This window comes from Acanthochromis polyacanthus, chromosome 21 (assembly GCF_021347895.1).
Source record: "Acanthochromis polyacanthus isolate Apoly-LR-REF ecotype Palm Island chromosome 21, KAUST_Apoly_ChrSc, whole genome shotgun sequence".
Lineage (NCBI taxonomy): Eukaryota > Metazoa > Chordata > Actinopteri > Pomacentridae > Acanthochromis > Acanthochromis polyacanthus.
Genome location: NC_067133.1, coordinates 18,955,371 through 19,025,070, shown reverse-complemented (window position 1 = coordinate 19,025,070; position 69,700 = coordinate 18,955,371). Strand labels below are relative to the sequence as shown.

Here is a 69,700-nt window from a genome sequence, read left to right as displayed (position 1 = left end):
TAAGGAAAGTCTGTTTGTTGCTTTGAAAAAAAATGTAACCAAGAGCTGGAAATGTTGAATATGTCAGGCTTTTCATGTTTTGTCAAAATATCTAAAAGAAATTTGAAATATGACTGAATATAAGTGTGACACAAGTGTATCTAAAATGAAGTTCTGCACCACTGTAAGAGAAAGCCGACCACTGGAGGAAATGTTTCTTCAATCTGTAAAGCCTCCTAAGGGGCTATTGAGGTTTCAAGTAAATAAATTGTCACACAAAACTTAGGAGTTCACCCCCCATGCTAAGAATTATTTTCCTTTTTTAAAGAAAATTGGCAATTATCTGTGGCTGCCTGTTGCCTCTTTGTTTAATTATTAATATCGGCAGTGAAATCTGTCTGTTCTTGATTAGAATTTATTGGAGCATTTGAACTGACAGCCTTTGACACTGCTATTCCAGGCTCTAACACACAGTGTAAAACAATAACACAGAGTCGTTACACGCTTGGCAAAATGGAAAATGTTATGCTGTAGTCGGATGGTTCAACAATTTGTCCATTTTTTTTGTCTGGCCATGCCTCATTTTATGCTTGTTTGGTGTGTGCCAGTCGCTGTGGGAGCTCCAGGGATGGACAGCGTATAAGGATGAGCCTGCAGCTTGTTATCATTGTTTTGAAAAGTGTCAGACGGCATCCAGCAGCACAGACTCTCCCACTGTACCTGACATCTGGAGGAGAGAGGGACAGACAAACACAGAGAGAGAGAGAGGCTGATGAAAGCCCCATTGTGTGACGTTTATCTGGAAAAATGAGTGGGAAATGTGGAGGCAATAGCTTACCGTAAATGAAGCGCTGGGTTCATTTTCAGTGATGGAATGAAAAAAAGAGTATTTGCTCTCCCTGTGTAATGACTGTGATTGCAGATCCAAATTAATAGTCAGCAGCTCATTCACTACGGTGTTGATTTAGTCCCCTATACATTGCATATGCCTTGTTGCCTTGTTGTGTGAGTCAGTGCCAGACTTGGCACACAGTGATGCCTGTGACCTTCAGCGGATCGGCAACAATGTCTCCTTGTTTTCCCTGCGGTCTGTCCATCAGCGCCTTACACTACACGCCCCCCCCCATCTAGAGCAGGTGTGTGCATTGTAATAGATAACCATGTCCAAGAATTTGGAGTGTGCGTAACAATTTTCACAATTATTGGCCGACTCGAAGTTTTCTTTCAACCCTCTATTTGAAGCTCAGTTTCATAATAGTCCCATCGATTTCAGTGAAGCAAAGGCAGATCATTTACCCGATGTCTGGGCACACTGATGAGTTTTATTTGCATTTCAGGAACTGCATTAATTGAATTAAGTGTAGAGCGTCCAGATTAAATATATTTAAGGTCATATAACATCTTCTGGGTTTTTCTGGTCATACTGGGATATTTTCCACATCTTCCTCTTGCAGTGTCTCTGGCTTGTCCAAATATTTTTAATTCATTCTTTACTTTGATTACATCATCCAGCACAAAGACAGGCAGATTTCTCCTCCCTGACTCCTCGTCAGCATAAACTCAAGGCCTCACTGTACACTACCATTGCAATGATCATCTGTTTGCTTGTTTTCTGTATTCCTCAAGCCGATTATGTAAAATGGAAATAGATACAAAATAGTTTCTACAGGGGGTGGGGCACATATGATTTCTATTTGGTCGAGATGGGAAAAAATGTGTACATGTCTATTAATTCAAATGAGAAAAGCAATCTAATTTTGAAATGTGACCATCCCCCATCCCAAATTAGCCGGATTAAACTGCCTCTAAGGCAAAAGTTTATTCAGCATCTAATATTTTTGAAGGATACATCGCTTCAAAAACTGTTCTAAATTGGTAACTCTGATGCTGAAAAAGCCAGTGGAAGGGTTTACCATATCAGACCGTGAATACTATTCGTAGGCCATGTATTCAAATGCTGTGTTTAACTGCGCAGAATGTTTAGTTGTGAGTTCAAGTTTAGTTCTTGAGGCTTCAGATCATAAATAAGCAATTACCGTATTGCCACTCATTGTCTATGAGAAGAAAAAAAAAAGAAAAACTGGAGGTATGCCTTTTCAATATTGCCAGTTTTGAGTTTCCCCTGGTCTCAATCTGTTATGGAAATGAGGGGATTTAGACACAATAAACTCAAGTGCATCTTGTGGATTTTTCTTGTGGATTTATTTTTTGTTTTGAAACCTTGAGAAATTCTCTGGAACTCTATCCTGTTATGGACCAGATGTTCAGCATGAGGTTTTAGAATAAGACTTCCCTACACTCCAACTACCATAAGGATTGATTTTATGTAGGGCTGCAACGCATCACTTTTTACTTGCAAAATGGGCAAGGTATTACAAACTTGGACAGAAAAAACATTTACTACATCATAATAATATTTTTCTAGATTTTTAAATGAGCCATGGCAGAAATTATATTTGCTTTTGACTGGAAAACCAAAGACAAAGCACTTCAACTGGATGTTAAGGCACTTAGTTTTTAGGAAAAGTTGCTGGGAGATAAAAGATCGTTCTAAATAAGAGGCAATAGTTGTAAGACGATAAAAGTTGATCATTGCACCTGCAGATGGACATGCAGGAATAATGTGCACCCTTCAGTGTCTTGCCCTTTTTCCACAGTCACTGTCTTTTGCACACTGGCTTGCCATTATAGTTCCTTTCCAAACTGACCAGTGTGAAGACCAGTGTTCCTTGCTCAATAGAGCTGAGCCCAGACAGAGCGGAGGGTAGTCTGGCTGTGCGGAGCCTTCTAGCTCCCTTGTAAGCCTTATAAAGGCAGCGTCAGCCCTGTGAAAAACAGGTCAAAAGGGTGGATATTCACTAAACCTTGGGTTTAATACCTCACTCTGTGGGGTGGAGGGCATTGAGACTACATCTAAGTTTACAAACCCTCTCACTGCAGACAGGGAGAAGGAGACCCCACTGCCACAGGTATGGAATCATCCTCTGCTGACCAAGGAGCTGTACATGAGTCCAACACTAACGACCAGAAAGAACATCCCCTCCGGTTACAGTGCATCTATGTGAGCGAACTTCTGAGTCTGAGCATAGAAACTACATCTTCTACCCCTTCTCCCTTTTATACCTCCGCCCCCATCAACCATTTCTCTCCCTGTCTCTCGATCCGTTCCCTCGTTCATCACTGTCTGCTTTGTAATAATATTTCTCTATTCCAAACCTCATTTCCTTCTCGTTGAGATTGATAGCAGCGATGACACCAAACAGTTTATCTCCCCGTTTATCCCTTGTTTTCTCTTAATCGCCCCACCCCACCCCCCCAGTGCCTCTTTGTGTCTCAGGAGGGGAACGGGAGGGGGTGTTAGGGAGGCTGATTGGGTACAGTGCTAATTGCCCAGCTCTCTGGCTGTCCTGTGATGACAGGTCTGACGCTGGGCTGCAGGGAAATATTATTACCGAGAATTACGCAATGATGTGTCAGGTAGATCGTAAACCTCCCACTTCAAGTCTGTCGATGAATCCCTGGTATGTTACTGGTACTATAAAAATAAGTCTGAATACTGAAACTACCACTGTTTTAAAATCCTTCAATCAAATTATAGAGTGATCTGAAACCATACAAATGCTTTTTGAAAATATGTTTTAGAATTAGGGAGCACTGCAATGAACATTTTGAAACAACATCACTTTAACAATGTGTGATTACAGAAACCAAACTATGACTCAACTGAAGTGAAAAGAGATTTTTTTTCTTTAAATAACAGAAAAATTCTCCTTACATGTCGAATCATCAAATGAAAGGAAAGTTTGTAGCTCAGTGTGGCTTCAGGTAAATCCTGGATGCACTGACAGGTCAGGGTTGTCAGACGCTACACTTAATCCGTGCATGTGGCTCTAAAATGTTCAAGCATCCCTCCTCTACCAAAGACTCTTCCATTGCATACACCTGCAGCACAACAGATGATGGTTGGAGATTTGCCACGTGAAAAAAAAAAAGTAGGGATGGGGGACTTTTTGTGTTTTGATTCTGTGCTGCGAAACAACATTCAGATTTGATGGCATAAATGAAAAAACGTCAGGGACGACTCTCAGTGATGGAGAAAAGGTTCAAAATGGGATAAGGAAGGTAAAGATGAGGTGTCTGAGAGTTTTAGGGATGGAGCTGCCTCAGGGAGGGGTAGATTTTTGCCTGGTTATGTGTGTGTATGCGTGTGTGTGTAGGGGGGTGATATTGCCACTGTTTTTGCATAATGTGAGATGAGACCCCATCATCTTTCCTCCCCCACAACAATTTTATAACAGACAGCTAATAAATGTTTCATGGCAGAACAAGCTGCTCGCCTCAGCTTTATTAAATCTGAGATAATAAAAGCAGAGAGGGAGAGGAAAAAAGAGAGTGCGAATAGGGGGTCGCACCAGAGAGGGAGAGATAGGGAGATCGGCGTAGACTTTTCTCAAATCGACCGGCTGTATCTGCTGTTTCTGGGGCAACGGGTCCCGCTGTCCCCCGCCACCCCCTCCCCACTGCTTCCCGCTCCGCCAGAGACAGACAGGAAATGAGAAACGGGCAGACAGGATATTGCGTTCTGGTGGCCTGGGGATTAACTGTTTTATCTAAACTAACACACACCCACTCACTCATGCACACAAACACACATCTATATCCTGACACATAGCATTCATTCTTGCTACCATCAGGTGCAGATCACACACACTCAGAGACACATATCATGCAGACCATGCACATCATGTAGGTTTTTAGTTGCTACTTTTCACAGGTTGGGACTGGAATCTTACAGGCATCAATGCTGCTCTCATGTAGAGCTGGTTATTACCACCAATGTCAACAATTTACAGCGCGAGTCTCGACATGTAACTGTATAACTGTGAGACTGGTTGAGCGTCTCTGCCAAAATGCCACTAAAGACACGCATCGCTGGCCCACATGGCTGTTAGCTTGACACTCTTACATTTTCAAATTTTGGAAAGTGGTCATTGAGCAAGACGACTTTTTATGATGTTACTTTATTGATGCATGAATGGATATGGTCCACAAATGACAGCATCTGTCAGTGTTTTATTGATGTTTGTACTCAGGCACCTTATCTATGTTTACACTAACTGTGCATATTTGTGTTTATGTGTGCATGTGACTGTATATATGTCAGTGTGTGTCCATGCATGACTCCACTATATATATGTGTGTGTGTTTGAATCTACACTATATATATGTATGTATATATATATTTTTTTGTATTTATATTTATATACTTGTGTGTATTTCTGTGAGAGTGTGAGTGAGTGGTGGCAGGGTAGCAAGTATCGTGGGGAATGCTGGGAGATTTTAATAACACAGAAGCAGTGCAGGGAGATTTAATAAAAGGAGATGATGTGATTACTGAACCCTGGCTCTGAGCCATTTTGCTTCACAGAGCAATATCCGCCAAAACTGCACACACACACACACTTCCATACACACACGCACTCTCACACACACACACACACACACACACACACACACACACACACACACACACACACACACACACACACACACACACACACACACACACACACACACACACACACGTTTACACACACATCTAAGAAATGGTTACTAAACAGAATACAACTTAAAAGTAAGATTGATGCATATCATTTGTTCTTTTTGTCACCTGAATCCTTGGATGTACCTTTATTTTCAAGGAACACCTATTTGTGTGCCACACATGACCGTCACATGTTATGTCAGAATCACAAGGTGGTACATCAGCACCTTGGCATATCACACAGTGAGAGGAAGAAATGTGTCTTGAGCTATGGGTCAGGTATCAAAACGGGTGGGTCTTTGATGGGGCAAATGGGGCTCACCTATGTACAGCTGACCTAAACCTAGTACAAAGCGAAGAAGTCTGTAACCCTGAATTAGTATAATCAAACCAGTACCCGTATAAATATTCATCAGACAGGAAAGCAAGCACAACAACTGTAATTGCTCTGAGACACATACATATTTATGGAATGATTGTATTGCGGTCCAGACAATGTCATACTTGTCAGAGCTCACAGGCAAAACAGTGCCATGTGACACAGCTTAGGGAGATGACGGAGATTCTGTTATTCTGTTTGTATGCCTAGGATCTACAATAAAGCAAAAAGGAAAGACCTGATTATACCAATACTTACAATGCAGCACCTTTTGCTGCCTCTCCACATTTGATCTCATAATCAGTGAGCTTGTAATTAGACGTGCCCCCTAACCCCTCTGAAATCCATGGCGCTGAACACAAACTTGCCTGCAGCCAATCATATTGAGGTTTTGTACAACACAAGCTCTCAAGGTTCATCGTTCCCCTCAGCCTTCTGTCAGCTCTTTCATCTGTATTCTATATCATGAATATTATCACTTCATTAAAAGAAAACCCTCCAAATCCAAAGCAAAGTCTTTCTAAAACTATCTTTTCTTGTAGATTTATGCACAGCTGGTCTTTAATATACCTCAGCTGTTTAAATTCTAATTTTAATTCTCTCTCTCTCTTTTTCGCTTCGAAAATTAAAAAGTATGACAAAAAATATTGTCAAAAATACAGACATATGACACACGATAGATATTACAAAACCGCACAGGTGCAAAAAAAATGTAAAAAAAATATAAATTCAAGGAAAGTTACATATGATGCAAGCATGGAAACTGAGTGTGTTTGCAGTGTTTGACTATAATGTGTAAATTTGATTACATATATTTTATTTCAGTTGTACGGCTGCTCTTCTTTGTCCAGGCATGTCCATAGTGATTTTTGGAAGCTGCACCCTGGTTGGGACCATGTGTGAGTGATACTTCTATTAGAGGGATTAGACTGATCTACTTACAGACCCCCCTCTGTGGCAGTTGCCCCAAGTTGCCTTCATTTGCCACGTTGAGTAAATTCCTGCCGTGCTGTGTACACCCCGATTAGGGAGTGTGGGACTTAACCACCAACACCATCAGTCTTATGTCAAGCAACCCTAACGATTCTGTTCTGTTGTATTTTGTTCGCAGTGAAAGGGGGTATTTAAGATGCTGAAGTGACTGTTCAGATAGAAAGTGAGGCTTCACAGAGCAGGGCGACGATTGCTCTTTGTTTTTTGGCATATATGTTAGATACCATATATTATGATCGCGAGTTGCTGCAGATTTTTAGAGTGGAAGCATTCTTCTAAAATGCAATGTAATGCTTCTGTAGAAAGTAGGTTGAGCAACATTTAGTTAAACACGAGGCCCTGTCACAATAGATCTGTGCACGGCTGCTCAGACTTGTGTTTGCTTTATGATGTTAAGTTAGCGACACTGTCATTTGGGGAATTTGGGGAGCGTTTGGCAGATGGATTGAGAAAGATTAGCTGTAGCAGCTGCGTTTGGGACAGAATCACAGATTAGGAGCTCTAATGTGCAGACCTGGCTCCTTCTTTACACTCCAGATTTGGGCAGCAACACCTTCCTATCACTCAGTCAGGGAGCGTCAACACTTCAGCCTTCATCCCTTCCTTCCCCCCGTCCCCTCCCCTCTCATCGTCCCTCCTTTCTTAACCAGGTTTGTGTTTTGTTGTGGTGCTAGTTCTTTATCCTTTTTACACCTATGCATTGCCTATCTGTTAACTCTTCCTTCTGAAGAGATGCACTGAGGATCCAGTGTATCTACGATATTTCCTGATTGCAGGTGTAGTGCATCACCAGCATGGCGATGGGTGATGGTATGGTGAGTTTGGTAACTAGCCCTTATCAGAGTATACTGATACTCCATGGGTAGGCGGGTGCAAATGTCTGTGTGCATGCCTGTGCGTGTGCATGTGTGTGTGAGAGAGAGACTACCTATGTTTGTGTGTGTTTTAGTGTGCATAAGTGAGAGGAGAGAGATTAACCCCATGCTATCCCCAATCCCTGGTTATGAGTTTACAGCGTCTGTCTGGCCATCTCACTGTTTAAACAACAATCTAATTAATCCTGTCTTTATTAGTTTCAGTGAACTGGGGAGGCAGGCTGGGAGGGCGTGAGGGAGAACTGGGAATGCTGGCAGAAAATACTAAGGAGGGAGGGGGAGGAAACCAAGTGCAAGAGCAAGGATTTGAGAGGAATTTAATGGCAGAGACTTAGGCCCTGTGAATGGAAATAGGGATGTGAAGAGATTGCGAGGCAGGAGAGAAATTGAAGGGTTGTAACACTGCACAGGAGGAGAGATAGAGGGACAAAAGGAGGAAAGTGGTCATAGGGAAAAGTAATGGACCTGAGTAAGACCATTTTAAGCTTTATTCATGGAGTTAAATAAGTACTTTAACATTGTGGGTGGTATATGGACAGACCGGAGTTTACCCCATCAAACACATTTCAACATTTAAGGATTTGAAAGAGAAAGACTCTCAACAGACACTTCTCCTATCATAAGCTAACTACTGCCACCTGCTGTCGTAAGGAAAATACAATACTGAAGTGCAGACTACTGTAACTCATCTTAGCAGATGTTCACCTTGTTGCTCTGTGAATTGGGTAATGCTTATACGACCTTTAATTAAGAGACGATGTTTATCTGCGGAATCATTTGAGCTGAGGGCAAATATGTCTGTGCTCCTTGTTTGTGCTTCCATCTTTAATTACCTCACCTCTTACTCTGCACTGTCGTCATGTCATGTTTTATAGTTCAGGAAGGCATCCATAAACATATAAACTCATGTGTGTGTGTGTTTCTGTGTGCCTCCAGGTTGTTTGTAAGGAAGTGCAGTGCCTGCCTGCAGGTCATTGGACGCTCTGAGCTGATAATGCGCGTGCTAGGCCAGGTGTACCACCTGGGCTGCTTCAGCTGCTGTGAGTGCGAACGCCGGCTGCAGAGAGGTGATGAGTTTGTGCTGAAAGAAGGCCAGCTGCTCTGCCGTATGGACTATGAAAAGGAAAGGGAAATGCTTGCTGCTATTAGTCCAACACCCACTGAATCAGGTAAAGTAGCTTTGTTATGAAGGAGATTTGATTGAACCATATATAACTCTATTCACAGTTATTTGGGTTTTCTTTTCCAGTCATTCATTTTCCACACATACCTTTCAGCACAGCCAATCTCAGACACTATCCCCTAATTCTGACCAGAAAGCAGCACTTTAAGTGAAACTGAGGGTTTCAAATTTCTATACGGTGAGCTACATTTTAAGCACTGAGTGAGTTATTGACCACTGGAGTACTGAATGACAAATAGCACGTCTGTTGACACAGTATCATAATAGCAAAAGTCTTGAAACGTATGTAGCTGAAAAAATGTAGCACTAATATTACCTGTTTATAAATTAGATTTGGGTTATCATCCTTTATTTTGAGATGGCGCAGTATCTGTTAATACAGGTGTCTGATCGGTGAGGATAGTCTTTAAAGGTGCTTGCCAGTTTTTACATTGCAATCTTGGAACACTTTACAGTGTGAGGAGTTGATCCTGAACCTCCAGTGAGATGGAGCAATTTGGCACTGAACACCCTAGAAACTGTTTTATTTGTTCAGATGTTCGCTACCTACGAAATTACAGGCAGCTCACAGCCACAGGGGGCTGGTGTCATTATTTTGCCGTCTGCTTACCTTGCTCAGTGAAAAGTGAGGATGAGGATGGCGGAGGCGGCTCCGGCAGTGGGAAAGGTGGTGATGAAGGCAAGGAGCACAAACGTTCAAAGCGACCACGCACCATTCTGACCACACAGCAACGGCGAGCTTTCAAGGCCTCCTTTGAAGTGTCAGCTAAGCCCTGCCGCAAGGTGGGTGGATCGGCTTGTCCTATCAGAGGAAATCCACGCACAAACCCACAAAATATTTCTTACCTTGCCTTCCAGATTTATTGCTCTGGGGTCTGTCTTTTATTCGGTATAGAAATTAATCAACTAGCAATGTTAAATATCTAACACTGTCAAGTTTGTGTTTTGAATGCAATTCAAATCTCTACCATGTAGGTGAGAGAGACACTTGCTGCTGAGACTGGCCTGACAGTGCGTGTTGTGCAGGTGTGGTTTCAAAACCAGAGAGCTAAGGTTAGACTTTTTATATTTCCTCACGACATATTCGGTCTCACACATCAGCACATGAAGTAAAGATAATACAGAGTGTGTCTTTGTTCCTCAGATGAAAAAGATAGCTCGCAGACAACAGCAACAGCAGCAGCAACAGCAGGAACAAGAGCAACTGGGAGGAACCAGGAGAGGACCAAGCAGAGGAGGCCGCCAAAGCAATGATGACAGTGAGGGTAAGTGCCAGTGCAGAAAAAGAAAGAGACATGCAAAGAAAGAAAAGGACAAGGGAAAAAATACTATTAGCTGGCATGGTTAGAGGGACTTTCATTTTCACACAGATGGATCTAGTACCCATGGCATGGATGGAATGCTGGGATATCCGTCTCTGCCACGTCAGCAGCTACTTGCTCTGGACCCCAACATCTACGGTGGAGAGCCCTTTCGACATGGACTCACACCGCCTCAGTTGAACAGCGAGCAGCTCCACTCCTATGGTAAGACACAAGGTCAAAGCTACAAGTTCAAACGACGCCATCTCCCTTTAAAAATAAACACTGTAGTCTTGTTACAGTGGAATACAATCCCACTTCATCTGTCTATTCTCTCATTGTGTTTCACTGCAGACTCAGAGACAGTGTTTCATGACCTGGACAGTGATGGAAGCCTGAGTCACCTTGGCGACTGTCTCTTAGCGACAGGGGAGGGTGGTCTCTTGGCAGGACGAGTGGGAAACCCCATCGACCGTCTCTATTCCATGCAGAACTCCTACTTCACCTCCTGACCCTTATAAACTGTCACCCTTCCCCCTCCTGTTTCACCTTTCACCTCAGAGATGCAGCTAATGGAGTCTGTCCATCAACATGCCTGTGGGACCATTCTCCATGAAACAGCCAAACACACTTCTGAGCTTTTATCACGGGCTAACATCAAAACACGTCAGACATTGTCATAAAAAACACTTTGCAGCAGATTAGCATAATGTTCCCACATGTTTCCTATGTAAGAATCACATGCTGGAAATACAGACACTGTTAATGTCCAAGATAAAGGACCTCAGTTTCTCCTATTGTATTAATTTAATGTTCAGTGACACGTTTCATGGCACTTTCCAACAAAAAAACAACAAAAACAAACAAAAAACAAATGAACACACCTATCATACCTATCAATATGTATATCATGAATTACAGATGATAATTGGTTGTTGCAAGTGAATCCATCAATCAAGCAACATGTATTTAGGAGTCTTGGCAGGTCTTATGTGCAGCTGAGGGTCGAAAAATATTAGTATATTGCAGAACTTTCTTTTGTTAATGCAGGACTAGTGATTCATTATTGTGCGTGACGGACTGCAGCATATACAATACTGTATATGGATTGGAGTACAATTTTGCTCTCAGGTTAGTGTGTGAGGTTTATGTTCATATAACCTGAGCCACACCTCAGGATACTGTGCTGAATAGGATGACAATTTAACATGCCCAGTGACTTTTAAGAGCGCAGATTGAAAAAGAGAAGAATCTCTGTGTAAAATGATAACTTCAAACAATATCCTTAGTTTTTGATAATGCATGAAAGGTATAATATGGACCAAAAAATGTTTTTTTTTAACATTTAGATTAAAGATATCACGACAGGGTCATTTGAGGAGCCTTATGCGGAAACAGGGTTGTAAAAGTGATTACTGCTTTACCTTTCCCATCTCTTTTGTAATGTAGTCATTAAACAGTAAACAACAACCAATAGATCTCTGATGCCCAAAAATTTAGGACACTGGGTACATGATGATGTACTCCAAATGTAAATGTGAGTATGACTGTGTTACAATTAATTGTTGTAGTCACTTTCTGTAATAATTTCCTTCTCAAACATCACATATTAGATGCTGTTAGGTAGACATTTTGTACCCTCTTCTGTGATAATCAGAAAATATTTAAACTATAGCATGATATTTATGTGCCATAAAGTAGGTCGAAAGAAATAGCCTCCAAATCTAAGTTGGATAGCAAGGGTTGCAGAAAGTGTCAGGGTCAGACTTACAATGTGGTGCAGAACAAAATAGGATTAGGGTGATTCTCATTTTAGATGCCAATGATCAGCTGCAACCTGTGACATTATTCCATGACATTATGTTTGACTCTGATAACTGACTCATGGTGTTTTTATAGTGATATTATTGTGCAAGTAACTTATTTGTGTGGTATTAGATGAGTTCCTATCTTCTCTTTTTTTGGTTAAGTGACTGCCAGGTGATGTGCTTTGAATGTAATGTTGCCGTATCTTCAATACAATCTGCGGTTTCATCTTTGAAGTACACTTCCCTTATTTGTCCTAAATACAATAAATGATGATACACTGATCACTTGCTCATCTGGTATGAACCAAACATACACTTGAAATGAAAGGAATCAGCTTCTCCTCATTTACTCCCCACAAAGCTTTAATAATTGAACCAGAAAATGTCGGTTCTGCTTCGTGGTCACAGGGTTCATAACTCAACATCCTCCCTCTGTCTCCCTCAGTAGTCCTGCTGATTAGCGGTGGAAAGCCTCCTCCCTCTCCTTTCTTCCCAGAGTTCCTCCCTTTCTCAGTGACTGAGTAGTCAGGAGAGATTGTGTGGGAGCAATACATTCCAGTTTAATATCTGACTATGACTCAGACCTGGAGAGGGCAAGGGTGGGAGGGACAGAAATAGGTAACAGAAAACAACATGGGATGACTACACCAGACACCAGATGAATAATACAAGCCCACCATCAGTTTTAATGAAATAAAAAAACAGTACAAACCAAGACTTCCTTGCATACAGACAAGCATAAATATGATTTTTACACACTTGGATGAAGAGCAAAACACTGATACAGTAATTAAATATTCGACATAAACCATCTTGCTCACAGTGATGTAGCATCAATGTGCTGTATCTTATTTTTGAAGACAAATAGTCACGTTATTTGACAAAACTGATATTTCAGCAGTCACGGTATATCAAGTATCATGGCTGGGATACATAAGAAACCAGCCCACCTGTGCTGCTGTGAAGACAAGCGTCATCTGGTGATGGAAGACTGCTATGATGGCTGAGGTAAAAGGTTTGCAGCTGGGGAAAAGAAAAGGAATGCATCAGTGTGATGACTGTGAAAGAAATATCTCACAAAGGTGGTGCAGAAATAGATTTGTTTTGCAGACATTGGTCTTTTATAATTGTTTTTTTTTGCACCAGACAGACATTCTCATTACATGCAGCATGCAAGATGGAAAAAAACAGCATGCAAAAACTAGCATGATAAGACAAATTCTCCTTTTTACAGAGAGTAATGAGGAAGCATAATAATCTGCACTCATATCGCTTGTGTTTTATTCAGAATGGTTTATATGTGAGATGTGTATGGACAGTTCCAGCCAGGTCTTACCCACTCCACTGAGGTCCACTGTCTCTGCACAGCCCAGAAAGCGAGCCACATGTGGTGAGCAGGAGGCAGGCTTGTCCTGGTTTTCTCTCAAGCAGCGCTCAAACTCCACAAACTCCTTAGAACAGTCCTGCCTGATCTTCTGGATCACTGGGCTTAACACATTTAAACACAGAAATGCTGTGTAAAGGTGGGTGGAAGAAAGGCAGAATTATATGGGTGGGAAGGAATGAATAAATGCGTTTGCTCACTGTGATGATGTACACTGTGCAACCTTCATCTTCAGTTCATGGCAGTTTTGCTGCCATGTTGAGGGGTTGGAGGCCACACATGACCCATAAGCCTCCATTTCTTTATGACAGTACTTGGACGTGATATCCATAGCAGCCTGCCTGCAAAGTGACAGATTAATCAGTATGTGGGCCAATGGGCCATCGTTCATCAACGTGATGAATTTATTGTAACATGAAAAGCAGTAAACAGAACATGAAATAAGCAGAAAGTAGTTTGGTGAAGATACAGCCTGATTTACAAAGTAGCAATATCCTCATTTAAAGATCGCATCATCTCCGTCTCGACTAGAGAACATTGTAAATGTTTAACTGTTAGTACCCATATTTAAAAATCTTACATTTTCCTCTTTTAAGCTGTTTCAAGCGAAGAAATTGATCAACCAAGGTTACAACACCAGCGATTCTACATGTGGAGCCATGGACATACGGTAACTACACATCTCATACCTTCTGACTGGATGGAAATAGAACATGTGAACCTGTTCTTTGATTGTATTGGTTCAGGTATGTGTCAGTCAAGCATTTTGGCTACGCCCCTATAGTGACGATAATTCATTAAAGGGGCAGCTGCTTGAAAGCATAAATAAAGCATCAAACAAAAGGTTTTCTCAGTAATTTGTCTTACTCGGAGTCTAGTCTATAAGAATCTTAATCTAAGCAACACATTTTAACTGCGCAGAAGACAGTAAATATTGGATCTTTTGGTTCAATCATGCTGTGCGAGCTAGAACATTACGTGTCTTTGCGTGTTTACGTATGCGGAAGCAACGGTTGGAGAACGAGTTTTTCAGTAAACGGGCTCTGAAGGCAAGACCGCTCACTGTTCCCTGTGTTGAATCGTACTTTTACCTGCTACAGCACGACGGGGTGCTGGTGGATGATAGAGGGGGCCAGAGGGGTGAGCAAAGTACAATGAACGACGCCAAGAAAGACGGGAGTATGGCAGCAGACGGAATCCGAGGACCGGGTGAGCTGCAAATGGCCCCCTCTGTGAACCACAACCAGCATGACAACGGCACCGGCGACGAGCTGGTGAGCTCAGTGACGCTGTACAGGCGAAGGCCCCGGCTGCTACACGGCACTGTCCTCCCGTTTCTGGCGGTTTTTTACCCGGGCTGGCTGTACGTGTGGCTAGGAGTGTACGGTGCCTCCGACTATCCAGAGGCAGGCCTCCTGGCGTTAGCCGCTATCGGGATCGCGCACGTCCTCACAGCACTCTCTGGTTATTGGTCCGTGCACGCGCACTGTTGGCTCACTTGTTCCAAGGTAAACATACAATATAAAAATAACAATAGTAATGCAATAGCGTGCTGATATCACTAGAGACCCCACCGTTTCCCCCTTCCTTTAATTAGAGAGGTCAAAGTTCAGATGCAGGGAGGGAGTCGATGTCTTACCTGAAAAAACTATATCAGAGCAGGACCATGTTACCCAAAAATATTTCATTTAATCCGAACAATCATTCCGTAATGTATCATGTAAGTAGCAGAGGGTTTATACTACCAGTTTAAGAAAGAAAATTGTATTTGATTACATGGTAATATAAATGACACCACAGTATCCTGAAAATTTACAGTTGGCCTTTGACTCACAGTTTGTGGGTTTTCTCAAGAAGCAAATGTATAAAAAAATATGTTGCACCTGCAAAATCAGTACATTAGATTTGGATTAGTAATGCAACTGGACACCATTTCTTTCTGTTATATGAAAGAGAAGTATTATTTTTGCCAATGTGCTTGATATTCATATTGATCAAGTGGATGTCTGTGCTGCCATGTCTCATTGGAGAGGGACAAAGTTCAGAGGCACACAGCTGTACCAAAAATAACTGACCTTGCAAAGTGTGTGAACTCGTCACCTGTTTATTTGTGTATGCAGGAACCAGACCCAAACAAGGCTACGCTGGCGAAGATCATACCCACCCCCAACAATGGCTCTGCTGAGCTTGTGGCACTACAGAGGGACCAGGTTTGTTCACATATTTACTCTCAGGACACCCTAAGTTGTCTTCATTGGAAGTCATTTGATCTTACCAGTTGTTTGAAATCCACACCAGCTTCATCAATCCTGTCTATGTACTGGTTCAGGGCAGGGTGTCATTGTTTTCTATTGTTATTTGTGATTGGACTTGTCTAAAGTGGTTACCCTTGTCTGGCATAATCCCAAAACATTTAAACTGTAGCATGATTTTTTTGTGCAATAAAGTTTTGTCTGAAGAAATAGCCTTCAAATTTAAGTTGGACAGCAATGCCGACTCACAATGTGGTGTAGAATATAAGAGGGTTAAGGTACTGCCTGTTTCATTGTGATGCCAGTGATCAGCTGCAGCCTGTGACATTAGTTCTTTCATTATGTGTGAACTCTGAGAACTGACTTATGATATCCTATTACATCCTATTAGCTTAGTGCATTCTCCCCTTATATGTCATGAATGCTGTATGTATTTGCCATCTCTTAAGTGGAAGTGGTTGGGGTAATTCTGGTTTGAGGTTTACCACAATTTGTTTTTAATGTAAGTTGTAATATAGTGATAAGCAACAATCATAAAAATAGTACAGACAAAAACTGCTGTTGTTTTCCTTTCTCGAGTGATATAATTAAAATGTTCTTTCCGTTCTTTTTTCTGACTTTTAGGATGACAACGGAGAGGGGATTCTTTCTTTTGAGTTTCAAAAGATCCGCTACATCTTTGACAACAAAGAGAAGAAGCATTTCCTCCCAATAGCATTTCCAATCAGTAACCCGATGGGCTACTTTCAGTCCTGGCGTGGCTACCAGGAGGAGACTGAGCTCAGAGCTGCAGAAAAGCGGTACGGCACCAATCGCGCTGAGATGGTGGTGCCAGATTTTTTGGAACTCTTCAAAGAGAGGGCCACAGCTCCTTTTTTTGTTTTTCAGGTATATCTTTGTGTGTATGTGCGGTTGAATGTTTCTGATTTGTATTTTTTATGGTCAAAAATTGTAAAATATATTAATTGTGTCTGTATCCATGTGAAGTAATTTACCCTCTGCCATCGATCAGGTGTTCTGTGTGGGTCTGTGGTGTCTGGATGAGTACTGGTACTACAGCGTTTTCACACTGTTCATGCTAGTGGCATTTGAGGCCTCCTTGGTCCAGCAGCAGATGAGGAATATGTCTGAGATCCGCCGTATGGGAAACAAGCCCTACATGATCCAGGTAGGTTTGATAAAATTAAACATTTTGTCTATTATGTTTGAAAGGTTCTAAAGAAACATTTTGTCTTTCATCTCAAATTTCATTATCTACAGTATACATTGATGAGCCAAAACATTATGACCACTTACAAATTACGTGATTTACATAGATTTTCTGAGAGTAGCATGTCAGTGTGTAGGATATATTACATGTTAAGTGACCTGTCGCTTCATTTACTAAGCAAATTTGTTCAGAGCCAAACAGTTATGGGCAGACAGCTGCATCCTAGGCTTGTGTGATACCCTGAACTGGTGACAAGGTGTTGGGACAATGTGCTATAGTGAATATTATATGTGCTGATTTTAAGTCGCATGTCCTCTCAGTAAAGGATCTGCTACCGACATCTTACCACAGGATCCTACAGGGCACCTTCAGAGCTTGTACATTCTTTGCCTCTGAATTTCAGAGCTGTTATGGTGGTACTCAAAGAACCAACAAAATATTTGGCAAGCAGGGTTATGTTTTACTACCTGGGCGGATGTGACTCAGGTGATGGAGTTGATTGTCAGCTAATCGCAATGTTGTCTTTGGGTAAGACACTGAACCCAAAGTTGTTCCAAACCGCAGACAGGCACCTTACATGACAGCTATGCTGCCATAAGTGTGTGTGAAATGGGGAACATTGTAAAGCAGTTTAAGTGTGACTAAGGTAGAAGTGCTCTATATATGTACAGGCTGTTTACCGTTTTGGCTCATGAGTGTATTTTCCTTGCATTTAAAGCATCCCAGATTAATTCCGTATTTTGTGACAGGTGTATCGCAACAGGAAGTGGAGACCTATTTCTAGTGATGAACTTGTCCCTGGGACATAGTCTCAGTAGGTGAGTGTCCTGTCCCTGTTTTCATGATTTCTCAGCACAAACATCAGCTTGACTCTGTTTGGGTGTTCTAAAAATACGTGTTCTTTACTCCATAGGACGTTCACCCCAGGACAACTTGGTACCGTGTGATGTGCTGCTGCTCAGGGGCCGCTGCATTGTGGACGAGGCCATGCTGACTGGAGAGTCTGTGCCACAGATGAAGGTTAGCAACTGACAGAAGAAAGTGTACATATAGAAACACTGTAGTATAAACCTCTTTTTTTTTCTAAAGTGCATTAGCTTAAGTGTTGATAATGTGGGGTGTGTAGGAGCCGGTGGAGGATTTGGACCCAGAGCGAATCCTGGATCTTCAAGCGGACTCTCGCCTCCACGTCATCTCTGGTGGGACAAAAGTGGTTCAGCATAGCCCCCCTTTAAAGGCCAGTGCTGGACTCAAGCGTAAGTGCTAATTCTTCTTTTCATTGATCTGGTAACAAAAAAAATGTACTGGCTGAAAAATCTGTGCGTTTAATAGTGCATCCATCTCCCATTTTTAACAAATAAAGTGCATGCTTAAGCTTTGTTCTTTATGTGCAGCTGTGGACAATGGCTGTGTGGCCTATGTACTGCGAACCGGATTCTATACCTCTCAGGTGAGAAATTTTCTATATTGTTGTCTATATTGCTGTGTTTCTTTTTTTGTTTTTTGCTGCCATGCATTCTAATTTTAAATGAATTGTGATGGGTGTGTTGATGGTGAGCTTAAAGTGTACTGAATATGTGTTGCCTCCAGGGTAAACTGTTACGGACCATTCTCTTTGGTGTGAAGAGAGTGACAGCAAACAACTTGGAGACTTTCATCTTCATCCTCTTCCTCCTTGTGTTTGCTATTGCTGCAGCTGTGTATGTGTGGGTAGAAGGTGAGTTGCACGCAGTCAGCTTATTAAGATAAATTCTTGTTTAACTCTGGCATAACTGGCATAAGATATATCTAAAAAATGGGTTTGTGCTTTTTATTACCCCCTCAGGGACCAAAGATCTCAGCAGGAACCGCTACAAGCTGTTTCTGGAGTGCACACTCATCCTTACCTCAGTGGTTCCTCCAGAACTTCCCATAGAGCTTTCCCTAGCAGTAAACACATCTCTTATTGCCCTGGCCAAACTTTGTAAGTCCATGTGTGTTTCTGTCTTGCTTGTGTGTGGAATATATTTAAGATGGCATGCACAAAGCAGCTTATGATACAAAGCTTGTAATGGCAGTGTTTCATTTTATCTTCTTTTTTTTTTGGCAAAAACTCTTGCTCAGATGTGTTCTGCACAGAGCCCTTCAGGATACCATTTGCAGGGAAAGTGGAAGTTTGCTGTTTTGATAAAACAGGAACACTGACCAGTGACAGTCTGGTGGTCCGGGGAGTAGCAGGCCTCAGGTAAACTCTGCCAACCATAATTAATTCTTTGTTGTACCCAGCATGAATTACGAAGCACAGACACATAACATACTATGCTATGCTTGATGTTAATTATTATTTGAATATATTTGTGTTACGTGGAGCATATCAACTGATGTTTGTGTTTATGACAGAGAGGGAAAGGAAGTGATGCCTGTATCTGAGATCCCAGTTGAGACTCATCGGGTGGTGGCCACCTGTCACTCGCTGGTCACTCTGGATGATGGACAGCTGGTCGGAGATCCACTAGAGAAAGCCATGCTGACTGCTGCTGACTGGACTCTTACTAAAGGTACGGGGAAATGACCTCTACTAAAGGCACAGTGCAGGGCAGTGGCCTGTTTGTGAGAAAACCTGTATATGTTTGTGTTTGTTGTTGTGTTGGGTTAAATATTCATGTTTTACTCTAAAGTTTGCATTTATTTCTGGCTCGCAGTACAATATTTCAGGTTGCACCAAACCTGCTGTGTTAAACTTTGTGCTTTAATTTGGCAAGCACATCTTTGAGGATTGCCGTTCTTCAACTCTGCCGCACTTGAATTCTAAATGTTTGTATTCGGCCACATTTGTTCTTAACAGCGCAGTGCTTAAGAGTGCGTCTCACTGCGTGTTGTCTCTTTGACCAGATGAAAAGGTGTTCCCACGAGGCATCAAAACCCAGGGATTGAAGATCCACCAGCGTTTCCATTTTGCCAGCGCTCTGAAGAGGATGTCAGTCCTGGCCTCCTATGAAAAGCTGGGCTCCACTGAACTCTGCTACATCTCAGCTGTCAAGGGTGCTCCAGAAACACTCAGAGGAATGGTACATGCCGACACAATCCCTAGAATATACTGCTGTTTTTTCTACCTTAATCAAATCCATCCTAACATGGCTGTGATTGTAGTTTGCAGAATATCCATCAAGTTATGACGAAGTCCACAGGGAAATGTCACGGGAAGGGGCTAGAGTCCTGGCCTTGGGCTACAAAGAGATGGGACACCTGAGTCATCAGCAGGTTCCTAATTCATTTTCCACAAAACAGTCGCAGACTGTCTCAATACTCTTGTATGAGAAAAGATGGACTAGAAACTGAACAAAAATTTTTTTGGGTGACATAGGTCCGGGAGATGAGTCGCGATGCTCTGGAGTGTGACTTGCATTTCGCTGGGTTCATGGTTGTGTCTTGTCCCCTCAAGAGTGACAGCAAAGCTGTCATCAGAGAGATCCAAGAAGCGTCTCATCATGTAAATAAGTAAAATTGTACTCATGTGTTTCTACAGCATGGTTTTAGGATAGTTAATATTTCTACCTCTGCTTTCAGGTGGTGATGATCACCGGCGACAACCCTTTAACGGCGTGCCATGTAGCAAGAGAGCTCCACTTCATTCAGAAAGAACACACACTAGTGTTGCAGCAAAGCCCTGACCGGGGTAAAACAAATATCACTTTACAGAATTACATGCCTTACTAAAGTAATGATAGTAGGTGTTTTTAACCAAGAGAATAGAAAAAGCATAATGTTGTGTAACAATGTTATTCTGCTTTTCAGGTGAGTGGCAGTGGGAGTCCATTGATGGCAGTGTGTGTGTACCTCTGCCCCCTCCTTCAGTTTCCTTATTTGTGCGTCAGTTTGACTTGTGTGTAACAGGAGAAGGGCTGGCTAGACTGAGCTGTGACCCCCGGCTGCTCCACACCCTTTTGCCTCATATACGAGTGTTTGCTCGTGTTAGTCCAAAACAGAAGGTAAATCCTAATGCAGCAGCTGTATCTACCTTATAATGTATGTGTTGTATGCTATTTATGGATATACCCACTCAAAAACACTTTTTAAAAAATCAGTTATTATAAGCAGACCTTTACCTTTAGGTCCCATTTAGTGGGCCTTGATTTTTTTCCCCTCACTGCTATGGTGTAACCGGCCAAACAGCTTCATGTTGAATACACAATAAGTTTAGTCATCTCAAATGTGAGATGTGTTTTTGCGAAAGAATCAAAGCTTATAAGTTTACCAATAATACAGCGAACTCAATCACAGGAAAAAGCAGAGCACAGACAGATGGTAGTCTATGATTACAGTGCTTTATAAATGGAGGACACCACTCTTTTTGTTTGACAGGAAATTGGAACAAACTTGGGTAGATTTCTCAGGGAATTGTCTAAATGAAGTTTGGAAATATAGGCAATCAGTGTAATGTGGAATGACCGATGGATATTACTGCATCTAACAATGGTTTATTTGTTTTAGGAGTTTGTGATCACCAGTCTAAAGGGGCTGGGTTATGTAACACTGATGTGCGGTGATGGTACAAATGATGTGGGGGCCCTCAAACACGCCCACATAGGTAAGATTTATCAACCAAGACAGAAAGCATGAGTACAATGTGTGACCTCAACAGTTTGCAGTCATTGTAGTTTTGATTTTCCTCAGGTGTTGCTCTGTTAGCCAACGCCCCTGAGCGCATGCCTGAAAAAAAGAAACGGAACCGAGAAAAGGAGGCAGCCACATCGGAATCCAGACCTTTACCACCAGTCAGTTCAGGAGCCAAACTGAGCTCCAGGGCAGCCAGACAGCGGGTGATGGCCCAGAGAGAGGAGCAGCTTGCGGCACAAAAGGTATGTTTCTTCATGATTTGTGAAGTGCCTTCTTCTTAAAACTCATTTATGTCGTCTGACTGCAGCATGCTGCACTGCCAGCCCATTCTACGCTCTTCTCCAGTTACCAACATTAACAAGTATTTATTTACAGCAAACAAAAATGAAATTATTTTGTCTTTTTTAGAAATGATAATAGTTGTAGTCATAAGAGTTGAATTGCACTGGTCTAAAGTCAGGATTTTACCATGACAGGAAAGGATCAGTCAAGTCTTACGGGAACTTGAGGAGGATCAGGTACAAGTAGTAAAACTGGGTGACGCCTCCATCGCTGCCCCCTTCACCTCAAAACTATCCTCCATACAGTGCAGTAAGTAACATATGTTTCAACTCTTGGCAAAGTTTCAAATGATCCAAACATAAAGCACCTTCCCATGTCTAAAACTCCCTCGTTTTTATTCCCAGTCTGCCATGTAATAAAGCAAGGCCGTTGCACTCTGGTGACAACACTCCAAATGTTCAAGATCCTTGCTCTCAATGCCCTAGTGCTGGCCTACAGTCAGTCTGTACTCTACCTCGAGGGAGTGAAGTTCAGCGATTTCCAGGCGACCCTGCAGGGCCTGCTCTTAGCTGGATGCTTCCTCTTCATTTCTAGATCAAAGGTGAGAATTTATGTGAAGAAATATGGATTTAAAATGTGTCTGCCTCTGATTGCTCACAAACTATAATTGTTACTGAATGTTTTTCTTCCACATAGACACGAGTTTTGTTTCTGATAATAAACAAATTAAGAATCTTTTCTCTCTCATTTATGCAGCCACTGAAAACGTTGTCTCGAGAGCGGCCCTTGCCAAACATCTTCAATCTTTATACGGTGTTGACAGTGCTGCTGCAATTTGCTGTTCACTTCTGCAGTCTGGTGTACCTTTACAAAGAGGCACAAAGCAGAAGTCCGCCCAGGTAAATCAGAGTAGGACAGAAAGAGATAGCATGAAACAAAAAACAGACATTTTATTTTTAAAGTGAAGTCTATACCCTGGTGGTATCATCCATCGATGTTGTGTCCTTTTACTCTTACATGGAAGACAACCAACTGTATATTCTAATGAGGCCCACAGAACCCAGCACATTAGGCTCTTAAATGGACTACCAAGATGATGAACATTTTTTTACTGATAAATTCCGATCAAATTGAATTCTTTCCTATCAGTGAGTTGGAAAACAATGTAAAAAATCGGAGCATAATTTTGACACTAAATCAACCATACTACTCCGACTGCTCCAATTTCATCTATACAATTTTTATTGATTACTCTGGTTGGCCCTGTTGCTAGCCTAAATACGAGCATGCGTTCACTGTCAGGGTGAACAGGCTCTGGTACAACCTGCCTGCAGATCTCAGCATTCCTGAGTGTCTTTCTTCTTTTAAGTGTCTTCTTAAAATCTATTTTTACTGTTCAGATATGTTGGTTTAAGCCAATGTTTCTGTGAATTCTGTGTGACAGTCTTATCTGACCTAATTTATCTTATTCTGTATGTTTTACAATGTTTGAGAGATGTTTTTCTTGTTCCTTCTCTCTTGCAGAGCGGAGCAGTTTGTAGATCTTTATAAAGAGTTTGAACCCAGTCTAATTAACAGCACCGTGTACATAATGTCCATGGCCATGCAGATGGCCACCTTTGCCATTAACTACAAGGTACTTATCCTTAATACTATTAGTAGTCGTCATCTCTGCAGTGTTTGTAGTACGTATAAAAAACCTTCGGATGTATTTTTTTGCGTCTTAGGGTCACCCCTTCATGGAATCTCTTAGCGAGAATCGACCACTACTATGGAGCATCGCTCTGTCAGGTTTAGCGATTGTGGGCCTTCTTACTGGTTCCTCCCCAGAATTCAACGAACAGTTTGCTCTTGTAGATATTCCAACTGAGGTGAGTTGGTGTTATTTTACCATGTACAGTCTTGTTTCAGTAGCCTCATAATAATGATATACCCCATGAGGTAATCTGCTTCCTCTTTGCTTTCTTGCAGTTCAAATGGATCATTTCCCAGGTTCTGGTTGTGGACTTTGTCGCCGCTCTGCTGGTGGATCGTGTCCTGCAGTTTCTGCTGGGCAAAGGAACTCTCAGGCTGCCTTCTTGAACTTAGTGCCAACAGCAACCGCTGCCCTTACCAACCAAACTGTAAAGGGAGAGAAGACTTTGGAATGAGAGGAGAATAGAAGTTTTCGTGACATACACAAGACAGCTGAGACTGTCATGGCGTGCAGTACTGTACACCCGGTGTATCCCTTCCTTCCACTCTGCCCCTCCTTAACCATCTGTGTTTCTGTATTTTCATCAGCTCTGTGTTTTATTTATCCTTCTGTTTTTTCATTACTCTTCTTTTTTTATCTACATTTCTCTCTGTGTCTTTATCTGTCCCTCCCCACTGCTACAAAAGGCCATGAAGACAGCAGTATTGAGTGGAGTGTGAGACTGTGCCAGCCAGAGTGAAACATACAGGCACAACAAGGGGCATTCTCCAAGAGAATTGCAAAAGTGTTTTGGATTTTTTCTTTTTGATTCCCCTTGATTTTGTAAAAAAGTGACAAGCATCTTTAACAGACTTATAAAGACTTAAACATAAAAATATGAAGTCTGCCAAGTGTTTTGTCAAGTATAAGTACTGATGGGCATGATGAGCACATCCAACTGGTTATGAACTGTCCTGTTCCCAGTGATAGGTAAGTAAAAAGTCAGGGTCTGAGAATACAGTGTAACTGTGCAAAGAAATGCATTCATTTAATGAAAGTTTTTTCCTCATTGGATACGTGTCACTGGCTAATACAAATGTGACATTTTATTAAGCGTCATTTGAGCAAAAAGGTCTGGAAGCTTTCTAGCATTGTTTTTACTTGCCAGCTGATTGTAACTACCGAGCATGGGGATTTCAGAAGATCAGCCGTAGATGACAGCTTTTTTATCATTGATGTAAACTTGCATAAACCCTTTGATGAACAAAGTTGAGCAGCTTAAACTACTTTTATCTAAAGAAAACCCAGAAAGAACTCCCATTGCTTTGTTAGTCAAGTAGTCTAACCAAGCACTAAAAAACTAGAGGTGTTAATGGGCCATGAAATGTAAAATGTACACAATTCCAGATTATATACAGACATTCAATCAAGAATATACAGTATGAGGGCATCATGTCACAGTAGTTGTAAGAAATTGGTTCTAGCCTTTCAACTGGTGGTGCTGCTAATTTCTGTTTAGTCCACAAAAAGAGGCTGAAATACGTTTAAGATAAATATGTGGTGCATGGCAGTTGTCTCATTGTCTGGGTTATACATTGATTATTATATTACAATCTCTAAGTACTTGTATTTCAGTTCCAGAAACAACTTTAAAAATTGACTCGATATTAAGGCCATGCCAGCCTTTTTTATTGACATGAATCATCCCATTGCTAAAGTTTCTCTTTTATAGTTAAAAAAATGAATTGTGTGGTTGGGGTTTGGGATGTGTTTGAGCTTGTTTAAATGTAATATATAATCGATTAGTCTATTTTTCTAAGGGTAACTTTAAAGAGAATGGCCTGAAGAAATTGTTGAAACATGAACTTACTGTTTTACCTTTACATTTGAGTTTCACGGTTTTGTTATACTTGTTTTGTTTATAAATGTTGCTCACAATTTTGTATCTTTTCATCATGTGTGTGCAGGAATAGGCATGAACTGTAGTAAATGAAAAGGCATAAGCTTCATCAAACCCGCTAAACCAGAACAGCTAGGGAGTTTTATTAAAACTAGTAGGATGCAAATATACAGATAAGGGTCCCTGTAAGGAAAGTGGTGAAGACAACATGGTGTAGATAAGGGGATGTGCAAAGACGAAGCACAGCAACTCAAATGATAAAAATACTGGAAAAGACTAAACTGAATGTATAGATGTAGGTTTGTGGTTTTGTAAGAAGCTGTGGTAAGTTGTAGCAATGATAGGATAAAAGAAACACATGTATAACAGGGAATTAGACATTTTTGAGGAACATTTAATTGATTTAATTTCTTACAATCTTAAGCAGTGACTTACTCTGATCTAATGGAGGAGCACAACTAATACAGATGTCCCAAGCAAGAATTGATCTATCCATTTATCCACCCATCCATCCATTATCTACAGTGCTCAGTCCTCATTAGGGTCACGGGGGGCTGGAGTCTATCCTAGCTAACTTAGGGTGAAGGCAGGGGACACCCTGGACAAGTCACCAGTCTATCACAGAGCTACATATACAGACAAACAATCACACTCACATTCACACCTACGGACAATTTAGAAATACCAGTTAACCTGAGCATGCTTTTTGGACTGTGGGAGGAACTTGAAGTACCCGGAGAAAACCCACGCATGCACAGGGAGAACATGCAAACTCCATGCAGAAAGATTCCGGGAAGGCTGGGACACGAATCTTCTAGCTGCAAGGTGACAGTGCTAACCATCAAACCACTGTGCAGCCCTCTATTAGTTTAGGTATTGCTTAAAACCTTAGATGTGTCTTAGTGTGCTTTTATCTGATAACAGCTATAATTTAAAAACTAAAGCAAACTGCCAGTAGTTGGGAAATACCATAAAGGAGATCAAAGCTGTTGAGCAAAAGGTCTACAATAGTGAGGTCCAAAGTACCAGAAAGTCCTTTGGATAAGCGTGAGAAATCCAGCTAGTATTTACAAAGATGACCAGGGGCCAGGTTGACCTTTTGAACTAGAAGGTCAGCGCTTGATCTCAATTTGATCCAGGGGGATCAGAAAAAGAGGACTGGATTCACACATCACCAAGGCCGCCTCTCTGCATACTCAGTTATTACAGCCTGCATTTGACTTTAGTATTGGAGTAATACATTTCTTCCTGTCAAATAAGGATACTAAAGAGTTATCCTGAGCATCACACTATTGTGCACTTCATGGTATATAAGTCGTAAAATCAGAATCAGCTTTAATGGCCAAGCACGTACACAACATACAAGGAATTTGGTTTCTGCTGTTGATGTCACCCTAGGAATAAGAAGGGAATAATAAAAAAATAAAGAAACTATAGAAAGAGGAACACGGAGAAGAAAAAACAGTAGTAATAAAATTAAATATAACTCAGTATATACACAGATTTACAGTAGTGCAAAAATGATAATTGCTATAAAACAGTAGTGCAAATGATAATTGCATGATGCAGTGCAAAATGCAAATTTTAGTTTTTTTATGAGTACATTTTTTAAATGCCATGCTATCATTTACCTACCCTGTTATTGCAAAATCCCTATGTACTACACATAAGCAAAGCCACACATCGCTTAACTCCTCTAGGTGACAGCCACACCAAGTTTTATGTATTACATAGAGGACTTATCTTTGTAACATGTGTGATTGTTGGCTAAAAACTGATTATCCTTAAGTCTCTGCATTATTTTACCTTCTCTTTGACCTACATTACAACCAATCCAGCCCTTTAAACATGTTAAATTATCTTTAAAGGACCAGTTCAAGTCATATAATGCAATCAAAATGTAATGTGGAAATATTAATGTCTTTATCTACCTTGTTTCGAGCCCTCTTCGCCCTCTATTACCACGAAACTGCATTTCCCATGATGCTTAGTTCCGTAGATGGGTTTGGCTTGTTGGGCGCGCGCTGAAGGGAAAACTATTTGAAAGAAAAATGGCGGAAGACGGAAAAGACGGGTCAGTACCTTGTTTTTAAAGCGCATTAAAAATGTTGCGTTGTGTTGATAAAGTGCAGAAAAACATTTTTGCTTAAACTATGAAGTTCGTCAGAGTTCTCTGTAAATTATTGTGATCTGCAGGGTTTCTTAATGTAAGCACATCAACGAAACACGGTATTAGCATATTTTGCTCTCATGTATTTGGCAAATATGTTTATATATATAGCGTTACCTTGTCCCTTTTTGCAGGTGCGTAAACGTAGTCGAGGGTGATAACCAGAGTGAGGTGAGGCATTTTCACTCAACATCTCAGCGAGTCATATTTGTGTACAACACAATGTCACTGATAACACTGATAATGCTCAATCTCTGTACAACAAGGTCATCTCAGTTAAACGGACACCAAAACGACGCTCTTCTACAAGTCCCAGCGCAGCTCCCCCTCACAAGTCTCCCCGTAGCGACAGTAAATCACCAACACCGCAGACATCAGATGGAGGTGAAGGACAGTCAGAGAGAGACAGAAAAGAAATGCAGTCCGAAGACACGGAGGATTCTGCTGGTCCCTCTGTCAGTCCCACTCCACGGAGGAAGTCCTGGAGAAGATCCACAATAAACCGACGCTCTCTCCCTGCCCTTCCCAACCCGTATCAGGGTGAGATGTGCAACTTTTTTGTGCCTGTTGTAGTCAGTGAAGAAAAACAGGGGAAATAATGCTTGATATCTGCAATATAAATAAATATGTCTATGCGTTTGCTATAGCTCTGTGCAGGAACATAAGCACATCCTTATCACAGCAAGAGAGGCTTGAGAAATTGATGGAGGCTTCAATGAAGGTAAGTTGATAGGGCTCTTAAGTGTCAGAAAATTTGAAAAATCAAATGACCACAAACCATATCTTACTTTTTATGTCTCTGCTATTGGCTGTTTGTGAGTCTTAAATGAAAATTTGGAAGGATTCAGAATTACAAAGAGGAATCTTCTTGTGTTGCTAATCAGCCTTCAATTCTGGTTTTGATACCATTGAAAGTTTGTTTTTCTTCAAAAGCTGGAATCATTTAATTATTGGTGAGAAGGACATATTTTACATTGCACTGAAAGCAGTGTTTTATAAGTACAAATCATAGCATTGACTGAAATTTAAATTCAGCACGTTACATATGAAATGGTATATTTATAGCCAGGAATACTTCAGCCATAATTAGTAGACTGCAAGAGTATTGGTTGCATTATGCTGGAGGGGCACATGCACCAAATGACTAAAATTCTGAATGAATTTGTGTCTTATGTCTACTGTGTTTCTAGCTGGCAATAGAAAGAACTCAAAATTTGCTGCAGTCCATGCCAAACACATCACTGGAGTCTTTTCAGAAACAAGGTTAGTGCTTTTTTTTTGGTCCACATTTTATGGAGCGCTTGTGTTCTGAATGGCATCGAAAGACTTCAGTTCAAGTTATTCCTCTGACTGTTGTGGGTTTTTTTCTTGATGTAGTTGAACACATCCAGAAAGAATGGGGTTGCCTTGCCAAACGCATAGACAATGAACCACACCAACTCCCTCCTAGTGAAGCCAGGTATTATAGCAGTTTTTCTATACATTCCCATCCATGTAATGCATTATAGTGATTTTTTCCCCCCTTATTTTTGCCTACAAATTGCTATTTTACAATGTTTAATGCTTGTTATTTGCTGTCATTTCCAGTAAGCCTGCAATGCAAGGAGCCATGGAAAAAGTCCAGAGAGCCATCAGCAGGCATGTTGTTCTTTACAACCTTGAATACCCATTTTCTGTTTTAAAAATACTTACCAGAGAGGCATAAAGTTTTCTTAAAACACATTCACACTTAAAAAAAAAAAAAGCTGCCATGACCCATCTTTGCCCTGTGTTGTGTTTTAGGCTGCAGGCTGAAAGTGAATCTTGGGAGGCACTGTTGAACAAACATCGGAGCAAAGCAGAGGAATTGGAAAGGTGAACATGGGCGCTGTCATACTAGAACACTACTACTTTAGAGTGTGTCAGTGTTGTCTTTTCAAATTTGTGTCAGTAATGCGATTATCATTCATTGTAGGAAGGTGGAGCAAGGCCAGAAGACAGGTGTATCCCTAGGCTCTACATCTGTTGCCCAGTCGTCACAGCACCTTTTCATACAGAGTAAACCAGACTACCATGTTGTCCTCAGTAGACAGCAACCCAAGCTTCAGACTATGGGAAAGATTGTATGTTGGAAATGTTTTTATCACTACTAAAAAGTCTTTGTGCTTAGTGGAAATATTTGACTGTTTTGGCGAAAGCTCGGAAGAGTTTTAATGACGATATGATTCCTACATACCATGTTTTAGGTGACGTATGTATAGTTAAAACCAAAAGTTTGTGGAAAAAACAGTACTACTAAATTACTACTTGGCTATGAGAATGATGAAACTGAAAGCAGATGTTATGACAGTTGTTGAGCTGTTTGTTTAAGTTGCCAGCACTGTCACATTTAGATTAAAGCAAAGTCACAGAGCCTTGATAAAGCAGAAAAGCTGTTCATTATTATGAGCCCTCTACTCTTAATTCATATGTATGACTGTCACTTTACCAAACTATCTCTTATTGTTGCCTGTGTTTTATTGTGAATATTTAATAATCATTTGAATTGAAAATACACAGACTACTACTCTAATATGAAGGCATCAGATCTGTTGAAATACCATTAATACTTAAACTGAATTTATTTTGATTTGTTTTTTTCACTGCTATTTAATAAGCCTTCTTGTTTTTTTGGTTTTTGTTCTGTAGATGGACACTCAGTGTAAGATGGTTAGAGAGCTTCTGTCCATCAAGGAGCACTCACAGCTATTGGTGAAAGAGACCAGTGGCCGACTGGGTAATGATTTTCTTATTTTGGCTAATCGTTTCGCTCAATTTCTTTTTGCACGTTCATCAATGATTTAGCGAACTGACCTTTAATCTGATTACTGTTTCTTACCAGCGGCAGAGGAAGGATTCCAGGATCTTTCATCTGACCTCCTCAGGAATCTCATAGCAGCACCTTTATCCTCTGCAACTACATAGTCAGTCTGTGGAAAGCCAGCATAAACGGCCTATCCTCTAATAGATCATGGCTCTGTATGACTTGTATGTGAAACTCAAGTGTCTTTCTTGTTGATTTTTACTGTTTTGACTTGGTTACATGTCATATCTTTGCTCTGTCTTTGTTGTCTTGTTTTATCAATAAGTAAAATATTATTATTATATTTTCTGTGTCAAAGTTATTTCAGTCTGCATCTGAACTGTTAAAAGGCGTAGTTCAGGTAATGCATGTGTTTGACCAGCAGGTGGCAGTAGCTGGCTACACAAAGCTATAACAAGCTAGGTGAATGGATAGAGAAGATTTTTCTGTTAAGCCTTAATTACCGTAAGTGCAATCTCACCTGCAAAGCCTCAAACTGTTAATACTAGACCATCAGTTGTTTGAAACCAGACAGACATTTTTGAAACTTCGCCAAAATTTTGGCAAAACAAGATTATTGGTTGGTCCTCATAAAATATACACAGAAAAGCAAAATATTCAGCCCTAAGTTATAACCTGTCTGAGGTGGTTTGTATCAGAAATCAGTACTGTTTTATCTTCATAAAATGAAAAGTCATGGAATGTATTTGAGTTGACATTTTAAATGCTGTACCTGCTATTTCATAAATTTTCTCGAAACTGATAACCTAAAAAAGTAGAAGAACCTTGTATGCACTAAGGAGGATTAAGCAAAACAAGAGTTTTAATACAAATGGCTTCTCATTAGGATTTTTGCCTGCATTTTTTAGTATATGTACAGTCCTTTTTTTTGCTCATCCTCAGTCACATTTAGTCTCCTTTTGGTGCCGCATCTCTTTCACTTCATCAGTGTCCCCTGACCATTCAGGAGGAGGCCCCTCCCCCACAGTGACTCACCCCCATCTCTTGCGTTTGGCTTGGTCACTGATGCAGAACGAAGCTTTGACATTGTACCAGTCAGTCAAAGCTTTGTTCGCTATCACTCCTTTTTCTTGGACCCCTTTGCTCATTAATGTTAATACTTAATTTGGTTCTCTGAAGAACCCAGCAAGAAGAATCCCTTTTTTGCCAACAATGTACTGTGCATAATATGAGGCAGGGGGTTTTAATGTTGTGGCAGATCAGTGTATAGCAGTAAATGACTTCCTCTGCTCTGCAGTTAGGATCTTCAACATGGAGTATGGTGATTTTTTTCCCTTGAGATTATATTCAGGAGAGTGACTACAGAGCACAGGGACAAGCAAAGAGAAGACAAGCGGGGTTGTGACCGTGAGAGTTGTGACTAAGGGAGGATGGTGCACAGCAGGAGAGATCGATTCTTATTTAGATGAAAATGAGGCTTGATGCTTGTGGGGTGAGAGGAGGGCAGCTTTAGCATCCAAATGAATAGAAGTTTCTCAGAAATTATCCTTAAATTGAATCACCAACAATAAAACAAAAAGTTTACAAAGCCAATGACAGTCTCTTATTTCCAAGTAAGGTCTCTTTTAATTGTGACATAAATGACTTTAGGGACTACTTACTTAAAATTTAATTATAAATTGTTGCTTTGAATAACCATAATGGCACCAGGAAGTGGCGTGTTACAAGTTATTATTTACATGTTTGATTTAGATACAATGCATATTTGAATAAAGATACTTTGGGTGTGACTGGGCTCTACAGGTTTCTTTCTTGTTTGTAGACTAATATTGAAAACCAAAGGAGGGTTCTTTGTGTTATATATATAGGAATAATTTTTCCCCATTTAAATCTCAAATTTTTCTGATTTGAGGCCTGATTGTGGTGGGGACAACTTTTTAAAGGGTTAACCTCCACTGGGTCTTTCATATAAACACCAAGAAGCCTGACCTGTGACTTGTGCTATATGCACATGCAAAAAACAATTACTGTATAGGTTTAGTGTATTCTCTATTCTTGTTGTCTCTAACTTTAGATTGATTAGCTACAGATTGTAGTAGATGGATGGTTGGAGAGTCAGCATAAACCACTGCCAGTTTGGTCCTACTCCCTCATGCACACCCATCATCTCTTCTCAGTATAGCTAGGCTGGCTGCAGCTCTCCTCCACATCCATTCAGTCAGCCATTCGTCTTGGAAAGCTGTCTCTCTGATGTGAGTGATAAACTACAGCAGAATTGCCCAGTTTGCAAAAAACAAGGACACTTGTTTTCAATCTGCTGTCAACATTTTCATACTGAAAACTGATGGGATGTTTCATTCATTGGGGGTTTAGGACAGAATGATATTCTCAGTGTGGGATGTTTTGCTTTGGGATGGAGTATTGCAATTGAAATTAGCACACTTTGCACAAATATATGGACAGATTGTATAGTATATGACAGAACAAATCAGCTTGAATTAAATGCTGTATTTATAAAATAAGAAGACTATGCCTACTCATAAGCAGGGACAGGCTATGGATTTCAAATTGCACTGTCTTTGCACAAACAAATCTTTAACATGAAGTTCTGACACATCGGATATTGCACAATGTTTTCTAATATTTACAGCAGGTTGTTGAAAGCTCGAATTTCAACAAACATTCACATCAAAGTTTGGTTTTGAAAAGCATTTCGGTAAGTAGGAAATTTCACCTAATAACAATGATTCTTTTTCTTGAGCCACTTATAATAGGACAAGCAGTGCTGATGACGTAAGGGGCTATCCATTTGTAAAGGCCGGAGGATCTTGGTCACCTGGAGGAATAATGCAGTTGTAGTATTTGGACCGTTTTGTAAATTGAACGTGTCTTCACCGTTGCAACCATAGCTAATATGACAATCTGTGCACATGAGAAGCCCCCTTCACTGTAGCAGTTTACTGATTAACCCACCCGCTAGCTCGGGCTCCGCGGTGCTATGAGTTTAATGGTCAACGCCACGCACACCTCTCGCGCAGATAAGAACATCCCACATACTCGCGCGACATCAACAACAATGGCAAACCGTAGTCTGTTTTGGTAGGAGATTTCTGATTGGAGCTACACGGTCTCAAACTCCACAATCACGACTATTTTTTTCTCCTGAATTGGCGAGTTTAATGTAAAAGCGAGGGTGTTCGTCCGTGGTTATATTTTTCCGTTTCACATTTTTTCCCGAAAATGTGCGAGGCGCTGTTGGCGAGCTCACACAGTCTGTGCATGTGTGTCCCTGCTGCTTTTCTGCTGGGCTACAGCTACTAACCTAGCTGCTTTTCACTCGGTGGTTAGCTAACGTTAGCCTGGCCGCGTTTATAGACTTGAGGAAAAAACACAAGCGAATGTAAACCGTTTTTGTGCTATCTGTTTTGTGACAACAGCGCTTAACTATTTTGCTAATCGTCGCTGTTGGGTACGGTAAGAGGTATTGTATGATTTGTCGTAGAAAATACTTTGCTGGCTAGCTAATAGGCTAGCTATTTGTGTGTATTCTTCGACTGAGGAAAACGGCGAGTTTTCTTTGAAAGTATGGATGACCAGACCAGGATGATGACGGGTCTCACCGGACTCGGTGGACTAGCACAAGCCGATGTAGGCGACCCTGACTCGGTCAGGAAACAACAGTCCCTCGGTCAACCACAACAAGACATCGGGGATATCCTACAGCAAATAATGGCCATCACCGACGAAAGCCTGGACGAAGCACAGGCCAGGTAAGACAGGCGAAGAGCCATTTTCCACACATGATAGCTAAGCTACAGTGCGTTGTATGTCTTATTTTTGTGCCCAGGCGTTTGTGTGAAACGTTCACGAAAGGTAAAGCGTAATTGTAGCATTAATTCAACTTTACGTTACAGTGCAAATTGCAGCGAAACCACGAACGTTAATATGCATTTCTTTCACACCCATTTAACAATGTTGTAGTTTGTAAGAAGCTCTTTGTTACTTCAGTTCGCGCTTTATTACAAACTATGCTTTGGTAACATGTCCACTGTTAAAATGTTACGCCACTAACGTTAATTTTAATTGGTTTAATAAAGAAGTGACAAAAAAGTTTTAACTCCCATTTGGATTAATGACAATAGTGGGCGCATGAAATACACAGAACTACTTTGCTAACGCTGTAACGCCAATTGTTTTTCCATTACATGGATCTTTTGGTTTGACAAAAAAACGTGGTTTTAAGAACCCGTGCAAAAAGAAAAACCTTGTTTCAAGAGCGGTTTCTCTGTCTACACATTGGGTCACAGGGTAGCATAACACGGTGGCGCAGATTTCCCCTTAACACCAGTTATCAAACTATCCTCAACATTAAAATACTTTTGTTGCTAGTGACGGAACTATTTGAGCAAATTGACCTCTTGTGATCATGTTCCTAAAGCTTTCAAAATTACTATGATTTTCTCAGTTATAGCAAAATGTATCTGGAGTGCTGCTTTACTTCAAATTAGGTACTGAAGTGCAAATGAGTGGATACATTAAGATAAGGTTAAGGATTAGTCAGTCCTGCGTATCAGCCAAGCGCTGTCTGCGTTGACAGCAATTATTCATCCATATGACTCGTCACATAATATTTGTATCAGAGACATTTTTACGTACCATTATTGTGGGGACTATGCATTGCAGTGAGCGACTGACCCACACTCATTTGCCATGTGGCTTAAAGAGCACAAGGTCAGTTTCAAATGAAGCGTCAGTATTTCAACAATAGACAACCGTCCATTGCAAGACTGTGGCCACAGTGTGATGTGTCATTAGCTAGTGATTTTCCACCCAACATTTGACCACCTGGTTCTCTTAATTAATTCACTCCTCTTTCACTCCCTCCCTCCCTGGTGTTCATCCTTTTCATTGTGTGCTGGGTGCAATCAATTCTCCTATAATGTGTACGCGAGTGCAGCTGTCCGCAAATCGAGTTTCTATTAATGAGATGGTGCGAGGGGGAGGGATGATGCTATACTGGCAGCCTATGAACATTTGGATATTACCTTTTCTTCACTTCAAGTTTGAGGACTTAATCAGGCCTTATTTCATGGTGCTTTTGAGTATTTGTAGTTTTTACTTCATTACTATAATTATGATTATTATTTTTGTTGTGTTTTTTCTACCAGCTTTGTTTTTTTTTTGTTGAAACTTATGATTTGTGCAGTTTATGAAGGTTGAACTTTTGTGCAATGGAGGCTATAAGTTGCATTTATTTTTATTAAGAGCCAGCTATAGTGTAAGAAATCATGTAGAAGGCTGCTTATTAGACGCTAACAGTCTTTTCTGAATAACTAATCGAAGGTGTGGCTGCTTTCAGAAGTGCTAGGTGTCCTTGCCTATATGCTTGTATTGATCTACACTCCCACTCAGAGCATGTCCTTCTCATGCTACATGTGCCTAGGATTAACACCAAATGAATGCAGCCTGTACAGTGGACTTGAGAGCAAATAAATAAATATATTCAAGTGTGTGGGTGTATATACACTCGGCGACCACTTTATGAAATCTAATGCATTTCCAGTACAACAGCAACCTCTGCTTCTACAAAGCTTTTACATTTGCATTTGTAGTTGACACTGTCAAAAAGATGGTAGTTCTTGGTTGTTTATTTTTGGGGTCATTGTGAGTGGTAGTGGTAAGCCGTTCTTAATATTTTGTATATTTCACCCTCAACCCCCCAAAAATGCAGATAGTTTGTAAAAGCAGAATATACGACATAGCTGTTGTATTGGATTGCACTAGATTTCACAGGTGTACCCAAACAAGTGGCCACTGAATGTATGGTGCCGCACTATATATATTTTTGTCTGTTTGTTAATTTCGTCTCATTTTTACATCAGGTAAGGGATCAAAAACATAAGCAGGTTCAGGATTACACAGGAGCTGTTGTTATGGATAGGTATGCTAAAAAACAGCAATTGATATGACTTAAACTGTGCAGCCTTTTTTAACATCATTCTAAACTCTGACCAAGTTTGTCACCCACACATCAATCTTTCCCTTGATCTACAAAATTCACATGTAAGGGTGGCTCGCATATGAGCACGACGGCCTTGTCATGCAAGGTGGCAGTGTGTTGGGATGGGGAGTGGTCAGGGCAGCGCAAGAACTCAGTGTTGCAGAGTACACTTCCTGCGCACCATCCGCCCTCATCCTCTCACCCTGTCGCCATATGTTCAGATGCTGGCCAGAGGAATCGCCGGCGCATTGGGGTGGATCAGACGACCCCACAGAGGGAGGGAGAGCAGGGGGGGCATGGCAGGGGGTGGCCTGCCACTCAACTTCCAGCACAGGTCAGTACAGGACCGCATGAGCACCCCCTTCTCCCCCCTCTGCTCATACCCTCCATGCTGAAGGCAGCCCTCCCCCCAACTCAAATCCAGCAGTGACAGAATTGGTGGATAAAATTACACATTTAGTGCTAGACACGTAACTCTTTACATCACACTGCCTCAATATTCTCACCGAAAGGCAGTCTTTTATGGCATATACAGTAGGTGCACTATTTGCTAGTCCCCTCATTAATACTGCGGTGGACATTCACAACTGGAATTGGTGTTGAGGTCAGGTGTAGCCGAATCATATTTTCATCTGTGGTTGTTTTGAATGTGTTGTCGGTGATATTATTTGGAAAACAAATGCTTTACTTTAGGGTGATCTCGAGGTTTTTCTTGTTTCATTTTTTTCCAATTCATGTTCATCCGTATCTGAGGCCTCATGCTGATTTTGTTGTTTTTCACTTGACCTGTATGTTGTGCTTCTCTAATTCCATATAAAAGTTGTTGCTGTTGGAACCCATTTTTTGATATAAATGGTTCTTCTGTGAGTTGTAAAAGTCCCCATAGAACACATCCTGCATGTGTGTGTTTTTTCATCAATAGGACTAGTCATTAAAAATACAGTGACTGTACAAAATTCCAAACAAATTTACATGACAAGGCGGTATTACAACAGCACTGCAAACACTTGGTAAACAAAAAGAGTTAATATCTCTGATAGTCTAGTCTAATTACTAATGCAGCATTGTGAGTTACACCGGTTTTACAGGTTTTTAACGTATTGCATGCTTTGTTACATGTATTTTGTTATGTGTTTCTTTTACAAATTTTTGGATGTGAAAATACTAGAGCGGTTTAAAATGTCCTTTCATACATACCCAGGTACTAATGCACTCTGTCTCTCTCATAGAACTGGTGTAATTAGTGTGAACTGTCAGTCCAATTGTTTACATTAAAGAGAATGGTTTCAAGTCATTTAGGGTCGTTTTGGGGCTTTGCTACAGCATTCTACTGTTGCTGTTTTTAGAAAGGGTGTGTGTGGGTGTATGGATATGTTTTAACAGGAAATGATGTTGCTAAGGTGTTCTGATTTGATTAGGGTGAAGTGCAGAACCTTTGCCTTTATTCCTTAAATTGTTGTTTGCCTGTTTGGCAATAAAGAGAATGACTCTGATTAAATTAAAATTGCATCTTAATCCTAATCCTCTCTATCAACCCACCATCTACTTTCATGGAACAAGTCTTTCTCTAAGAGGTAGAAATTAGATTACTGTGTATTAACTCTGAAATCTGGTGCTCAGTAATGATGACCTTGAGGTTTGGCATCATTACCTGTCCCACAGTGCAAAGCATTCAAATGACAACATTACTCTTACTAGTTCAAATTGATGCATCTGGGATGTTTCTACACTGATAAAGGCATTTGGCTATTGAAAATGCCTTTAAACAACATGGCTCTCTATTGCTGTTTTGCACTACACTCTTGAAATGCTGTATGCATAATACATACAACTCCTCTACCTGTTTTATGGGGGAGGACATGGAATGACTTGAGATGGAGGTCTGTTTATCGTAATCCTCCTCGCTCTCTCCCTCTCTTATTCCCTCTTCTCTCTTACAGGAAGCATGCCCTGAACTGTCACAGAATGAAGCCAGCCCTCTTCAGCGTTCTCTGTGAGATCAAAGAGAAGACGGGTGAGTTTCTGCTTCACTCGTCTACTGTGTTCTCCAGTCTGCACAGGTTGTAATCTAGTGTTGAAATGTAGTGTTTCTTTGCTCCAGGTTCCTAAGCACCAAGTTACTTTTTTATTGGCCTCTCAGGGAACTGCATTGGTTGAATATCAACAATATTTGTTCTCAAACTGACTTAGCTGCATGAGTTGTCTATGCTTTTGGTTCAAGATCATTCTAAATATGCATTGCTGTTTGTGGTTTAATTTGGACTAGTATTTATAGAAACTTGATGTGTTTTTGGCCACTGTCCAGACTTCACACTGACCAGCTGAAACTAATCTTAGTGGATCAGTGCCTTTGAAACTTGAGTCAGAAAGCAGAACTTGCTGCAGAACAGGATAAGAACTCTGAATTCACTTACTCATTTATCATGTTGCAGTTTGGTTTTCCAATTTGACCTAGAGTACAAAGATGCATCCGTATTCTCTGCTTGGTTTAACATGTTTGTAAAAATAAAGGGTAGTAATGTGACACAATGTATGGACCTGCAGGCTCCTATAGTTGGTTGAATGTGAGGGGGGGGGCTTCTGCTACAACTAACACTACAACAAACTATCATATCCAAATTATTAGATTAAAAAATCAAACCTGATCCAGATAGAAAGTTTATGCACAGCTGGTTGACAGCAGGCAGATATGAAAAACTCCACAGGGGTTATTGCTTTACAGTCAAACTGTTATGCTGTTTCAGTACAAAGAGATTTTCTTTTTTCCACCACTGTTAAAAGTGCTCCACCACACAGTGTAGGGTAATTGTGTATTGGGAATAAATTACTATGCATATCAATGCAGTACTCTCTCCAAACACTACATGAAAAGCAACTGTTGTGACACTATCTTAACAAATAATGCTGAATTTCAAATATATATAATCTGACTGATATAATTACCTATGTACATATACATTCAAAGTAAACACACTGCTCATTCTCATCTTGTTAGCTATTCGAGTCCGCTATCTGACAGATTTTAGTGTTGTTCAAAGGAGGAGGCCAGGAATGGATGGCAGATTGATGGTTATGGTAGTGTGAATGGGGTGGGTTTTTGAATCCTCTGCCAGTTTCTCTCCCTTCTTCTGTTCTATGTGCTTTATTCTCTTTCACTGTCCATGTGTATCTTCTAACAGCAAGCCTCGCTTGTTCAAATACAATTTGAAAATGCTGCACTGCTGCCTGTTGTGGCCCTCTGTCAATAATGTATTATTGCTCTCCAGTGATTGGAGAAAAGTAAAGGCTAGGCTTGAGTGAGTGGGGCAGGGTACACTGTTTCCCAGGCAACCAGTGGTCTTATTTACCCTAATGCCATTCACTTTGATTTTCACATTTAGTCTCCCAGCAAACTAGAGCAAGGGTCTGTGAGTACTTGTACAGTAAGCTGAGCAGAAAAACAGACAAGGCATAGAGGTAGGTTAACAATAGATTCATGCTTGAGGTGAATATGCCAACCATGAAATATAGAGATCTTTGGCTTTGCCTGTACTCTGCTGGCCATCTGCCACATTGTGCCTTCCTAACTGCGCTGTGTACCTGCTTTGGCATTTCTCTGCTTCTCAGACCCCCTGTAGGCCCCATTGTCTGCCTCTGGAATGTGAATTGACTTCTCTTCATTGCAGCTTGTGGAAGCCCCAATCAGTAGTCCTTTAGTATCTCCACAGATTTTCTGCAGTATTTTCTCACTAACAAACATGCACTTGTGTTGGCACACCCACATACACACTCTGTCTCCTTTGCACACATACACACACACCAAAAAGGGATAAAAGCAAACTCAGTCTTGGGTCTACTCCTACTGCCTCGGTCTTGTCCTATCCCCCTCCCTCGCTCTGCCTCGCTCCCATTCTTGAAAGAGAAGACTTGCTCAGAACTCGGGGCTTTGATATGGTAATGTAATGGTGGTGGTGGAAGAGGGGAGGTGGGGCATGGGGGATGGGAGGTGAATTCCTTTGAGTGCTGCAGTTGGTTAGATTGTTTTCATTGTAAAGGAAATGTTCTGCGCAAATGCCAGTATCCCCCTTCCCACCGCCACCACCCCACAACACCCCCCATTTTACAACAGTGCCTGCGTTGTCCTGAGCTCTCACATTAAACATGACCTCCATCTGCGTGAAATTTGATTCTTGTTAATACTTTATTAAAGATACACTCCATAAAGAAATTAAAGCACTTGGAGAGAGACTAGAAATGATCAAAGTTGAGAGCCAGTGGCTTTGCTTCAACTCGGTTCTGTTCTCCCTTGCTCTCATGGGTATTTGCTGTAAAAATAGCTCTTGGTGCAATGGGACAGCTTATGCCAAAATCTCTCACAAGCTACTGCAGTTCACTCTCAGAAGTTTTTCATTTAGTTTGGGCATGTTTCAGGCATTTCTCCTTACTTTTATGCATTTGTTGTGCTTTACACATGACAACAGTGAGTCTGTCACTCACTCTGTTCTGCCATCCCTCTCAAGTCCTTCTTTTTCAAGCCTGAACATTCCCAGTTGTTTATTTTTGGAAATGTGTTAAATGAAAACAAAAATAGTTTTTCAAGTGAAATTATAACTATATAGTTTTCTAGGTTAGAGACCAAATTGTATTACAAGCTTCTCTCGCTTCCCCCTCACTTGGGCAAGTTCACACCCCAACACTTGCCACTCATCTTGATAAGCTGTCTGATAAACAACTCTGTGGGATATTACCACGAGTTGGCTGTGTAGAAATAGTGGCAAACTAGCTAGCATCCTACCTCACTACGACTGAAGTAGTTGGCTTTGTGTCATCTCTAATTAAAAATTGAGACATTAATCATACATCTTAGAATATGCATGTGTCTGTTCACCACCACTCAAATGGGCTGTGTATTCCTAAACAACAACAGTGAGGATTTGACAGTAAGGACATCCTGAGGGCATGTAGCCAGTGTGATGTTAACTTGAAGCAGTTGGTTGCCCTGTTAGGTGCCCAGTTGTTCCAGTATCCCCACAATGTGTCTGGAGCAGTGGTTAATTGCTGTCTGCTTCTGCCACAGGCCCAATCTCTTCTCACTGTGCATTTCCTGAGTCTCTGAGTTGTTTTTAGAGCAGATATATTACCTAGTTCTTTAAAAAAATTAAGTTAACTATTCTTGCTATTTCTGTTTGAAAACTTTTGTTTTTTGTTTTTAATTGGCAGTCAGGTATACATATGTTAGATGGTAAGCATTGTATTTTTCAACCACTTTCAAAGTAAAACACAAAATCCTAATGCGTATTCTTGCCAGATGAGCAAGCAGCACTTGGCCAGTATAATGTCAAAGCAACTAGCTAACAACCTATCATCACATCCTATCAATGTTTTGACAAGATGGTTGAATGGCAGGATTTAACAACAATAAACTGTGCCTCTGGTTTATGGGTTTTTCAGTGATGATGATTCTGGTTATATTAACAGAAAACTTCTTTGTTCAGTTTTTGCTGTTAATGATTACAAAATCAGTCAATCAAACTGATTTCAAAATTAATTTAATTTGAAAAAATTAATGTTAATATCTTAATTTGTTTTTAAGTAGATCTGCTATTGTATGCATTTATAAAACAGTAATAATTTTGACTTTTTTTTAAAATGGCTTTTGTGTTTATTGCTCAGAACTGTACAAGCCTCTTAGCATTTAATAAACCTCTAAAATGGTTCATGTTTAATCTATGACCTGTTACACGCCCATGCAGGTGTAGCACTTGTGTTGTTTTTCAGTGCAAGTTCTATCTGAATGAATGCTGTAGTCTGTAGAGCTGTATGCTAGTGCTCATCCACATTCATACAGTAACAGGACTACTATTAAGTCCTTTATAGAGGCGCCCTAGTCAAACTCCTGCTTTACCTGGGTATTCTTTTCACTTAAGTGACCTGTTTGCACTACAATGCCATTACAGGAACCAAATGGATCTTGTTGCATGTTAATTGAATAAAAGCATGTTGTGGTTTTAACAACACCAGATCCTAACTAAAGTAAGTCACACATAGTTGTCACATGTTTATTCATAGCCAGGATAAACACACACCCTTTTCAGAATCTTTAGAAATGTAACTTCAATTTGCAGGCTCTTTTGTTTTAGAAGGCAAACATTCACAGCAGTGTTTCCCAGTCAGTAGGACTCAGTTTTGTACGTTTTTTTTTTTCAGCAATACATGATTAATTTAAACGTTTGTATTCCACAGACTTTGACGGAGTACAGTACACGAAGTGTAGTGAATCACATGCCTCATTAAAGCAACTTAATTATTATTAGTTTTCAAAGAGTCCAATTTGGATCATAGCCATAAAATTTTATGAGTTGTTAGGAACCTGAGGGAAGTATTTTATTATATTTTATGAGCCGAAGCATACAATGCATCTTAGCATTAACAAGATAAAAATTGTTTGTGGCAGAAAAGCAATCTATCTGAAGCTACCTACCCTGCAATTTTTGTTTTACTATAATTAGGGTCTAAAATAAGAAAAACTCCTCCACCTTTGTACAGTCACCAACTTGTCACATGATCCGTGGGCTTGCTATTTGAAAGAGTCAGCTTTACACCAGCTTTTATTACATTATTATGGCATATTCACCATTATCTGATTGGCTTTCATGACAGCTGTTTTTTTTTTTGTATGTGGTTTTCTGCCACTCACTTGTTTTTTTTCTTTACCCTGCTCCTTTGCAGAAGAGGATGAAAAAAGATAGAGTATGTGTTGAGGGGGTGCAGGAGCGATACAGGGAGATTGATGAGGCAGTAAGAGCAGGAGTAATTACTCGGTGTCCATTCCCCAAGCCAGATTGGCAGACGGCTAATATCACACAGACCCCTGGCCCTGACAGACACCCCCCCCCACCCACACACACACACACCCCAGCTCAAACTAGGAAGGCAGAGCACCCTAACCTTCAGCATAGACCTAATGGTGTGTGTGGGCCAACTGATTTCCCCATGTGGTATTATTCCTGAAGGAGTATCATCCCTGTCTATTGACAAGAGATGATTCACCAAGGGCAGTGATTTGGCTCTTCAGTCAGTCTGAATAGTAGGATATGGACTGCTGGGTACAAGAATTTTTAGTGGTTGACAAGCATTATCAGCATGGAAGTATGTTACTAAATTAGATTTTTTACATTGGTCTAAACAGTCTATAGCACCCTCCATAATTATTGGCACCCCTGGTAAAGATGCGTTGAAAGCCTTAAAATAAATTCAATTTTTATTGCAGAAACATACTCTTACACTGAAAATTGTAGAAAAATGTATTATAGGAGATTAGGTGCCGTTTTGTTGGCAAAAGGGGGTTTTACAAAATATTAACATTAGGGTTGCTAATAATTGTGGCACACATGATATGATGTAAAATAATTATTTCTTAATGTGTGATTTTTTTTTTTTTTTTTCCCCCCACTGAATGCATGCACTTGAATTAAAGGTTGAATTTTCCTCTTTTTTCATTGTGGTCCTATATTGTTTAGAAAAAAATGAATTTATTAGAAGCTAAAGAGCACATCTTAACCAGGAGTGCCAGTAATTATGGAGGGCACTATATGTTGTTTTTTTAGTGTTTATTTTTTGCCTCTGACCCAATGTGCTCAATGCAGTTTAGAAACATTGGTGAATGCAGGTTAAGCATTTGCCCTTTTGTATTAATGTTTAAAGTAATGTTGAGAATTTTCAAAAATGTGCCTATGACATTTTAAGTTATTTTCTCTGTATTTAATTAGGTTACTTACTACTACTGATTTAAAAATGGCAGATGATAAAACTTAGCAGCACTCGGGATGTGGCCACACACACTGGTGACAGACATTGCTGACGTGTGATTGGGCGGAGTGACGTCTTCAGCAAGGCCACAAGGTTTTCACACGTACAGCTTACTTTAGATCTAGAATCAGTTTTATGCATAACAACAAGTCACAAGGCTGTATTGAGTGGTCCGTCAGTATTGGTTGAGGATCACCCACAGGGAGAACTCCTACCTCTCATCTACCCCTCCCTCTCAGCATGTCTATGCTTCTCACACTTCTTTTAGGCTTTGCTCTTAAAGGAAGCCAACGTCTCTTTAATTAAAGATATGTAAATGTGGTCTCAGCTGGATTGCACTAGTTTGGTGGCGGTGGGGTGGAAGAGTGTTGGAGCCCGGCTCCTAATCCTGACTAATTAAGGATTAATTACAATTGATGGGCGCCTTCCTCCCTTCTGCAGTAGTGCACACTGCTGTCCCAGACAGTATGTTTGTATATTTCACACCATGTCATAAATGCAGGGGAGAAATAGAAACATCAGGGCTGGTAAAGGGAGGGGGTCTAGGATCCACCAAGATGAGCAGTATGCATTGGATTGTGGTGTTCTCCATCAGGGTATGTGGATGGGTTGATGCTGTACCACTGTTAGCTAGTCTAGATTAGGGCCATTTGCCAAGAGGAAAATAATTTAGTATTTCAGTATTATTTTATAATATGGTTTATCTGTGCAGGTTGCCAGACTCATTCAGTGTGTTCTTGTAAAACTATTGGTAACTTGTTATCCTGACCAGCCATACATAATATAGGCACAGTAGGTTTTATTCGTCACTAAACTGGTACATTGGACGTGTGCAGAGCAACCATGTAGCCTCCGTTCGCTCTGGCACCATCTGACTGTGTCATAATGCTTGTTCACTTGTTATAAATGGGCACTGCTCTTCTGATCTATCGCTTAATTGCCACCTAATTTGCATAACAGTGCAAATTAACGACCTCTCAAATGAGCGTTCATTTTTCACAAAGTCTTTAGGAGCTCCTTAAGAGTCTGTGCTAATGAGCACAGGAGGCAGCTGGCCTGATGAGAGTTGACTGGGGGAAGATCCTAGCAGTGCTATAACAAGCCTCCTGCTTAGGTCCTCTTCATCATCCTCCTCTTCCTCCTGTGACATTTCAGATTCTTTCTTCCATGTCTCTCTGTCTTTCTCTGCATGCTGAACTGTACTAGACTGGAGATATCATGTTATAGACTAAGTCACGGGTACTCAACAGCACTGAATGTATCTTTTTCAACAATATTCATATTAGCAATGGTGCCATGGCGACAAAATAAAATCATCATAAAAATGATTTTATACATTTCAGTCACCTGACATGACATACCAGCGTGATCCGTTACTAGTTAGGCCAGCAAACTGACTCACATTTTCTCTGTAGAACACAAGCTATGAGCAAATGCCAGTGTACCCAGTGTAGCTCACGGTCTGCACACTTTCATACAACTGTAACAGTTTTTTTTTTTTAGTCATATGTGACTGAAGGGGAAGTTTTAAAAAAATGTTGACTTGTTAATTAAGTTTTACAGAATGTATGAAGTGTCACTGATAATCACATGAGCACCAATTTCTATCTTATGAAGGTGAATTAAAAGACATATTAACTGGATTTATTTTAATTTTGTTGATTTCATGTTTGTTTGCTCATTTAAGCTTTCACAGTATTTTTGTAGACTTATAGTTTTGATTCACAAATCGCAAATTTTCTTGCCCTGCAGAAAAATATTGGAATAGCTATCAAGGAAAGGCTTTTAATAATCTGTCAGACACAGGAAAAGAAAAGATACTATAGATGTTTATTTGTTTTTATTTGTCCAGATTTTGTAACAACACCATTGACATGTCCCTCTCTTCGTGTTTGTGTGTGAGTGTTGTCATTGCTCGAGTGTCCAAGCCTCTCTCTTTAGTTAATTAAGGGCTGATTAATGATGTGTTGGACTGAAGTGTTGTGTTTGCCCAAGGTGTGAATTCTCCAATTCACACCTTAATCAGACCACACCATGTTTACTCTAAATGCTTACCTCTTGGTGTGTGCATGTGTTTGTGACAGAGTGGGGGGCTGCGTGCAACAGGACTGTGGTAAACTACCCAAACAGATGCTGATTAGTGTGAGCTGCTTAAAGTAGGAATGGACATATGGATTGTGCTCATTAAGTTGACTGTACTCTTTAAAAAAACGCCCTGTAAAAAAAAAATAGGGACATGCTTTTTAGTGATGAATTTGCTGTAGAAATACACATTTTAAAAAGTCCACTTGGCAAAAATCACACAGGGGAAATGATGTATTTTTACTATCATATTCTGCAATTCTCCCATGGCCACATTTTATTCACCCAAGCCCTTTTTTGAGCCACCAAATGGCGTGGTAAATCAAAATGCCATATGTACAGAGGAATTTATTTATGAAGTTGACATTAATCAGTTACAACATAGGAGTTTCCACTGAAACTGCTGTTGGCATCAAGGCTCTTAGTAAGATTACTCAAGACCACTAGTTGTGATATTGGCATGTAATTTTGCATTTCTGGATGATCATCTGGATGTAATTAAGACCACGTTTCTATCACGTTTAAAGGACTTTGACCAAACTGTTCTCTCTCTTTTGCCACTTATCGCTATTCTTCAGCAGAGTGGAAATGAAATTGATTCAACTCGAGAGAATTAGGAAACATAAAAGTCTGATCACGTTTTTGTCAGGTTTGGTTTCATCAAGCTCAGATTCACTGCACCCTTTTTATTATTTATTTTTTCACATTTTGTGAGATCTCAGAATCACAGTTGACCTGGAGGGTTTTGAGCAGCAAGTTTACACCCCTTTAGGTTTCATTAGTTTTTTTTTTTTAAGGGTGAAAATCTGTCTGATAAAATCTCTATATTTGTATTGCCCTGATGATATTTTGTCTCCTGCAGTCAGTTTCAGTCCTCATACACAGGTTTGCCTATCGTATCTCCAGAGCTGCAGTTGAGATTTGTTTTTGCATTTTTGGAAGGTGAATTTGCATATTCATGTAGCATATTTTCATTGTATGAAAGCATCGTTCTATGGGCCGTTCTCTTTATCTGAATTCTGTCTGTAATGAAAGCAAAAACTGATGTTTTCACAGTCCTATCTTTTCTCCCTTTCTGGCTCTCTCGCTTTCTGGCACGTCTGTACTCTGGATTCTGTATATTTCTGTAGCCCCTCTCTCTCTCTCCCTCTCCCTCCCTCTTTCTCTCTCTCTCTGTCTCTTTCTCTCTCTCGCACACATATCTTCTCCTGTGACTTCTTTTTTCAATTCTCCTTGGTTCTCCTTCTACCCTCTCTCTCTCTCTCCTTACCCTTTTTTTCCCCCTTTTTTTCCTTCTCTATCCTTCTCTCTCTCTCCCGCTCCCTTGCTCTCTCCCAGTGAAAGGCTGAGAATACCCAAGGGAGCTGATGCAATTAAAATGCTAATCCTGTCTGTCTACAGAGAGAGGGAGAGGGGGGGCTGACAGCATGAGGGATTGCGGCTCACATGGAGAACTCGACTGAAATGGAGAACAGAGGGGAGGGAGGGGGCACTGGGGGAGGTGTGGGGATGGGGGGGGGGTGCGCTGAAAGGGAGAGGGGGGGAGGGGATGTGTGTTGGGGGGAGACAGAGTGAAAAAGGGGATGCTAGCGAGGGAAAAGACAGACAAGGATAAAGCTTGTGCTGTGAGCTGAGCAATGATATACTGACTGCGTTTAAGTCTTATCTATGCCTATGTGTGGAAGGCATTACAGTTAATGTACAGCACTACACTATTGGTTAGGTTGTTCACCCTTACCTGCACCACTTCATGCATTGTGTGTTGTGTCTGCACGGCACACGTCTCCACATTGGCTGTGCAAAAATGAGAATGATTATGTATGCAGTGAAAGCCCAGCTGGATACCCTGAATATTTCATAGTATGTGTTGCTCGCTTCGTCTCTCAATGCCACACCGCCCAGCTTGGCTGGTAACGGGTGCATAATGGTGTGATTTCTAAGGGCTGTGGATGCAGGCTGTGGGCCTTAAGCTGTCTTCCAATTTAAAAGGGGAATTTAAGTATCATTGCTAGCAGCACTCTTGAGTTTTAGTCTCTCAGTAACAGACCCAGTCCAGTAGCAATGTCAGGAACCAGTTGATCAAAAGAAAACACTACTTAGATTTTGGAGCAAAACAGCCAGCCCGTTCTTAGACCTGCAGACTTTTCATTGTTGATGTTATTTCCTCATTTTGGATAGCTCACGTTAATTTTAGAGTAAAACACTTTTTGACTTCTTTTTACGGGTCTTGTGGTCTTTTTCAGTACACTAGCTTAACTCATCTCAACAGCTGCTATAATACCACTAGGCCACTAGACTGTGCATGAGCGCAATTCTGGGTAATCACAGCTTAATTGGAGTAATTAGGGGAATGTAGGGGCATTAGGCTACAGCTGGGGGCCATAATGAGAGAGGGCAAAAGGGAGGGGGGCAAGGTGAGAAGCTTCAAGAGCTACAGTTGCCCTCTCCAGTGTAGGTCAGCTTTGCATCTCAGTGAATGGACAGTATAGATCAAATCTATCTACATACAATCCATGCTGTCTGTAAGTGGGCTGCCCTAGACTTTGTCAGGACTTAAAACTCTAAACTTCATCAGAGTGTAGACAGTATCAAAATAGTATCAAAGTATAACGTCCAAAGCACATTATTTTGTTCCTTGATCGATGAGTTATCTAGAGATTATCTGTTTAAAAAAGTGCAAAGATCGTTTGTGAATTACTGAAAGGAAAGAAAAAGAGGAGGGAAAGAGATGGGCGAATCAGGGTCATTAGTTCAGGCGGCTGGGTCTGCTGCATTCCTGAGCCCTGAGATGGGGGAGCAGCAGAGCAGGAATGTGCCTTGGAGAGAGAAGAGACCTAGGCAGAGGGAAAGAAAAAGGCAAGAAGGAACAAGAAAAAAAGAAGGAAAGTTGGACACTTAGCTACAAAAGGCCCGGTACAATCGTGAAACAGACCAATATATCAAATTAAGTTATGAAAAAGCCAAAAGTCATTTGCTCCATAGCACTTGGAAATTTTAAGCCAAACAGTTTTCTCTGCGTTTCTTCACATCTGTTACCCTACAGTACAGCTCCACTCATTTGTTAGGTCTGACTGCTCCACAGCTGCAAACTTTTTTTCGGTGCGACTCTCTACAGAGAAACTTTGACAGCAACTTAAAGACTCAGTGTAATGGAAAGACTTGCAACAATGTTGTAAAGACTCTCAAGACTCACAAGAGAAGCTCTTACCGTGAATTCATGCCTCCCCTAACCTTTGACGATAAGCGCTGACAAACTAGCATAATCCTTAAGGAGGACAATTGCCTAATGCCACCCAGTTTCCCCTGGAATTAATCTTGTCATCCGTATTGTTAGCATCTGTCTCCTTCAGAATCCTGTCTGGTTTCCCTGCATTTTAAATTGGCTTTTATCTCTTGATTTAATTCTCCATTTATAAAAAAATTACATAAATGTTGACAAAGCGCAGTGTTTACATGACTCTGAAACAATAATTTTATTCCTAATGCAAATATTGTTTAAAGTGTGCTCACTTTACTGTTGTACATAAACTTAAGCTTGTGTTCTAGGTCTGCAACTACTGAGTAATTAAATGATCAATTACTCTGTCAGTTATTTTCTAAATGAATCAAATAAATGTTTATTCTATACAAAAAAGTGAGACATCTTGTCTTTTAAACATGAAAATTAGTAGTAGCTGTTTAATTTTTTTTGCAACAATATGTTGCACTTTTACATGTTTTTTTTCTAATTGGCTCTGATTTCTGCTAGGCCACTCTGTGATGTTATTTTTTCCTCAGAAATTACCTTAAATTCATGCGTGGTACTAAAATTAATCACATATTTCATATCTGATAGTTACAGATTTTACAATAATTGAATCACTTGCAAATCTTGTTAAACACATTGAACTATGATACAAGGTTTCTTCTCTTACTTTCTGAAGTTGAATAATTGAGAAGCAAAAGGGGCAAGTGACAATTTAGTTAAGTGTTAAAAGCTTCAGGCTCTGAAGAAAAAATGGCCGTCTGAAGTTAAAACTTTTCAGTAACAGAGTGGTGTCTGTAAGGGAGTGTGTGTGTGCGCGTGCGTGCATGTATGTGTGAAAGAGAGAGAGATGAGAGCATGGCTGCAGGCTGACAGAGGTCCTGGTATAATACAGTGGTGGAGAGCAGCGACTGATAACTATACTTATGGCCACTGGGGCTCATAGTGACAGCACATGCACTCCCATTACTGGTCCCATGCCTCATGCCCTTATCTCTGGCAGCCTGCCACCGAGGGACCACACTGCCCTCTGCTGTTGATTCAGAGGAAGTTCGGACTCATTGACAATTCAGTCAGGCGCTCATAGCAGTGACTCAGGGGAGAAACTTGACTGGGTTTTGACAGGGCTGCACATCTTTGAATTTTAGCAGTGATATAGCATCTTTTTATGCACCTCTCAAAGCCACAACAATTGGCCTCTTTTGGGGAAAATGTGTGGTCTCAGTTTAAAAAAAACTTTTTCACCAACAGGTTTGCTCCGACATAGAAACATGTTCTGGTTTGGTCAGACTAATACAAACAGGAAAATACTAGCTTACCTGACCCCTGTGCTTTCTCTCCCTTCTCCAGTGCTGAGTATACGAGGTGTGCAGGAGGAGGACCCCCCAGATCCCCAGATCATGCGGTTGGACAACATGCTGTTAGCAGAGGGGGTGTCGGGACCAGAGAAGGGTGGAGGATCAGCTGCAGCGGCTGCAGCTGCAGCAGCAGCAGGGGGCTCACCCACCGACAGCAGCATCGAACACTCCGACTACAGAGCCAAGCTTGCTCAGATTCGCCAGATATATCATTCTGAGCTGGAGAAGTATGAGCAGGTTTGTGCTCTTCCTAAATGCTTGAAATATACACTGTTATAAATACTTCTTCTCTCCATACCACAATCGGTGACAGCGGTATGTAGACAGATTTCATATATGAGCTTTGTAACATGTTGACAACCTCCTGACAGCAAGAAGAAGCCAAACACATGTAAGGGTAAAAACTAGATAAGTGTGTACAAATATTTAACAAAAATAAGGCCAATGATGTGTAATACAGTAAGTATGTCATATCATTATTTCAGTGCGTTTGCTTTACGGGAATCTTACATTTCAATCCCACGTGGGCCCACGGACATTGCAGATATGGAAACCTTAAATTAGCCGTTTGGGTTTGATTTAAACTAAAATCAAACAAGTCAGTTTCTTCTTATTGTGCTATTGTTAACAATTATAACTATAATAATACTTACATAGTGTTTTTCAAGACACTCAAAGACACTTTACACAGTAGCATTCGTTGACTTTAGCAGTATTCTAAGAAAATATAGCTATTCAAAGTGCTACTGTTAATTTCATGTTTTTTTTTCATGTTTTGGATTTTTTTTTAGCAGTGCAGCAGCTTGGAAGTGACTGCTGGTTAACATGTAGCCTTAATGCGCTGTGTTTCAGTCACGATTTCATGCTTGTTTTGTCATCTAACAACGGAAACAAACACTGTAAATGAAAACAAATTAATTCAATTTGCCTGTGTTAAAATACATTATGACAGCACAGTGAGTAGGAGGAAAATGTAAATGAATGTAAAGTGTCTCTGCTGAATAGTACCTGTGTGTTTTCTCTTCAGTTTGAGCAATTTGCTGTGCTCTGCCATACAAACTTTGCAGTAATACATATATAGCATGATTTTAACACATAATTTTAGTATGAACAGATGGAAAACATAGTCATATTATGAATGCGTTCTTGTCTTTTGGTACTTCTGTTGCTCTTGTACGGCGTTTCCGTGATACAGATTAGAGGATTACAGCTGTAAACTGTGTTGTATGATTTCACTGCTTCTAGTAGCTTATAAATCAAGTATAGCTCTATTTTTCTTAGCACCATTTTTCAACTGAGGGATCAGACAGCTGAGGTCTCATCAAAACTGGCCATGGCGCTGGGCAGAATCTGTGCTTTGTCCATCTTTTCACAATAGCATTCAACTCCTTTCTTTCTCTCTTTGTTCCAGGCCTGCAGTGAGTTCACCAACCATGTAATGAACCTGCTGAGAGAGCAATCTCGCACACGGCCCATCTCTCCCAAGGAGATTGAGCGCATGGTGGCCATAATCCACCGCAAGTTCAGCTCCATTCAGATGCAGCTCAAACAGAGCACCTGTGAGGCTGTCATGATTTTGCGCTCACGCTTCCTTGATGCCAGGTCTGTGTGTGTTTCTACCTGCTACTTCTGCTATTTGTGCTATGTGTGTTAGATTTCTCCTGGAGGTTAAAGTGACATGGTTGTGTCAGACATGTACATTCCAAACATGCTGGTCATTTTTTCTTCTCTGTGTGTGGCAGACGTAAGAGGCGCAATTTCAACAAACAAGCTACAGAGGTGCTGAACGAGTATTTCTACTCCCACTTGTCTAACCCTTACCCTAGTGAGGAAGCCAAGGAGGAACTGGCCAAAAAGTGTGGGATCACTGTGTCTCAGGTGAATTGACACAGCGATTCAGGACAGTATAAGAATACTGTACATTTTTATGAAAACGGAGCTTGTCTGTACATCCAGGATCACCTGCCAATGTTTTCATCAGTTTCAGTGTTTAGAATGTTTTAAATGGCTTAAATTTAGTTTAAAAAAAAAAACAAAAAACGTTTTTTCTAGTATAAGTTAAAAAAAAAAAAGAATTAAAAAATCAAAGTGAAAAGCATAAAGTTAAATTTTGACTCTTGTTCCACATTTTTTAGCTGAAGTATATCCAAAGTAGTTTCAATCAATCCACTGGACTGAGGCTTCTTCAACGACCAATACCAAAACTCATCTCATCTCAGGTGAGTTTTGCTATTGGTCGTTGGAATAATAGCCCTGGACACACCTCACAGAGGTTTAAAAGCTGAGGCAACACCAACCACCACCAGAACTGAAGAAGCCTCTTGGATGAGAGGTGAAACGTCTTCAAGGAACTTTCTTAGAGTCCAGTGGATTGATTTAAACTACTTTGGATATTTTGAGTCTTGTTCCACATTTTTTAGCTGAAGCAGCAAAGCAGCTAAATGATTCACTGTTTTACAATCTGATGTCTTTGTTCCTAAGGTCTCTAATTGGTTTGGCAACAAGAGAATACGCTACAAGAAGAACATTGGTAAGTTCCAGGAGGAAGCGAACCTCTACGCAGTTAAAACAGCGGTGGATGCTGCCAATGTGTCGGCGCAGGCTAGCCAGGCTAACTCTCCGGCAACACCCAACTCAGGTACCACGTCCTCCATCTCATCTATCCATAAGCTCTGTCAGCTCTTAATTACGGGCTTCTGTTCATATCCATGACCTCTTGTTCTTGCACAACTGAACCCAGTTGAACTACAGAGTGTACAATGAGCTGATCTGATAGTTCAAAGGAAAACCCACCCAGCATACAGCAAATGTGCTCCAAGCTAGCTACCACATGAGTTTTCACGGTCATGTGGAATGATGCTATTCTTTTTGAATTAAGTCGCTTGTAAAATGTCTTCAGCCAAAGAAATCTCAACACAATCTTTTCTTACTTGGTAGTCTCCACTTTTATTCTCAAGGTAACAAAAAAGCACAATTATAATGTCTACCTTTTTTCCCTAGAATGGCCGAGCTAACTTCCATTATTTTTTATTTTTCTGATTGCCATCTCTATCAATGAAAAGTTACCAGTATTTTTTTGTCGATACTTTGATCTGTGCAGTGTGGGCTGCCTTGTTTTTTGCTAGTCCGATAGCCAACATTTACTTACATTCTGTGATATGTTTTAAGTGTCTGATGCTTTTCTAGCATTTTGTATTTTCAAAACTTAATATATACTTAACTTACTGTTATAATACTCAGGGATCTTAGTGGGACTGACCTGATGCCACCTTCAAGTACTTTCTATCCATCTTCTGTATTTTCTTCAAAAGAATAATACCCATTTTTAGTTACTTGTGCATGTGCTTTTGTTGTGAGTTACCTAAAGTTTTAAACCTGCCATATATTTTAACAAGTATGCAACACATGGAACATAGTAATAATATACCAACCTCAATTTGCGAAGGAAGCTGAATGGATCAGGTAGGTGATCATTCAGACATTTTTACTAATTGAATCGGTTTCTTTTGGCTTCAGTCTTCTCAAAATAATAACAGCCAGTTGACTTGTTTAAGCCTGTGAGAGTGACCAAATTTGATGCTATCTGTAAGGCTGGACATGTGTTGTTTTTTTTTTTAAATTTAAGAGCGTGAGAAACCTATGTCCAACATGTCCTCTGATTTGCTACCAGCTGAATTTTGCAGACAAAATTGCTGCACCTTCTCATTTTTCTTAATTTTCCTGCCTATGTACATTGAAGATTCTCACTGAAGGCATCAAAACTATAAACGAACACACATGGAATTATGTAGTATACAAAAAAGTGTGAAATAACTCTAAATAGCTTTTAGATTTTAAATTCTTCAAATTAGCTACCCTTTGCTTTGATTATTGCTTTGCACACTGTTGGCATTCTCTTGATGAGCCTCATAAGGAAGTCATCTGAAATGGTTTTCACTTCACGGGTGTGCTTTATCAAAACTGATATGTGGAATTTCTTGTCTTCTTAATGGGGTTGGGACCATCAGTTGTGTTGTGAGAATCTACAATGTAAATACAGAAAAACCAGAAAATGAGAAGGTGTGTCCAAACTTTTGACTGGTAGTGTGTAACAGTAATAGAGGTACAGATTAGTCTCTGGACTCTTCAAATCTTGATGTTTGACAGTAAATTCTGTGCATTTGTGAATTGCAAGTATTAGGCTTCAGTTTTGTGTATCAAATTAAATTTCACAAATGAATTTACAGGACAGGAGTGGAGACTTTGTGTTGTAACATTTAACATTGCACACCACAAACCACTGCTTGAATTTGTGCATTAATTATACAAAGTATTAACAGCAACATAGACTATACAATCTGAATGTTAGGTTTTTTTTCCTTTTGTAAACTTTGAAGTTTCCTGCCACAATTTCCTGATGTGGGAATGTATTCAAATGTTGTTGAAGTGGACCACAACATAAGCTCTGAGTCCTACTTTGAGAAAGTGGCTTCTGTCATTAACAGTTGCTCTGAGCAGCAGTTTGTTAAAAGCATTCTGTTACCTTTATTCGTTCACAAAGTGAAAAACCTCATGCCCTCCACTACTGCTACTACTACCCCGTCCCCGGTGGCTCACACCAGATTGCACATATGGCACACACCGCATCAGTTCTTAGGAACGGAAACTAGTTCGACACATTGGATTCTCCAACTGAACAGACTTATCAGAAATTGAATGTGAAATCCACACAGAAGGGCAGTAATTTTTAAAAATAGTATTAACATATAGGAAAGGATTATTTTTAGCAAAACATTTATGCAGCTGTATGAAGCATGGCTCCAGACTTAACTTTTTCATTGGTAGCACCGGTACGACAAACTTTCTCAATCGGTCGCACCTCCCACCTTGTCACAGGCAAAACACATCACTTGCTGAACATTTCACTACAGTTTACCAAAGTGTTCAGACAGGTGTGTGACCAGCAATTACTTTTAAAGAGTTCAGCTAGGGCATTCTAATGTCCGATTTCTCTAAATGAAACAGAGTGATTTTATTTTGTACATACGGTCTTTTCTATGAGCGGGAAAAACGGCGCATGTAGGTGCACTCCGCATTTCACAAGAAGACCACATACATAAATACTGCTTTCCACCACTGTGGTTTTTTTTCTCAATAAATGCAACCACTTGAAACTCGCACACTCCAAAAAAGGTTTCAGTCTGGAGCCCTGCAAATCATTAGGGTCTAAGAGTTGTAAATACGCCTGTAGCTAAGCGATGCACATTTCAGCAGTTGGTGTGTGCAGCTGATATAATGTATGTGTGGTGCAGAGAATCCAGGATTAGCACACTGAGAACAGCAACCCTCATTGAAGATGTTTATCAGATGAGGTTTTGGTTGAGCTAGGCAATGCCCCTGACCAGTGGTAACCTTTTGACCCCATTGCTGTGTGGTGGGGCTGATTGGCTATTGGATATATATATTGCCTGCAGGGTCACCGGGGTCATACAGCTTGTCTCACACAGGCGACACCTACCTTGGCCTGCGCTCCCTCAACGGGGAGGGTCTCAACATCGCCCCCCCTCTCCAGCCTCAGGTATGCACTGAGGACAGCTGCAGAGTTGACCTCAATGCTGTTAACCTAGCCACCCAGCATCCCTGAAATCCTTCCCCTAGCCTAGCCCCTTTCGACCTCTCCTCAGATCCTCTCCTGACTATACCTTCAACAATGACAACTCCTGCCCCCACCAACACACACACACAAACTGACCTTTTTGCTTTGCTATGTACAGTGAGCCTTGAAGTGCTCATTGAAGAGGAATGTTTGTTTTAGGTTATTTAAAGTTGTGCTCTCACATCTCCCTCTGTAGTTCCATGTACACATAGATGCATTTCTTCCACAAGCATAGCGTCAGACTCAGTGTGGAAACCCCTGTTTAGATGCCACAGGAAACTTCATCAGTACACTTGCAGTTATGAACCTACAGTTGGCATAATACTACAAATTTGGGCTGGGGAATCAAACCGGTAATCTCTGACTGATGGTCAGTTTCTCTACACCCCCAGCTGTATCACAGCCTCCTGCCTTTGTCAGTCCCAGTTTACCCCACCCTTCCATACATCTCAGATATTCACCTCACCCATGTAGACCAAGAACAAATTTCCTCAGATTGAATTGTCCCTGTGGTTGTTGTCTGTCAATAGCAGTGTAGCTGTATTGTTCTGGAGCATGCAGTAGAGGTTTGCGGATGCTGCCAGTCCCTTGGTCAGCCTGTGGTTGTCTACTTAGAAATGGTTTGATCATTAGCTGCCAAATCTGGTGACATTTGTGTTCAAATATTTTGCCTCTGACAGGTGGATACCCTGCACCGTGCTACACACCTGACGGGCGGCTATGAGGAGTTGTCAGGTAGTGGCCTCTACACCCCTCATCGCCTGGATGTAAGTACTAACTAACCCTCATGTGGTATAGCTGAACAAAAAATATTTAATTAGGATATTTGTCTATAGGAGGCACAATCAGAGACTTCAGAGACTGTTTCTGTTGCGTGTGATGGTCACATACCTTTAAAAATGCGTGAGCAGCAACTGTCACAAATCAGAAAGTCTTGTGACAGTGTGCTGTCAGTAGTGGGACCTGGGCTAGGATGTTTTGGTTATCAGTGAAAGGTGTGCTTTTACAATTTTGCCATGGACCTCTGACTAGAAGAGAAAGCAAACACCTGCTTCTGTGTCAGTCAACAGCCCCACATCATCTGTATATCAAGGATCAACACTAGTGACAAGAGGTGAGTCTGGGCTTCAACCCAAAGATCAAACAGCGGTCTTCACAGTGGAAGAGCTGCAGTCTCCAAGATCGGACAACGTAATTGTTAGGGTCACCGTTTGACACAAATAAAGACATTTATCTGCCATGACAGGTGATGATAGACACACTTGCATGATGGGACTTCAAGGGAGTGTCGCACCACATAATATGTTATTCTCCAGTTACTTGAAATCGTTAAAGTAAATCAAATGTTTCAATAGCTGGAATCTTGCAATGTGAGTTTGCAATGTGAAGTAGATCTTCATTTCACATTTTAATGCTGTATTGTATGCTCAAACAATAGTATCTAAAGTAAATATAAAAAATGACGACTTTTGTAGCAAGAAACCAACACTGTTTTTTGTTTTTTTTGTTGGGAAAGATATTTCGGAGACCCCAGTTTCTCAGGAATGTAGTACTTAATGCTGACAAAAGGACATTACACACACTGAAATAAACTAGATTTCTAAGTTTTCTCCAGAAAGCCAAACCTCTAGTAAAGAGCTAAACTAAAAAAAATTAGACTGATAATAAAAGTGTTTCAAAACTGAGGACAGGATCAGATGTTTTGGGGAAGTAATACTGTAGCAATTTTAATCAATTTGTGTTGTAGACTTGTGAAACTGTGTCTCAGTCTATGTATACATATTTAAATGTGAGCAAGAATTTCTTACACATTGAAATATTCACAGAACTCAACACATTTGCAAAGGTACATACACTTTTATAATTTATACTTAACATACTCTATGTATGTTAAGCATATGTTCATACATTTGAGGACATGTACAGACTACACATGCAGTATTGCTACAGTATAACCCCGCAGACATCCATTTGGCTTATTCCATCCCAAAACCTCATGGGCTCCAATTGTCCACGTCAATGTCCATCACTGAGACATGCAACTGGTCAGTAAATGACCAGTTCCGTCTGAATTCACAGATGGGGGTTGCAGCACCATTTTCAGTTTGGCTTTGGAAGATCATGATATAAAAAACCTTTATGTGCAAAATTACAGGCATCTACTCCCAGTAGTTTTTGAGTGCTTAGAGGGCTCCCCTTGTATAAGTTATAAGCCAGTCTGGTCGAGAGCAATACTAAATGGTGCTGAGACATTAATCTGTAAGATTTCTAGTATTTTTAACACCCTTAACCCTACTCGCGAGTGGTTTTTACAAATAATTTATACATTTTGGGCAAGCCCCCCTGCTCTGTAGAGACTTCTCCTGAGCGTGTGTGTTGTTTCTAGGACATCACCAACATGTAGAGAGCTTGGAGAAAAAAAATTCAAGTCTCTGTGATACCCAGAAGCAGAGATCTAAGCATTTAAAAACTTAAAAATTCCATGCGAGGATTGGGGGGAGGGCATTTTGGCCTAAATTATTAAAATTTGAAAATGCCATAACTCAAAAACTACTGGGAGTAGATGCCTGTAATTTTGCACATAAAGGTTTTTTTATTATCATGATCTTCCACCACTATCTTCCAAAGCCAAATTGAAAATGGTGCTGCAACCCCCATCTGTGAATTCAGACGGAATTGGTCATTTACTGACCAGTTGCATGTCTAAGTGATGGACATTGACATGGACAATTGGAGCTCATCAGCCTCCGATTGTGCTTATCGGCTACACATAATCAAAAAAGGCATCCAGCAAAGCAAAGATGTCCACTTTAACCCTTAGTTGCAAAAGTGATTGGACCCTACACTCTTCCATACGTGGGTCAAAAATGACACACATCAGAATCAGTGCGGGTTTTTTTTGCCATTTTTTGTCAGTTTGGTTAAGAATAATAATTTGTATTATTGTTTGTATTGTATTTTTGTCTACACAAGAATGACTGCATGTTTTATGTATGTTTATTTTTCATTTTATAACAGATTTTAACATTTTGATTATTGAAAAAGAATATCACACAGAGCAGCAATAGAAGAATGTCAACATCCATTTTGTTGACATTCTTCCACTCTTTTCCTCCAGCTGTTGCTGCTCTCTCTCTATCCAAATTTGTTCACTGCATCACCTCTTATATGATATTATCAGTGATACCGAGCTCGGGGTAGTGATAAAAATATTACAATTTCTTTAAATTATATAAGGGAACTTAAAAAAAATAATAGAATGATATCAAAAACATGTTTTTGAGAAATAGCTGTATATGAAAAAGCTTTTCATTACAAAGATATTGCAAGAAAGCAACCTCAGCTTATGCATTTCAGGGTTAAAGCAGGCGCCTTTTGTTGCGCTCGCTGTAATTGAGTGCCTTTTCACAGTTGGGGCTCTACAAGCCATAATCTTTCGAGACTGAAGGTGCCAATCATCATATAACCAGAGTTCTCCGAGCAATCGTAGACATGAATGTAATCAGTAAGGAAACCGCTCTCATGTTTTCAGAGATAGGTAGTTCTTTGAATGAATAGCTTTGTTCTGCAGCCAGTAAGCTATCTTGAGGCTGAATCCTTTGACTAGTAAGCACAAATATAGCTGATTTAGACTGCTAATTATAAAACTCCTTCTTCATGCAGAATACTCTCTTCCCTGACTGTTTGCAGGCTAACAGCTGGCAGGACACCACCAACCCCCCTTCGGTTACCTCCCCTCCCGGTCCTCCTGGCAGCGTCCACTCCGACACCTCCAACTGATCCGGTGGCTCTCCCTGCCATCACTTTACTCCCGCTGCGGTCTGCTCTGACTACCATACTCTGTCCCCATTTTTCACTACTCCTCGTCTTTCAACTCGATAGCCACAGAAAGGCTGCACTTGCATTTCATAAACACACACTGTGCTGGAACACAGGACAGCCGAACAGTTGTAAAGAGGAATCCTCCCTCCAGCTCCACTCCAATGCTCAAAGCTTCATAACTCCGAATGAAAGGAGGATGGAGCTTCCGGATACCGAGACGACATCTTTACTTTCAAGGACTTTTTAAAAACCACTGACCCAGCTGTGTAGATGATCATGATGTCTGTACATTATGTGTATATGCACGTTAACTTCACACAGTACTCACACAGCTTGTTCATGTGCCGTTGACCTCTGCACTCAACCCTTTGCTTTGGAAAACTGTGTGTGATTGCCTGTATCTCTTGAAGCCTTGGCGTTTGACAGCCAAACTGTTGATACGGATCACCAGGGAGCTCTGCTCACCTTGCTCGTACCAAAGTGCTGCCCCAGTAGTTGTCAACACATCTGTTCCTCTGAGATCACCCTCTGCCAACTCAACTCAAGACACTGTTGTATCTTCCAGTCCTTACGGCTTGATGTTTCATTCTGTTGGAGATTTCAAAGTGAACAAGCGATATGCACAAAGGTGCATGCAAAGACCTTTCCATACCACACACCTCACAACTTTTCAGTCGTTTTCATAGTGAGCTGACATAAAAGATGTGTCAAGCACAAAAGTTAGCATCCTTGTTATGGGTGTCTCTACCTGTAAAAAGGTAGTTAAGGGGATCACTGTTCTAAATGAGGCAGGACAAGTGATAATAGGGCTGGTGAGAAGAGGAGGAAAGGGCAGAGAGAGGAGAATATCTTTGGTTGAGTGGATGTAACTAATAGCCCTTTTTGTTGCTAACCAATAGAGGGTGTTGGTAGATGGCTTGTAGACTTTACTTCTTGCTTTCTGTCCACTAGTTTATTTGATTGTAGGCTATTTTCTAATGCTGTTTCACCAAGAATGCACCAGCCACCACCAAAAATTAGCTCAATAAAGCATCTTAAATGACGATAAAAGAAGGGTGGAAAGATTGTGGGGCATTGATGTGTTATTGGGACAAACGTGACATGAATTTAGATACGTGACTGTCTTCCATGCATGTAGGACTTCTAGGCGTGATCTTGTTTTCATTTAACCTTCCAAGTTTTTAGCTTAATTTTTATTAACAAAAAATAAAGGGTATAATTATTACAGTCAGACCAAAAAGGAAAAAGTGCATCATGTATTGCTATGATGTGTGTGTCTCTGTGTGGGCGTGTGTACAGTGTTCTTGGGATGTCTTAGTCAAACTGGCTGGTGCCCTCTGACCTTTGTGAGCATTATAGAGACTGGGTGCTTCCACCAGCCAATGACACACCAGATGGGGCTCGACTGAGATCTCCTCCCTCCCCCCCATCTCGATACATTTTAGCTTGTGAGCCCGAGGCAACACACTACAACCTTCTGTTGTACCAAAACCAAAAATACCAAGTTCAGCAATGTAATAATGCTACTCTGTGTCTATCTAAAGTTGGTGCACAGCCACCTTTTCAGTTCGAGGAGAGGAGGGAATTATATTTGTATCCGTGTCTCTCTGTGTGGTGTCGTCATGCCTCAAGTTGGTTTGATTCTTTTTTTTGGGGGGGTTTCTTTTTGTTGTCGTGGGGCTTCTTGGGTGGGTGGGTGCAGTGAGGACTGTCATATCACACCTGTAATTTGATTGTGAGCATAGAAGGCATGCTCTCCCCTTTACCCATCTTTTAATACCTTCCGGTAAATCCACAATTATTTACTTTTTAGTTGTATGGCCGATTGGGCAAGGGCTTCTCTCTCTCCTCTGTTACCAAAAAAGAGGCAGCACTGGGTGTAGAAAAACTCAACTCGTGTTTAAAGACAAACCTGTAACATTTTTGGGGGATTTTCATTCTTTGGAGCTGTTTTATACATTAACTGTTATGTGAATAACAAAGCATTTTGATAGTAAGGTGAAGCCTTATGAAGATTTAAGTGTCGGTCAAGACTTTGTTGAACCATATGTTACAGAACAAAACTTGAGCTTGAAAGCTGGTCACATGTGATATCCCACATTTAATTACTTGTTTTGTTACTCATAGCAGTTCATATGACTGTATCGTATGAATAATGTTATCGCCACACCAAATTATCATGCCCCCACCCCCTTTTTCTACCTGTTGTAATGGATGTCACTGTACAGTTTGTGTAATGTTTCAGTATTTTTTTTTCTTTTATAAATTTTGATGTTTCGTTGAGATGCCAGTTTTATTTTGGCCTCTGTGTCACAGGATTCACAATAACTCTGTATCAGTTTTGAATATTATTTAGGTCTTTTGTTACATAACCGGGTTGCAATGTAGGGTTTACAGATGAAACATTTGGTGCTGTGGAAAGACGATTGTGTTCTCCTATGGACATTACTATATTTTATTTTGGGTCCCCCCCCAATTTGATTCCCCTTAAGTTTCCACACTCCCTCAGTTGTTTAGTCACTTTTCCAAATATTTAAATCAAACTTGCTCTTATCATTCCATAAAATCAGAAATTTCAATTCGCAAAGTGGCAGAAGGAGTTTTGAAACGGTTTAATAATTGCATGAACTGAATATTATTTTGTGGACCTTCACATCAGATAAATAGTGAATTCTAAAAAACATTTAAATCATTAGGATTGTCAAAATATGATGGCAGTAGACTCGCTTAATTGTTTGATTTTCTTTGGAAAAATAGCTAAATTATAAGTCTCGTTTTAACTTGGAACAGGCAAACCTATAGGAAGACGGCTAGTTTACATTTAAGCAGATGATCTTTGCTTCACTTTGCATGTGAAACTCCCCTCGAAGATGAGTACAGAAAAAAACGTCCATGCTGAAGTACTCGTTCTCAGCATTCACTGTATGGCCCCCTGTAAATTTGCATCAGAGCTTTATATCCAAAATATTTCCTCTTGTCAATCATGTTTGACGATAGTTTGAATTGTGCAAGTGACTAAATGACATCCACAGCACCAAATGGCTCCTTAAACCTTTTTGATTTCTTTCTTTTTATTAGTATATTTGTATCTCCCCTCTTTCCCTTGTATTTACCCCTCTCTCTACCTCTGTCTTTCCATTTCTCTTGTATATAACCCCCACTGTTTTCAGACTTGTGAGTCTGTATGAACTCCTTTTATACCTCAACTTTAGAATTGTTCTAGAAAGAGTAAAACAAAAGGAAGAATATGACAAATTGTAGTGTTCTTATTAGAAAATTAATAAAAATGATTTAGTGTGATTTTTTTCAGTATTTGATTTCGGATTTTAGGAGTGTTTCATTTTATAATTTGTCACAAATGCTCTTGTGATAGTCAAATGTAATAAAAGGAGAGATTGCACCATCTTATGGTTAATATGTGAATCTGTTAGCAGCACCGAGGCTCAGGAAAACATGATGCTGAGAAAGGAAAGCTTTTCTCCAATGCTGATGAAAATCATTGTCAGACTTTTTTTTTTTTTTTTTTTTTAATTCAGCTTCAAAAACTAAACATGGAAGGAAAGAGCTTTGTAGAAGTTGTGTAATGTCCAGCAGAAAGCTTGAATAACAAATGCTTAGATTACAATGTTTTTGAAGTGGCGTCATAGCCTGGGCTCTGTCCAACCGTCTTTGTCGTTGGTGTCTTGAGTCTTACATAACGGCCGAACCGCTGACTTCTGGACAAAGCCAAGAGTCTCCTGTGAACAAAATAATAAAATCATTTCAGTCTACCATCACATGGTGGAAATATAATTTTTTTTTTAAAGTCATACAATTCTTTTACAATTCCCTTTTTATATTAATGAAATCAACAACCATCCGGTTTCCCTCCTGAAAACAGACTTTAGATTTACAAAGAAATAAACAGTAGAAATCTTCTGGTTCCTTCTGGTTTGGGTGACACGCCACTTTTCATTTTGTTCAAAAGGTACACCAGATTGGGTATCAGTTTGTGCAAAGGTGTGGTAAGTCAACTGTAAGAAGCCAAGTAATCTAAGCCTGATTGGAGTGTTCAGATTGTATAGTTTCACCGGTTGTTTTCTGCATTGCCTCATCAAACCCAGCAGCTGACGGTACCTCTGGCAGCGGATTGTTAATCTTGACAGATGAAGGCTCCCTCTGCTGATGAGCGCTTCTCCGGCACAGACAGCAAAGGATCCACTTGAACGTCCGCCGCATCTCGTTGTCCCGCAGAGAGTAAATGATGGGATTGACCAGAGAGTTGCACTCTGCTATCACCAAGCAGTACTTCTCATAGCTGTTGGCATGGCTGTCTTTGCCCAGAAGCCCATCCAGCAAGAGAGTCATGAGGCCGGGCGTCCAGCAGATTACAAAGGCACCTGCAGACATGGTAAGACAAATTCAATCAGTTGTATTATGCAAAATCCATTTTTACTGCCTGGAAAACACGTCGTTTTCCGGAAGGTATTGTTTTGAGCGGCATGGTCTTGCTTGCTTGTTTGACTGTAACAATTTGGTTTCTGCGCGATAACTCGATAAAATATTGATGTAGCCTCACCATAGTTGGTACACAGGTGTACCATAATAAGATACAGGTCAAGTTCGCATTTGGTGACCTTGACCTAATTTTCAAGGTCACAGGGGTCATCTTTGTAAATGTGGTTTCTGCCATGACATACAGATGACCTCGCCGGGCGGTCCAAGTTTGGTAAAACTTCTTGTTTTCATTGTTTTTGAACATAGTTAAAAGTGTACAGTGTGTCTAAAGACCCACCAAATGTGAGAAGAGATGACCCCCTTTCTTTCTTTTTCTATAGATTAGAAAATGTTTATCTGGACATTCAAGGTTGCAACACGAACAAAACAAGATAAGCACCACATCTGGCTGGCTCCTCTCTGCCACTTACTGAACAGAGGTCTTGTTGCAAATCACCTACTTTAACTTTAAGAGCTCAATACAAGTACCCTCAGAAAGTACTATTGTACATTCAGTAAGCAAGCAACTGACTTCATCATAGTATAGTGTTTTAAACTTTAACCATCATACTCTGAAGTGCAGAATAAGCTGTCCTCTGATCTGACGCTTCCGCTCTTTGTTTATATTTCATGAGAGATGCTGTAACACATCTGACGTCACTGCACAGAAGATTGTGGGTCAGAATGACCAGAGAAGCATGCCTGTTTGCCTACAGCAAAATCCAGCATGTAGGACATCCTGGTATTTTTTGGCAGACTACATTTGATGTTACCGTTCAAAAGTTTTGGGGTCATACTGGCAATTCCATGTTTTCCATGAAAACTCACACTTTAATTCATGTGCTAACATAACTGCACAAGGGTTTTCTAATCATCACTTAGCCTTTTAACACCACTAGCTAACACTATGTAGCATTAGAACATAGGAGTGATGGTTGCTGGAAATATTCCTCTGTACCTCTATGTAGATATTCTATTAAAAATCAGCTGTTTCCAGCTACAATAGTCATTTACCACATTAACAATGTCTAGACTGTATTTCTGATTCATTTAATGTTATCTTCACTGGAAAAAGGCTTTTCTTTCTAAAATAAAGACATTTATAAGTGACCCCAAACTTTTGAATGATAGTGTATATTAGGACATAAAAATCTTTCTTATTAGAAAGTGCCCATAGTAGATGCAGAGAGGTGCCTGTTGCCCCCTCTTCCTAAACGTAGTGTGGGCAGTTGGACACTGAAACAGCCTATTTGGAAAAAGGTTAAACCCAGGGGTAATATAGGCATAGAAGTAACAATCTGCAGTTTTTTTAAGCTGAACCTTGGAACACATTTTATGAGACTCACACTATAACTACAGCATGGGGCCTTTCAAATTCTCCACCAAAAGAGTGACACAATATGACGCATGAGTCAAAGCACAGTTATGTTTGGTCATATTTGTGGGCTTGATTGCGAAATATCAAGGTTAACAGCCAATTGCAACATATTTACCTGCTGAAGATGAGTCACCTGAGCAAACAGGTTGATTGTGACAAGAAGTGCAACTGCAGATTACGTGGTCATATCCCGGAAAGTCTAAACAATTGTTCAACCGGCTGGAAATACACAAGATCTGACAAACTAAAGCTACAAAACTGGTTTTTGCTGAAGGCAGGCCACAGATAACAAGCATCTCAGCATGCCTCGACTCTGTGAGCACAACAACTATGCTGAGAATATCTTCAAAAATCCAAAACAATCCAGACATTTCCTCTACATGTCTCGTTTAAAATTCCGCCAAAAACTGACCGTTTGCTAGAATCAGATTCTAAACTAAATGTTTTGCACTATACAAGAAGTGTTGGGGTGGATTCAGATGAAAGTCATTTAACCTTACAAAGATAATGTGATAACAAGGCTGCAGGTAAACACCAGGATGTCCCTTAATGTTTGGTACAATGTGCATTTTAAAAGTCCTGGAGAATAGAAAAACCAAACATTACCACCTTCACCTCTGACACACAAATAACATCTAACAGTTCATTTTCACAGACAAACAGCTTCTCACCCAGAACCATGGAGATTGTTTTCATCAGGTTGACAACAGTCTGACTGTGTCGTATCTCTGACGTGTGCTGAGACGTGGACCGGCTCTGGTATCTCACATAGATGAAGATACGGGCGTACACTGCCACCATAATGAAGAAAGTGAGCAGGTTGAGAACTGCCCAGAAGATAAGGAAGCGCCGACTGTATAGGGGAGCGACGGTGGAGCAGTCATCAAGATCACATTCGCAGTTCCAAAACGTGGACGGCACCAGGCCCATGATGATGGCTGTGACCCAGATGCAGACGATCAGCAGCACCACACGCCGCTTAGTCATGTTGCTGTGCAGCTGCATGGTGATGATGGTCTGGTGGCGCTCCACGGCCACAGCTAGCAGGTTGGCCACGGAGGCCGTCAGGCTGATGTCGATCAAAGCACCGCGGATGTACCACTGCTCCTTGGTGAGCATTCTGGTCCAGGGGCCCGTGTTCAACATCAGGTTGGTGTAGGCGACTCCTGCAAACAGATCTGCTGCAGCCATGTTGCCCAGAAGGTAGTAGATGGGGAAGTGGAAGCGACGGTTCAGGAGGATGGCTGCCATCACCATCAGGTTGGCGAGGACTACAATAAGGCATACCGTCAAGCCCAGTCCGATGACCACAAAGTCCTGCGTAGTCCATCCTACACTGATCTTCTTACCCACCCAGTTGTAGAAGAAGGTGACATCGTGGCTGTAGTTGCAGGTATTCCACACACTGCTCTCAGTGGCCATAACTGCAGACACAAAGCAGGAAGTGGAGGATATTTACATGTTGTCAACAAGACTGTTTAATATAAGGCTCTATTCAGTCCTCGCCTTCTGTAATGGAAAAGTTTTGTCCCCTTCTCTCACAAATGACATTTTAACAAACTGAATGAACTTCAAAACAGGATTAAAAATCACTCTAATTTCAGCTGCATTGAAGATGCAATTAATTGAGCATATAATTTTGAAACTGAACTTGCCTTTTGTCAGTCCCTGCCGTTCACACATACAGGCAGGTAACAAATTTAAGGGAAAACCTGAATAAATGTGTGGGAAAACAACAATATACTCCATCCCATCTTTCTCAGTGGCATGTATAAAAATGCCGAACAGGCCTGAGTGATTGTGATTTTGGATCAAGAGGAAAAGATCTAAGTGACTTCAAAAGGCAGTTCATTGTTGGGGAATGGATGGAAGGAGCTTCATAGAAAACTGCTCAAATCTCTTCATTAAGAAAGATGACTAAAGAGATGTCTGTACTTAGATCTATAGAAATAACAACCAGAGACATGGTTGGAAACTGGTCGAAGCTAAACATTTGATGATCCAGATGTGGATGGAAAAACAGAAGAGCAACTGCTAACCGACAGTCTTATGGCGGTTACATCAGTGAGACACTACAGCAGAGCTTCAGGGCTAAACCCCTAATAATAATAATAACGATGAATGCACATTTATGAAAACAGAAACCACAGAGCTGTGCAAAACAGTGATATGAAACAAGTGGGCGAGAGCAAGAACATCATGAGATCCGTGCAGGCCTGAAGGTTTCACAGCCTCAGTGGTCTGGGGGTTTTGTTGTGCTGCTATGTTTTGTTCCACTTGAGCTCTAATCAACTCAGTACAAATCAATAGAAAGTTTCTCTGAGTATTTATCATTACCCCTGGATGAAACATATCTATCCTGATGGGATTTGTCTCTTCCAGGATATCGCAATCTAAAGAATGGTTTGATAAATGATCTCACTCAAAGCCACCAGCTCAGCAGATATGTTTTGGAAGAAAAGTGTTCGTCCCTCCAGTACGGTTCCACACACTCTGAGAATAAATGCTGAAGCTGTTCTGGCAGCTTGTGGTGACCCAACATCTTACTAACATACCTGATGTTAGTTTTTCCTTCAGTTTTCCACCAGTCTGTAACTGACATATTTAACAGTACAGTGTGATCAGAAGAGTCTGTGCAGATAATTATCAGAACGGAAACCTCCAGCTACAGTCACAGCAGTAGGAGACAGATTTTACTGTAGTATCTCCAGAAGATGTAACTATAAAGCAGCTCTTCGTGAATTGCTTTAACTATAAAAGGATAACCTCTTCACATTTCTTCGCTGAAACCATTAAAGTACTCCCTTTACTATTCTGCTAAGGCCTGAATAACAAGCATTCCACAACACAAGTGCATCAGGGTGAGTAATGTTTATTAATGTCACGATTATTCTCTTCAGTCTGGGGCAACGACGGTTAAAATAGGTGAAATCAAACATTTACGTTGATGTGACTCAACTTCCCGTGAAGCATGTGCCACCGAAACTTTGTAACTCACTCCCAAAACTCATCTTCTAGAGAATAAACTTTTAGTTTAATTAAACTTACCGTACGTTTTAGAAGTTCCTCCATCCAGACTGGTTCGATGTCAGACCGGCGGTGTGAGCTGCCATCCGAGGGAACAGAAACACTTTATCCCGCTGTGGATCCATGTGCTGATCACTGGCAGGTCGACGCCTGTCTGAATCACGATCAGCTGGATCTGACCGACAGGTAGTGCGCTGCCTCCACGGTCAGCCGGAGAAGTCGGACAAAATAGATGCCAACACAGACGCCGAAGATTACAACTTTTTTTTTTGCAGTACTCACCGGTTCATTCTGCTTTGGGAATCCCCCCAAAATGTAGGGGGACAATAAAGAAAAAATAAAAATAAAAGTAACACTGAGCAACACACGAAAAGCCAATAGCAAAAAGCCTCAGCTTGACTTGGAAGTGTCTTAGCGAATGAAATGTTCCACTAATTCAGTGGAATTGAATTAATTCAGTCTCTCTCTCTCTCTCTCTCTCTCTCTGTGGGGACTTGGTGGGGACTTTGACCTGACTCCACGCTATCTCGGTGGGGACTCGTGTCACGGTAGGGACCAAAAATGAGGTCCCCACG

General features: G+C 40.7%; 6 protein-coding genes across 11 annotated transcripts in view; 4 read left to right on the top strand and 2 right to left on the bottom strand.

The window, feature by feature from the left end:
* Positions 1-12,345, top strand: part of lmx1al (LIM homeobox transcription factor 1, alpha-like) — a 16,344-nt gene extending 3,999 nt beyond the window's left edge. Inside the window, exons 4-9 of the mRNA XM_022210365.2 lie at positions 8,708-8,940; positions 9,574-9,737; positions 9,930-10,007; positions 10,099-10,219; positions 10,325-10,480; positions 10,610-12,345. Coding sequence (XP_022066057.1) covers positions 8,708-8,940; positions 9,574-9,737; positions 9,930-10,007; positions 10,099-10,219; positions 10,325-10,480; positions 10,610-10,767 — 910 coding nt within the window. The 3' untranslated portion in view covers positions 10,768-12,345. The remainder of the gene's footprint in view (positions 1-8,707; positions 8,941-9,573; positions 9,738-9,929; positions 10,008-10,098; positions 10,220-10,324; positions 10,481-10,609) is intronic.
* Positions 12,346-12,405: 60 nt separating this feature from the next.
* On the bottom strand, positions 12,406-14,671 carry LOC110962411 (coiled-coil-helix-coiled-coil-helix domain-containing protein 5). 3 transcript variants are annotated; one of them, XM_022210367.2, is made up of 5 exons: positions 14,028-14,176; positions 13,648-13,788; positions 13,400-13,551; positions 13,014-13,086; positions 12,406-12,647 (listed from the first exon to the last, which is right to left on the bottom strand). In XM_022210367.2, coding segments are annotated over exons 1-4 (324 nt in total). In that variant the 5' UTR covers positions 14,030-14,176; the 3' UTR covers positions 12,406-12,647; positions 13,014-13,057. The 3 variants fall into 3 exon arrangements, with proteins under 3 accessions (XP_022066059.1, XP_022066061.1, XP_022066058.1); XM_022210369.2 differs by lacking the exons at positions 12,406-12,647; positions 14,028-14,176 and adding an exon at positions 14,539-14,671 and having other exon boundaries at positions 12,723-13,086; XM_022210366.2 differs by lacking the exon at positions 12,406-12,647 and having other exon boundaries at positions 12,723-13,086; positions 14,028-14,175.
* On the top strand, positions 14,425-25,400 carry atp13a1 (ATPase 13A1). The gene is made up of 25 exons (XM_051941618.1): positions 14,425-14,955; positions 15,568-15,657; positions 16,324-16,587; positions 16,712-16,867; positions 17,659-17,714; positions 17,809-17,929; positions 18,036-18,165; positions 18,304-18,359; positions 18,500-18,626; positions 18,735-18,872; positions 19,013-19,133; positions 19,289-19,446; positions 19,781-19,956; positions 20,039-20,149; positions 20,253-20,378; positions 20,456-20,564; positions 20,684-20,877; positions 21,380-21,476; positions 21,563-21,747; positions 21,982-22,096; positions 22,192-22,388; positions 22,544-22,686; positions 23,312-23,423; positions 23,515-23,658; positions 23,759-25,400. The coding sequence occupies exons 1-25, from the start codon at positions 14,446-14,448 to the stop codon at positions 23,867-23,869; spliced, it is 3,747 nt and encodes a 1,248-aa protein (XP_051797578.1). The 5' UTR covers positions 14,425-14,445; the 3' UTR covers positions 23,870-25,400.
* Positions 25,401-27,345: 1,945 nt separating this feature from the next.
* LOC110962428 (uncharacterized) lies at positions 27,346-30,657 on the top strand. Of its 2 annotated transcripts, none has more exons than XM_022210389.2 (11): positions 27,346-27,436; positions 27,667-27,703; positions 27,799-28,072; positions 28,180-28,253; positions 28,723-28,795; positions 28,910-28,991; positions 29,120-29,170; positions 29,315-29,386; positions 29,487-29,634; positions 30,200-30,287; positions 30,393-30,657. In XM_022210389.2, exons 1-11 carry the CDS (start codon positions 27,414-27,416, stop codon positions 30,473-30,475), a joined length of 1,005 nt encoding a protein of 334 aa, XP_022066081.2. In that variant the 5' UTR covers positions 27,346-27,413; the 3' UTR covers positions 30,476-30,657. The 2 variants fall into 2 exon arrangements, with proteins under 2 accessions (XP_022066081.2, XP_051797573.1); XM_051941613.1 differs by lacking the exon at positions 27,346-27,436 and adding an exon at positions 27,485-27,569.
* A 2,506-nt stretch (positions 30,658-33,163) lies between these two features.
* Positions 33,164-63,649, top strand: pbx4 (pre-B-cell leukemia transcription factor 4). 2 transcript variants are annotated; one of them, XM_022210373.2, is made up of 9 exons: positions 33,164-34,084; positions 38,256-38,329; positions 50,780-51,024; positions 52,199-52,389; positions 52,530-52,665; positions 53,269-53,425; positions 56,241-56,344; positions 57,103-57,189; positions 60,113-63,649. In XM_022210373.2, exons 1-9 carry the CDS (start codon positions 33,900-33,902, stop codon positions 60,200-60,202), a joined length of 1,269 nt encoding a protein of 422 aa, XP_022066065.1. In that variant the 5' UTR covers positions 33,164-33,899; the 3' UTR covers positions 60,203-63,649. The 2 variants fall into 2 exon arrangements, with proteins under 2 accessions (XP_022066065.1, XP_022066063.1); XM_022210371.2 differs by lacking the exon at positions 56,241-56,344 and having other exon boundaries at positions 33,183-34,084.
* Positions 63,650-63,752: 103 nt separating this feature from the next.
* Positions 63,753-69,344, bottom strand: lpar2a (lysophosphatidic acid receptor 2a). 2 transcript variants are annotated; one of them, XM_022210375.2, is made up of 4 exons: positions 69,152-69,344; positions 66,770-67,522; positions 64,361-64,623; positions 63,753-63,981 (listed from the first exon to the last, which is right to left on the bottom strand). In XM_022210375.2, exons 1-4 carry the CDS (start codon positions 69,168-69,170, stop codon positions 63,886-63,888), a joined length of 1,131 nt encoding a protein of 376 aa, XP_022066067.1. In that variant the 5' UTR covers positions 69,171-69,344; the 3' UTR covers positions 63,753-63,885. The 2 variants fall into 2 exon arrangements, with proteins under 2 accessions (XP_022066067.1, XP_022066068.1); XM_022210376.2 differs by having other exon boundaries at positions 69,147-69,340.
* Between the last annotated feature and the right edge of the window lie 356 nt (positions 69,345-69,700).

What these genes read in the sequence shown, in the direction of transcription:
- LOC110962411 (XM_022210367.2), bottom strand. An exon ending in GCACAGTGTACATCATCACA is followed by an intron (nt 13,552 to 13,647) that starts GTGAGCAAACGC and finishes AAATGTGTTAAG; the next exon opens with CCCAGTGATCCAGAAGATCA. An exon ending in AGTGGACCTCAGTGGAGTGG is followed by an intron (nt 13,087 to 13,399) that starts GTAAGACCTGGC and finishes TCTTTTCCCCAG; the next exon opens with CTGCAAACCTTTTACCTCAG.
- atp13a1 (XM_051941618.1), top strand. Translation starts at nt 14,446, where the DNA reads ATGCGGAAGCAACGGTTGGAGAACGAGTTTTTCAGTAAACGGGCTCTG. An exon ending in TGACTGGACTCTTACTAAAG is followed by an intron (nt 19,447 to 19,780) that starts GTACGGGGAAAT and finishes CTCTTTGACCAG; the next exon opens with ATGAAAAGGTGTTCCCACGA. An exon ending in TTGTAGATATTCCAACTGAG is followed by an intron (nt 23,659 to 23,758) that starts GTGAGTTGGTGT and finishes GCTTTCTTGCAG; the next exon opens with TTCAAATGGATCATTTCCCA.
- LOC110962428 (XM_022210389.2), top strand. Translation starts at nt 27,414, where the DNA reads ATGGCGGAAGACGGAAAAGACGG. An exon ending in AGGGTGATAACCAGAGTGAG is followed by an intron (nt 27,704 to 27,798) that starts GTGAGGCATTTT and finishes CTGTACAACAAG; the next exon opens with GTCATCTCAGTTAAACGGAC. An exon ending in CTCCCTCCTAGTGAAGCCAG is followed by an intron (nt 28,992 to 29,119) that starts GTATTATAGCAG and finishes TGTCATTTCCAG; the next exon opens with TAAGCCTGCAATGCAAGGAG.
- pbx4 (XM_022210373.2), top strand. Translation starts at nt 33,900, where the DNA reads ATGGATGACCAGACCAGGATGATGACGGGTCTCACCGGACTCGGTGGA. An exon ending in AGCTGGAGAAGTATGAGCAG is followed by an intron (nt 51,025 to 52,198) that starts GTTTGTGCTCTT and finishes TCTTTGTTCCAG; the next exon opens with GCCTGCAGTGAGTTCACCAA. An exon ending in ACACCCCTCATCGCCTGGAT is followed by an intron (nt 57,190 to 60,112) that starts GTAAGTACTAAC and finishes GACTGTTTGCAG; the next exon opens with GCTAACAGCTGGCAGGACAC.
- lpar2a (XM_022210375.2), bottom strand. An exon ending in AACAATCTCCATGGTTCTGG is followed by an intron (nt 64,624 to 66,769) that starts GTGAGAAGCTGT and finishes CCATGTCTGCAG; the next exon opens with GTGCCTTTGTAATCTGCTGG. An exon ending in TTAACAATCCGCTGCCAGAG is followed by an intron (nt 63,982 to 64,360) that starts GTACCGTCAGCT and finishes TTTTGTTCACAG; the next exon opens with GAGACTCTTGGCTTTGTCCA.